Source organism: Hylobates moloch, unplaced genomic scaffold, assembly GCF_009828535.3.
Source record: "Hylobates moloch isolate HMO894 unplaced genomic scaffold, HMol_V3 SCAFFOLD_12, whole genome shotgun sequence".
Lineage (NCBI taxonomy): Eukaryota > Metazoa > Chordata > Mammalia > Primates > Hylobatidae > Hylobates > Hylobates moloch.
In genome coordinates this window covers 104,263,352-104,335,440 of record NW_026652287.1, presented here as the reverse complement: position 1 = coordinate 104,335,440, position 72,089 = coordinate 104,263,352, and the positions used below count along the sequence as shown (strand labels likewise).

General features: G+C 42.4%; 2 protein-coding genes and 1 pseudogene across 4 annotated transcripts; all 3 read right to left on the bottom strand.

Annotated features, from left to right (window-relative positions):
• Positions 1 to 16,692: 16,692 nt before the first annotated feature.
• ZNF543 (zinc finger protein 543) lies at positions 16,693 to 27,220 on the bottom strand. The gene is made up of 4 exons (XM_032171312.2): positions 26,844 to 27,220; positions 23,919 to 24,045; positions 20,987 to 21,082; positions 16,693 to 19,571 (listed from the first exon to the last, which is right to left on the bottom strand). Exons 1-4 carry the CDS (start codon positions 26,859 to 26,861, stop codon positions 18,010 to 18,012), a joined length of 1,803 nt encoding a protein of 600 aa, XP_032027203.1. The 5' UTR covers positions 26,862 to 27,220; the 3' UTR covers positions 16,693 to 18,009.
• Positions 27,221 to 38,489: 11,269 nt separating this feature from the next.
• ZNF460 (zinc finger protein 460) lies at positions 38,490 to 67,398 on the bottom strand. Of its 3 annotated transcripts, none has more exons than XM_032171311.2 (3): positions 67,132 to 67,398; positions 62,594 to 62,720; positions 38,490 to 56,312 (listed from the first exon to the last, which is right to left on the bottom strand). In XM_032171311.2, exons 2-3 carry the CDS (start codon positions 62,625 to 62,627, stop codon positions 54,781 to 54,783), a joined length of 1,566 nt encoding a protein of 521 aa, XP_032027202.1. In that variant the 5' UTR covers positions 62,628 to 62,720; positions 67,132 to 67,398; the 3' UTR covers positions 38,490 to 54,780. The 3 variants fall into 3 exon arrangements, with proteins under 3 accessions (XP_032027202.1, XP_032027201.1, XP_032027199.1); XM_032171310.2 differs by lacking the exon at positions 67,132 to 67,398 and adding an exon at positions 66,959 to 67,025; XM_032171308.2 differs by lacking the exon at positions 67,132 to 67,398 and adding an exon at positions 66,419 to 66,805.
• On the bottom strand, positions 62,032 to 62,252 carry LOC116479831 (U2 spliceosomal RNA; annotated as a pseudogene).
• Positions 67,399 to 72,089: the final 4,691 nt, after the last annotated feature.

Genomic DNA, 72,089 nt, shown 5'->3' with positions numbered 1-72,089 from the left:
GGTAGATCCAATCACAAACTTGATTATGAGAGGGACCTGCCTGAAACTAAGAGACATAAGGTCAGGTCCTGTCCTCATCAAAACGTCACCAGCTGGGCGTGGTGGCTCACGCCTGTAATCCCAGCATTTTGGGAGGCCGAAGCAGGCAGGTCACCTGAGGTTGGGAGTTCGAGACCAGCCTCACCAACATGGAGAAACCCCGTGTCTAGAAATACAAAATTAGCCGGGCGTGGTGGCATATGCCTGTAATCCCAGCTAGTCGGAAGCTGAGGCAGGAGAATTGCTTGGACCCGGGAGGCGGAGGTTGCGGTGAGTGGAGATCGCGGCATTGCACTCCAGCCTGGGCAATAAGAACGAAACTCCATCTCCAAAAACAAAAACAAAACACAAAAAAACCACCATCACCGCCAGGCACAGTGGCTCATGCCTGTAATCCTAGCACTTTGAGAGGCCGAGGTGGGTGGATCACTTGAGGTCAGGAGTTCGAGATCAGCCTGGCCAACATGGTGAAACCCCATCTCGACTAAAAATACAAAAATTAGCAGGGCATGGTGTTGGGTGCCTATAATCCCAGCTACTTGGGAGGCTGAGGCAGGAGAATCGCTTGAACCCAGGTGGAGGTTGCAGTGAGCCGAGATCGTGCCATTGCATTCCAGCCTGGGCGACAAGAGCAAAACTCTGTCTCGAAAGCAAAACAAAAGCAAAAACAAAAACAAAATACCATCACCATCAACCCTCACCTGAACCTGCAGCTCCCATGGGACCGCTAAATTTTGGGAAGGCATGAAAACGGGAACCACTGAGGATGTCTCTAGAATGGTGCACAAATGAAAACACAATTTCACAATCACTTCTGCCCATATTCCATTGTCCACACCTCATTCACATGGCCCCAAATGAAGTGTAAGGAAAGCTGGAACATGCTTTCCCCCCACGTGTTCAGAAACAAACAAACAAACCAAAAATGTGATTAGTTAGCATCTAGCCAGTTCATGGCACAATCCATCTATGTGTTCACCATTTATAGATTTTTTTATTTCTACTATGCATTCTACCCTGTCACTCCTTCATTATTCCAACAACTCAGTATCCTCCAATCACTGAATCCATATCACTGTTACAATCTCTAGGGTGTGTTTTCCTTTGCATCAGATTCAAATTTTGTTTCTGTAGCACAGGAAGACTATAGTCACAATATAAATTGTCTCCACTCACATCCAGTATATAGTGACTCATGGATGTAGTGGAAGGATACAGTGAAGTTACTGAAGAAATAAGCGCAAACCTAGATTTCTATTCACAACAATAGTGTTTTTCAAGAAAGAGTATAAAATAAGACCATATGAGGTAAAAAATGAAAATTTTAGTTAAAAAGGTAACCCAAAAGGTTATATTTAAGGCAAAAGAAAAGTGATTCCAGGTGAAAGATCTGCATGATATGAGGAATGCATCTGCAGATCGATACAATTATTCATTATCTGTATAAAACATGAACACTACCCCCTTGTTGAGTAGAACAATAGAATTACTATGCCTCAATACCACTACATGATAACATGCCTTATATTATCCAAGAGGAGGGTAAAGGTATTAATAACTCTATACCCTGATGTGTTAAATACATGTGTTATAATTTTCAGCTTAAAGACTAACAAAATGAGTGTATACATTCCAAACTAAAAGGAAAATTAAGAATATTAATAATCTATACATGTTTTTAAAAGAAAGCACAAGAAACAAAACTGAAGAAAAGCACAAAATAAGAAGACGCATTTAAGCCCAAATACATTAGCTATCACAAGAAAAGAATATGGAATAAGTTATTGAATAAGTAGGCAGTAATTTTTGATGAGTTAAAAATATCCAGTAATAATTAGTTCATAGCTTACATATCTAAGGTACAATGTCATAGAAATATATTAAATCGAGGTCTAGAAAATACATACCTGTAATTATTAAACACAAACACACACAAAAAATGCACATTTGTATCTGACAAATAGAAATAACGGAGAAAACATCAGCAGGAAAACATACTTTACAATTTTAAACATGAATTCAAATTACATAAAACAATTTTAGGATAATGAGAATAAAGGGTTAAATCTCTAAACAAACCAGTATGCTTTGATATTCGTTTTCTCACTAATAATATCAAAAAGGCAGGCATAACATTGGTACAGTTCTGCTGGATTCACACACCATGATGAACACATTTGGCCTGATAAATCCATATAACATAACAGACACCAATTGCAGCATGTTTTAGCACAAACAGAGTACAAACAAAACCGAGAATAGCTAGGACCATTAAAAATCTCTTTAAACTTGTGTCAAATGAAATAAAATAATTCAACCAGGGTACAGATCAAAAACAGAAGATAACTGGAAATTTTAAAGCTGTGATTGCAAATCAAGTCACAAAACGATAAGTAACCCATGAATAAAGAAAACAAAGATAATCAAAATTTGAGAATATTTTATTTGCAAGATGACATCTCCAATGCCAATTTCATAGGTCTTTTAAAAGCAGTATAATTTACAGTATTCTGACAAGTTAGGAAAAATAGATGGGGTTGGCCTTTATCTTAGAGTATGGGCTTCAGCTAGTCACCTGACTTCTCTGTACCTCAGTATTCTCACCATTATGTTAAAGGAGTCTCTATGGTCCCTTAAAGTGCTCAAGCTCTATTATTAATAGTATAATTTTGTGGTTTTAAATTATCATAGGATATTCAACCTGAAGTTTTGCTTTACAATGTACCAAAACTAATGTCATGTCTACATATTCTCATGAGATTCAATGAATTTTAAAGCAATCCTATTTAATGTACATGTTATCAAGAAAGGATAATTAGAAAGATATGCATTCATTTCAAACATCTTTAAAAATAACAGAAAAATATATCCTGGTAATATGAAAAAACATCTCTACAGCATGATTCCATTAATATAAATTTCAAAATCAGACCATGACATAATAGCTATCGTTATTGACACATATTTAAAGTGTCAAACTATGAAGAAATCTTGATAATAGCATCCTCTGAAGTGTAGGATGGAATTTGCAACCTGGCAGGTTCATGCTGGGCATGCTGAGATTTTTGTTCCATATTTTCATTGGAGGGTGTGGGGATTCACTGTATTAGTTTTAATGTATTACATTTATTCTTTTTTCCCCATTTCTCATACATGTATAAACCTATAGATTAAGTAAACAAATCTTAAATTTATAGCTTGAAGACTACCTACATGTGTTTCCCATGTAATTCTTAGAACTGCAAATGAAGAGAACATTTCCTCCCTCTCAGGCACAAATTTGCCTTCTCTCAGTTAATGCTGAAAAAATGTGAACATTATTCTGTTTTTTTTTTAAATCACCATTTGTGAGGTTTGTCCGGTTAAAAACGTATCGATAAAATTCTACTATATTTGCTACTGTGTGTTTGGCATGTCACTGCCGCTCGAGATTTTCCGAGGTGGAGGAGACTATATTTTTTATCATTAGTAGTTAATCCACTTCCATAACTACCATAAAACCCAGGTTAACAGTAGTGAGTTCTGGAGGTAATTACACCCACTCGAGATTTTCTGATTATAATCACTACCTTTTCTCTTAACCTCAAATGAAAACCCAGACTCATGAGGTCTCCATCCCTGACCTTTCATTCCTGGAAAATACCAAGGCCAACTGTATTACAGAAAGGTTTTTCAAAGGAGAAGACAATTTTGTCTTCTCCAAATCCAAACCCTTCACTTTGCTCTGTGAGGCAGATGGCAACCCCAGACTACAAACAGGTTGGGGCTTCCACAAGCCCCAACTCAAGTACTCCTTCCTGGAAAATTCATTCATCTTGTTGGACAAAAGTAACAGTTTTAATCTGTGTGTTTTCTTCCACTTTATGACTGTTTCACAATTTACTTAAATATCTTACAGATGACTGTCATTTGAATTATTTATAGTTGTTGATTATTGTGAAATTGTTATAAATCTTTGTGTACATGTATTTTGGTGTAAGAAAGCCCTCATTCCTAATGGTTATGTCCCCAGAGTGATTTGTTGGGTTATAAAACACGTTTAACTTAATGTGAAACCCTTACCTCAGATCGTATATAAACGTTAACTCGGCCGGGCTCAGTGGCTCACGCCTGTAATCCCAGCACTTTGGGAGGCTGAGGCGGTGGATCACCTTGAGGTCAGGAGTTGGAGACCAGCCTGACCAATAAGACAAAACCCCATCTCTACTAAAAATACAAAAATTAGCTGGGCATAGTGGCATGTGCCTGTAGTCCCAGCTACTTAGGAGGCTGAGGCACGAGAATCGCTTGAACCTGGGAGGCAGAAGTTGCAGCGAGTCAAGATTGCGTCATTTTGCACTCCAGTCTGTGTAGCAGAGCGAGATTCCATAAAACAAAACAAAACAAACAAAAAAAAGGGGGTCTCAGACCACATAAAAGATCTAAAAATATAAAATGCCTTGAAGAAAACGTAAGTCAAAGCTTTGCAACATTGCAGTAGGCAAAGTCTAATTAGATAGACAGGACACACAAAAAAACATAAAGACAAAATATTTTTATTACATCAGAATTTAAGACATCTACTCTTCCAAAAACACTGCTAAGAAAATTAAAAGGCAAGTCAAAGACTGAAAAAAAACTATTTGCAAAACATATAACTGAGAAATGACTATAATATAGAATATTTAAAAAGGAGAAAATTAAAGCAAAGTTATGCAATTTCGTGTTAAGAAGAAAAAAGCAATTAAAAATTGACAAAAGATTTGGACCAGCTGGGCGTGGTGGCTCATGCCTGTAATCCCAACACTTGGGGAGGCTGAGGCAGGCAGATCACTTGAGGTCAGGAATTCGAGACCAGCCTGGCCAATGTGGCGAAACCCCGTCTCTACTAAAAATACAAAAATTAGCCAGGCGTGGTGGCGCGTGCCTGTAATCCGAGCTACTCAGGAGGCCGAGGCATGAGAATCAGTTGAACTTGGGAGACAGAGGTTTCAATGAGCTAAGATTGCACCATTGCATTCTAGCCTGGGAGACAGAGCAAGATTTTGTCTCGGAAAAAAAAAAAAAAAAAAGATTTTGACAAATAACTAAAGATATACAAATTAACAATGAACACATGAAAAGATATTCAATATCATGAGTCATTTTAGCAATGCAACTTAAAACCCAAATAAGATACTGCAACACACCTGCTGAAATTAGTAAAATGTTTTAAAGTGACAATAAATACCAAGTGATGACAAAGATGCAGCACTGGAACTCTCATACATTTTTTATGAGAATGCAAAATGATAGTCATTTTGGAAAACAACTTGACAGCTTCCTATATAGGTAAATATAAACATACCATATGATATACCAATTCTACTCTTAGTTATTTACAAAAGACAAGTTAACATGTTTCCATCCAAATATCTGTAGCAAATATTCATGAATGTCTTATTCACAATAGCCAAAAACTTGGAAAATTGTTCATGAACAGGTGAATAGATGAACAAATTGTAGCATATCCACAAAATAAACTACTCTATATAAGAAACAATATCGGCCGGGCGCGGTGGCTCACGCTTGTAATCCCAGCACTTTGGGAGGCCGAGGTGGGCGGATCACGAGGTCAGGAGATCGAGACCACGGTGAAACCCCGTCTCTACTAAAAATACAAAAAATTAGCCGGGCGTGGTGGCGGGCGCCTGTAGTCCCGGCTACTCGGAGAGGCTGAGGCAGGAGAATGGCGTGAACCCGGGAGGCGGAGCTTGCAGTGAGCCGAGATCGCGCCACTGCACTCCAGCCTGGGCGACAGAGCGAGACTCCGTCTCAAAAAAAAAAGAAACAATATGAAATAAAATGAATAAATCCCAATATCATATGCCAAGTGAAAATATCTGAAAACCACATATTATATGATTCCATTCACTTCACATTCTAAAACAGGCAAAAAGAGAAAAAACTAACTGAATGGGCCTTAATGCTGGAGTTTGGGAGAGAGTTTGACTGTATCAAGGAACATTTTCTTGTGATGGAAATATTTCACAGCTTAATGGTGGTTTGTCATCACAAAACCATGTATTCATCAAAATTCACCAAAAATATTCTGAACAGGAGATTACTGAATGCAAAGTTTACTTCAATATCTTTTTTAAAAATATTAATAGGGCTGAACATGGTGGCTTTAGGAGGCACCTCCACCTACAACCCAGCACTTAGGAGGGCAGAGGCAGGGGGGATAGAATGAGCTTAGGAGTTCAAGACCTGCCTGGGCAACATAACTAGACCTCATTCTCCACAAAAAGAAAAAAAAGGCAAAAAAATTAATAGAAGAATATTTAAACTTAGAGATAATTCAAGACTACACCTTAGATATTCCCCTAGACCTGTCCAAAAAAAAAAGGAATGATATATAAAGAAAACATGCAAGAAAACAGTGCAAAATTTGAGCTTCCTTTAGAGTAAGTGAAAACATAGGGATGGGGGCATAGATTTAGGAAAGACAAGCATACATCTGGCATATCATTTTATATACTAAAAATATTAATTTTGCAAAGAGAAAGTTGTACAGAGCCATGTGGGGGTTTGCATGGAACTCATGGGGAGACACTGGCTGCCACAATTTAGGAAGACTAACAGAAAACTTCATCTGACATTCCTTTAATTGGTGTGGATAAATGATTTCCCCAAAAAATGGCAATGACAAAGCCAGAAAAATACCGAGCATCTGAGAAACTGGATCCTCCAGAGATTTTAGTTCACTGAGGGATGGGAAGAGGTCTGTGGGGTGGTGGAAATGGGGGTTAAGGTTTTTCCCAGAACTTGCAAACAGCCTGGGTCAGCTCAGAAAATGTTGGACTAATGTTCAATCTAGGTTTAGAGCTTTGCATGGTGAGTCCCACAGAATGGGGCAAAAAGAGGAAGACATTTCAGAAGATGAGTATGAAGTAACAATCTACAGAAGTGAGAGAGGAAAGAATGTGAAAATTGGGTGTTCATTAATAGAAAGAATGTGAAAACAGAACTTCTTACTTTTGATATTCTACGGCAGTAAACTGTGAGATGATTACTGGAGTACAGGGAATTTATCTGAGATATGAACTCAGGATGCACAGGAATGAAAATGAGGCAGTGAGACGGAAGAGGGGGCGCAATAAAACTTTATTAGTGGCCAGGCCGGTGGCTCACACCTGTAATCCCAGCACTTTGGGAGGCTGAAGAGGGTGGATCAATTGAGGCCAAGGGTTCGAGACCAGTCTGGCCAACATGGTGAAATCCTGTCTCTACCAAAAATACAAAAATTAGCCAGGTGTGGTGGTGGACACCTGTAATCTCAGCTACTAAGAAAGCTGAGGCATGAGAATCACTTGAACCCAGGAGGCAAAGGCTGCAGTGAGCCGAGATCACACCACTGCACTCCTACCCTACAGCCTGGGGACAGAGCAAGACTCTGTCTCAAAAAACAAAACAAAACAAAGACTATTAGTGAGCAGGCTGACATCCTCCCAGAGGTCATTTGGTAAGACTTGTAGGAAGATGGGTTGTACAGAACAAGACATCAACAGCGTTAGCTACAGACCCTAATCCATTTGTGTCTACATTGTGATTGGATCTTCAAGGTAATGACCAGCCAGTGTTGGTATATCAAGAAGTCAATACACTCTCTTGTAATGGTTTCAGCAAAGGCTCTGTTGGCAGGGAAGTTAATGCCATATCCAGAAAAAGCAGCAATGCCATTAAATAAGAATCAATGTACTGTCTGGGAGGAAACAGGACTGATGTAAACATGTCACCAGGAGGCAGGCTGTGGTCTTGTAGGGATTACACCATATACTGTCTTAGTGTTGGTCTTCGTAAATAGTAGGTAAGTAAAGGAGCTATTTTAGTTGTGGTCAGCAGGATGCTATGTTGTTGGACTCTTTTAAAACCTCCATTCCTGGCCGGCTGCAGTGGCTCACCCCTGTAATCCCAGCATTTTTGGAGGCTGAGGTGGGTGGATCATGAGGTCAAGAGATCGAGACCATCCTGGCCAACATAGTGAAACCCCATCTCTACTAAAAATACAAAAATTAGCTGGGCGTGGTGGCGGGCGCCTATAATCCCAGCTACTCAGGAGGCTGAGGCAGGAGAATCGCTTGAACTCGGGAGGTGGAGGTTGTAGTGAGCTGAGATCGTGCCACTGCACTCCAGCCTGGTGACAGAGTGAGACTCCGTCTCAAAACAAACAAAAAATAACAAACAAACAAACAAAAACCCTCCATCCCCTAACACCTTGGTGACTACATTTATATCCCTAGAGTGCAAGCACTGGGATGGCTGAGGACTGAGCCTGGTTAACCTTAACTACTAGGTTCCTCTCCCCTCTTCTGCAGTGGGTTTCTTTTTATAGGCACTGACGTGGGACATAAATATCCACTCACTTTGCCCACTCCAGTAATTTCGTGCCCTTGTTCTAGATATACTTCTCACCGATCTGCAGTGTTTCTGAACAATGAGACAAGCCATTTCTCACAAAAGTACACATATATCTTTACTTCAGGGCACTTCTCCCAACACAAAGGTAATGCCCACTTGTACTGGTCCAACTTCAGGCCATGGAGAGGATTTCTCTACATCCCTGGCCACATCACAGCTACTCAAGGCAGGATGTGATGTATCAATCTATTCGTAGCTTACTCCAAACATCAAGATAATCCATCTATAAATAAGGCTGGGTTGTTGTTTTTTTTTCCTATTTTTCAGCCAACCAAAAGTATGAGAGTCTGATTCCATTTTTGTTTTATTAGTTTTGTTTTTTTTTTTTAGACAGAGTCTCAGTCTGTTGCCCCAGCTGGAGTGCAGTGGCACATTCTCGGCTCACTGCAACCTCTGCCTCCAGGGTTCAAGCGATTCTTGTGCCTCAGCCTCCTGAGTAGCTAGGATTACAGGCATGCGCCACCATGACCAGCTAATTTTTTGTATTTTTAGTAGAGACACGGTTTCGCTATGTTGGCCAAGCTTGTCTTGAACTCCTGGCCTGAGGCAATCCTCCCTCCTCGGCCTCTCAAAGTGCTGGGATTACAGGCGTGAGCCACTGTGCCTGGCCTCTGACTCCATTTTTGATATGTGACATTTGACTGTTGCCAGTTTAAAAGCCCCACCTCCCCTTTGGCCCACTTTTAAGCAACCTGATTAAAAAAGCCTACATGCTCCTTCCCTTTGCACAGCAGGAGAGCCAAACTCCCACTCCTAGCCAGTAGCAAGACAGAAGGAGGCAGTCCAAGGCAATGCTAGTTGGCATTATACTTTCACTTCCAGGATAGTGTCATCTCAAGGCAAGTAGTGAGAGTTGTTAGCACTCCACTCCCTGCAGCCCTCTCCAAAGACAGATCAAGGTCACAAACCTTAAAAGAAGAGAGCTTCAGGGACATTTGAAACAGTTAAAATAGAGACCTAACATTTGGAACAATTAAAATAGAGACCTAACATTTGGAACAATTAAAATAAAGTCCTCACTCAGTTTTTCTGAGTTGCAAAAAGGGGGAAGGGAGTGGGAATAAAAATATTTGAAGAAATAAAGGCCAAACATTTCCCAAATTTGGCAGAAGGCATACACCTAAAGACTTGAAAAACTGAACAATCACAAAACAGGATAAACACAAAAAAATTCCACACTTGGACACATCATAATCACATTTCTGAAAACTAAAGACAAACATTTTAAAAGCAGTTAGAGAGAAATGACACATTAGTAAAGAAGAACAACAGTTCAAATGGAAGCAGATTTCTCATGTAAAACCAGAAGCCACAGAGAAGTGCCGCAATGTTTTTTCAAGTTTTCCAAAAGAAAAGACTTGTCAACCATGAACCCTATACCACACAAAAATTTCCTTCAAGAATTGAGAAATAAAGATATGCTCAGATAAAAGAAAACAAAGAATATCTGTCACAGGTAGACTTATTCTAAAAAAAAAATGGCTACAGGAAGTTCTCCACATGCAAAGAAAATGGTAGAAGGAGGCTTCAAGATAGAAGAACAATGGAAAGGGTAAGAAATACAGGCAAAGAGACTATTCTTGTCCTTTCAACAAAGTTTGACATTATGACATACGACTAGAGATTTTAAATATATAGGTGTGACAACAGAAGCAGAAATTATAACATCATTCAATATGGTGCTCAGCACATGGAGAGTACAACGCTCAAGACAATTGTATTAAAAGAATAATGGGGCCGGGCGCAGTGGCTCACGCCTGTAATCCCAGCACTTTGGGAGGTCGAGGCGGGTGGATCACGAAGTCAGGAGGTCAGGCCAACGGGGTGAAACCCCATTTCTACTAAAAATACAAAAATTAGCTAGGCGTGGTGGCAAGCGCCTGTAGTCCCAGTTACTGAAAGGCTGAGGCAGGAGAATCGCTTGAATCTGGGAGGTGGAGGTTGCAGTGAGCCGAGACTGCACCACTGCACTCCAGCCTGGCGACAGAGCCAGACTCCATCTCAAAAAAAAAAAAAAAAAAGAATAATGAGTATAAAGGGACCTAATAAAAGTAACATTTCTACAAATCACTCAAATTGCTATAATGTTGACAACCAGCAGATTGTGATTAAGTTACATAAATACATTTTAATACATAAAGTAACCACTAAAATAATTATACCAAGAAATACACTAAAAAAGCACTATATTAAAGATGAGCTTGCTGTTAAAATAAAATTTTAAAATTTAAAAAACACTACAGACAAATCAAAACTGAATTCTTAAAATTGTACAGGTATCCAAAAAAGGGCAAGAAAATAAAATATGCCAAAAACCAAACCAAAACAGAAACAAAAAAAAAAAAGGAAAAAGAGGCCAGGCATGGCAGCTCACACCTAGAAACCCAGCACTTTGGGAGGCCGAGGTGGGCAGACCACCTGAGGTCAGGAGTTCGAGACCTGCCCGGCCAACATGGCAAAACCCTGTCTACTAAAAAATACAAAAATTAGCCAGGCGTGGTGGCGCATGCCTGTAATCCCAGCTACTCAGGAGGCTGAGGCAGGAGAATTGCTTGAACCCGAGAAGTGGAGGTTGCAGTGAGCTGAGATCATGCCACTGTACTGGAGCCTGGGCAACAGACCAAGACTCTGTCTCAAGGGAAAAAAAAAAAAAAAAGGAAAAACAAACGAAAAAAATGATAGATTTAGTGCAACATATCAATAGCCACTTTAAAGACAAATGGTTTAATATACCAACTAAGAGAGATTTTCAAAGTGAAAAAGAAAAAGAGCAGGACCCAACTATATGTTGCCTACATAAAATTTACTTGAAATATAATGATGTAGGCAGGTTGAAAATAAAAGAAATGGACAAAGATAAGCCATGCAAACATTAACTTTTAAAAATGCAGCGTTTATACCTTGTATTAGTGTAAGAGAAAGTATACTTCAGAGCTCAGAAAATGAACATGGACAAAGAGGAAAGTTTCATAATGATAAGAGGGTCAATACACGATGAAGGTATAATAATCATAAATGCATACACACCAAACAAGAGAACATTCAAATATATGAAGCAAAAAGTGATAGAACTGAAAGAAGAAATAACAAATTCCACAATTACTGTTGGGGACTTTAACATCCTTCTTTTAGCAAAATATTAGACAAAAAGTGAGGAAAATATAGAAAGTCTGAATAACATCAGTCAACAGGATCCGTACACACAGAATATTTTACCAAACAACACCAGAATATACATCCTTTTTACAAGTACCTATGGAATGCTCCACAAGCATGTTGTTTATGAGCTTTTTGTTTATGGCCCCAAAACAAACCAACAAATATAAATGGTTTGAAATTAAACGAGCTTGTGTTCAGGCGAAATGTGAAACTAAAAATAACAAAATGATAACAGGAGTATTTTAAATACTTGGAAACAAAAGAGCACACTTTTCTTTTTCTTTTTTTGAGATGGAGTCTTGCCCTGTCGCCAGGCTGGAGTGCAGTGGTGCGATCTCGGCTCACTGTACCCTCCGCCTCCCGGGTTCAAGCGATTCTTCTGCCTCAGCCTTCTGAGTAGCTGGGATTACAGGAGCCTGCCACCATGCCCAGCTAATTTTTGTATTTTTAGTAGAGATGGGGTTTCGCCATATTGGCAAGGATGGTCTCCATCTCTTGACCTCGTGATCTGCCCGCCTCAGCCTCCCAAAGTGCTGGGGTTACAGGCGTGAGCCACCGTGCTCGGCCAAAAGAGCCCACTTCTAAATAACCCATGTGTCACAGATTTCTTAAATGGAATCGAGAAACAGTTAAGCTGAATGAAAATATAATTACAATATAGGAAAATGTAAGATGGAGCTCAAACAGTGCTGAATTTAGCTTATAAAACTAAATGCTTATGTTAGAATAAAGTCTCTAATGATAATCTAAGCTCCCACCTCAAGAAACTACAAACAGCAATATACAACCAAAACAAGTAGAAAAAGAAAATAATAACGATCAGAATAGAAATCAAAGACAGAACACACAGAAAATCAATGACACAGAAAGCTGGTTCTTTGAAACAGTCAAAATTTACAAACATCTAAGAAGATTAACAAAGATAAAGAAGACACACATAACCACTATTAGGAATAAAACAAAGGATACAACTATAGAACCTTTTGTCATGAAGGGAATAATAAGGGAATACTTCAAATAAATAACTCCACAAATTTAAATTACAAAACTTAGATGAAATGGAACAATTCCTCAAAAAGAATAATCTATCAAAACCCACCCAATATGAAATACTTTGAGTACCTATTAAGTTGAATGACTATGTAATTCAAATCTTCCGCAAGAGAAACCTCCAGACTTAAATGGTTTCACCAAAAAATTCTACCAAATACTTAACTCCAATTCTACAACACATGCAAATAAAAGGGGGGTGGCACTGGAGGAAAACTTCTCAATTGATTTTGGGAGGCCAGTATTAGTCAAACACCAAAATCAGATAAAGTGAAAACAAACAAATAAAACTACTGACCAATATTGCTCATTGTAGTGGTCCCCAACTCCCCTGCTTTCTGTGTCCTGACCTAGAAATGCAAGGTGCCTTGACAGATCTGTGACCCCAGACCAAGTGTATGTCTTCCCCTGCAGGCTTAAATGTAAGCTAGGGATTGGAATGCCCAGGCACTGAAAAAGTTAGGTTGTTGCCCGAAATACTGAGACATCAAACATGTTGCTAAACATGTAGAAACTGGCCCTGGATCTGAGCCAAATTCCTTAAGCCCTCATATACTCTCCATAACCCAAACTTCTCATTGCAGACATACACAAGTAGAGCTTTTTTTTGTTTGCTGTCCTACACAAGGACACACTGCAGCTCCCCCCAACCCCATATGAAAGTTCCTCCAAACAAATGATTTGAACTGATTACTCTGGTGTTTTATGCTCCTTTCTTTGGAATCCCAACAGGTCCTATCTCAGGACTTTTTGAAACAATCCCTTGTGGGAACCCCTCTGACACTTTTGGGGAAATTCCAGCCACATATTTGGCCAGATAATACTCATGATTTCAGATACAAAATTTCTCAATAAAATACTAGCAAATGGAATGTTGTAATTAAGAGAAATCATATTCCAATTAGCCAGGCATGGTGGCACATGACAGTAGTCCAAACTATTCGGGAGGCTGAAGCAGAAGAATCGCTTGAACCTGGGAAGTGGAGGTTGCAGTGAGCCGAGATCGTGCCATTGTACTCCAGCCTGGGTGACAGAGACTTCGTCTCAAAAAAAAAAAAAAAAAAAAAAAAATCATATTCCATGACCTGATGGGGTTTATTCCAGGAGTGCAAGGCTGGCCTACATTCAAAAATCGGCCGGGCATGGTAGCACATGCCTGTAATTCCAGTACTTTGGGAGGCCGAGGTGGGCGGATCCCTTGAGGTTGGGAGTTTGAGACTAGCCTGGCCAACATGGTGAAACCCCATCTCTACTAAAAATACAAAAATTAGCTGGGCATGGTGGTGCACGCCTGTAGTCCCAGCTACTTGGGAGGCTGAGGCAAGAGAATTGCTTGAACCTGGGAGGCGGAGGTTGCAGTGAGCTGAGATTGTACCACTGCTGCACTCCAGCCTTGGCAAAAGAGTGAGACTTGGTCTCAAAAAAACAACAAAACATTCTAAAATCAGTTAAAGCAATCCATCATAACAGGCTAAAGAAGAAAAATTACATGATCATATCAATTGAAGGGGGAAAAGCATTTGGCAAATTAAATACCCATTCACAATAAAAGCCCTCAGCAACTCAGAAGGGAAACTTTCTAAAGAACATGTACATAAAAGTCTACAGGTATCATATTTAACGATCTATACTGAATGCTTTCTCCCAAACATCAAGAAAAAGGCAAGTATGTCCTCTTTCACCATTTCTATTCAACATCACACTGGAAGTTCTAGCTAGTGCAATAAACACAAGAAAAGGAAATAAAAGTAATATAGATTGGGTAGGTGAAATAAGATGTTTGGGCCAGGAGCAGTGGCTCATGCCTATAATTCCAGCACTTTGGGAGGCTGAGGCAGGAGGCTCACTTGAGCTCAGGAGTTTGAGACACGTCTGGCAACATGGTGAAACCTCATCTCTACAAAATACACAAATATTAGCTGGGCATAGCGGAGTGTGCCGGTAATCCTAGCTACTCGAGAGGCTGAGGGTAAAAATTCCTTGAACCCGAGAGGCAGAGGTTGCAGTGAGCCAAGATCGCACCACTGTACTCCAGCTTAGGTGACAGAGCCAGAGTGTCAAAAAAAAGAAAAAAAGTAGAAATAAGATGTTTGATGTTTGCTAATAACATTAATATTTATGAAGAAAATCCTAAGAAAGCTATCAAAAAATGTTGCTAGAACTACTGACTTCAGCAAAGTCACAGAACACATATAAAAATTCTAATTTATGTATTTCTCTATAATTGCAAGTATCAAGTGCAAACTGAAATTTAAAACTCAATACAACATATAATGTCCCTCTAAGAAACTGTCTAGATTTTTAAAATACGTCCATAATCTACAAGCTGAAAATCACAAAACCCTTATGAAATAAATCAACGAGGACCTCAGTAAACAGAGGGATGTACCATATTCATGAACTGCAAGACTCAACGTCAATTCCCACCAAAACGATCTTTAGATTTAAGGTAATTTATATCAAAATCCCAGCAACATATTTCTTGGAGACAAACATGCAATAAAATGTATATGCAAAGCCAAAGGAAAAAATTGATATGAAAGCCAAATCAATTTTTATTTTTTATTTTTATTATTTTTTGAGACAGGGTCTCACTCTGTCACCCAGGCTGGAGTGTAGTGGCACCATCTCAGCTCACTGCAACCTCCACCTCCCGGGTTCAAACAATTCTTCTGCCTCAGCCTCCCGAGTAGCTGGGACTACAGGCGCCTGCCACCTTGCCTGGCTAGGTTTTGTATTTTTTAAATAGAGACGAGTTTTCACCATGTTGGCCAGGCAGGTCTTGAACTCCTGACCTCACGTAATCTGCCCACCTCGGCCTCCGAAAGTGTTGGGATTACAGGCGTGAGCCGCCACGCCCAGCCCCAAATCAATTTTTAATAACAACAAAGAGTGAGGAATTAAATTTACCCTATTTTAAAATTTAGTAGATAGCAATAGTAATCAAAATAGAGTGGTATTGGCATAGGTTTAGGCTCAAAGACCAATGGAATAACATAGAGAACCAAGAAACAGACCAACATGAATATACTTAAATAATTTTTTGCTAAGGTGTAAAAGCAATTCAATAGAGGCAGAATAGTCTTTTCAACAAATGGAGCTTAAAAAAATTCATGGGCAACAACAAAAGAAACTCAACTAAAGTTCATACTGTAATACAAAAATTAACATGAATCAGATTCAATGTAGAAGATAAAATTTGTAGGAAGAAATACAATAGAAAACCTGGTGAGGAGTTCTTAGACATGACATAAAAAGGACAAGGAGGGCCGGGCGCAGTGGCCCACGCCTGTAATCCCAACACTTTGGAAAGTTGAGCCAGGTAGATCAGAAGGTTAAGAGATGGAGACCATCCTGGCCAACATGGTGAAACCCCATCTCTACTAAAAATACAAAAATTAGCTGGGTGTAGTGGCACATACCTGTAGTCCCAGCTACTTGGGAGGCTGAGGCAGGAAAATCACTTGAACCCGGAAGGCGGAGGCGGCTGCAGTGAGCCGAGATCTCACCACTGCACTCCAGCCTGGGAAACAGAGCGAGATTCTATCTCAATTAAAAAAAAAAGGACCAAGAGATGTCTTCAAAATAATGACATGAATTAATGCAATACAAAATGGCTTTGCCTACAACTACAATAGAAAACTATACAAGTATTCACTAAAAGGCTCTGAGGGCTGGGCACAGTGGCTCATGCCTGTAATCCCAGCAGTTTGGGAGGCTGAGGCAGGCAGATTACCTGTCAGGAGTTTGAGATCAGCCTGACCAACATGCAGAAACCCCATCTCTACTAAAAATACAAAATTAGCTGGGCGTGGTGGCGCATGCCTGTAATCCCAGCTACTCGGGAGGCTGAAGCAGAAGAATCGCTTGAACCCAGGAGGCAGAGGTTGCAGTGAGCCAAGATTGTGCCACTGCACTCCAGCCTGAACAACAAGAGCAAAACTCTGTCTCCAAAAAAAAAAAAAAAAAAAAAAAAAAAGGCTCTGAGGAGGGAAGACTCACTCGGACACCCCTCTCTTCTCATAGGAGAGAGCTAGTCTCCTTTCTCTTTCTTTTGCCTATTAAACCTCCGCTCCTAAACCAAGTAAGTAAATAAGTAAATAAATAAATAAGGTTTTGAGGAGTTCAAAGTGAATACATGATTATTTTTACTTCTGTACCATATATTTAATATGAGGTAATACTATCACATGGCTCAAAATCTAGTCTTAAAAATATTATCAAAAAGGAATTCCAAAACGCTGTAAATGTATATCATTTTAATCAAGCCTAAGTCCACGGTCACAACTGTGAAAGTCACACATCCCTACATATATGCATGCCGGCTTGCCTGTTAAAATTTGTTAAAGTGGATTTTCACACACTCTTTAAAAAAATTAAAAATGACACTCTTTCTATGTGTTTGTTCTTCTGAGTTTATCATGATCTTTCAAAGGAATTCAGCTACATGCTGTATTTTTGGGGGGGCCTTAATTTGACCTTTAGAAAACTGAGGTGGACCTCTCTCAAAGAAGAGGTAAAGAAGTTGAGAAACCACAATCATAGGAAAAAACTAAGATTCCCAGGATTACTCTGTGCATGAACAATTACACTATCATCCCTAACCCAGGAAAACTAAAAAAAAAAAAAAAAAAAGTAAATCCACATCAAGAAAAAGTATGTGTATTGGGTAAAGACACACGGTGAAACAGTTTTTTTAAACATGCATCTGAAGTGGACAATGTGTCCAAACATATGTACATCCTTATCTCCTTATAAAAGTGTTTCGTAACTCAAGCCTCCATATTTTTTATAAAGATGTATGCTCCTGCACCTCAAGAGTGGAGAATGTTGCAGGACTAAGCAAGCTTTCACATGTTTTCAAGCCCTCGTTTGTCTAACTGTTCTGACACTGGGCAGCAGCGAATGTATACACGGGAAAAATAAAGGGGATGAGATCTTTTGTTTCTGAAACATTTCCCTCTCCCAAATAAAATAACAAAAGGATGACAAATTGCCATAGGCTTGTCAGACAAGTCTAAAAGAAGCTGTGTTTTCTTTCTCTTCCCTATATCTCCTCTTCCTTTGTTTAAATATCCCTGAGATAATATTTCACTGTAAACTAAGAAGAAAGATGTGACTGAAGGTTTTCCTAAGTGCATAGCAACCACTGGGTCTCTCTCATGGGTGAATTCTCAGATAGAGAATAAGACTCCAGGCTGGTTCAATTTCTAACATGATTGTTTAGATGACAAATGATAATCTATTACAGGTTTTCTCAAACAGAGGATGCTTATGAAGTTTCTCTTCAGTGTGAATGGCCAGATGGTAAGATGTTCCCTTTCACCACAGGTTTTCTTCAGTGGTGATATTCAAAAACTCTTTCCCTAATAAAAGTTCGTGGATGTTGACTGAAGTCTGTGCAGTCATAAAAGGTCTTCCCACATTTGTTACAATGGTAGGGTTTCTCCCAGTATGAATCCTTTGATGATGTGTGAGGGATGAGCCACGATTAAAAGCCTTTCCACACTCACTGCATTCATACGGCTTCTCTCCAGTGTGAATGATGGAGTGTCGAATAAGGTTTGCGCTCCGGCAAAAGGCTTTCCCACACTGGATGCATTCATAGGGTTTCTCTCCAGTGTGAATCTGTTGGTGCCTCGTAAGGTGTGAGCTGCGGTTGAAGGCCTTTCCACACTCCACGCACTCATAGGGTTTCTCTCCAGTGTGGATGCTGAAGTGTCGAATGAGGTCTGCCCTATCACTAAAGGCTTTTCCACATTCTTTGCATTCATAGGGTTTTTCTCCAGTGTGGGTCCTTTTATGCAAGACAAAAGTGGAGTAGTGGGTAAAGGCCTTTTCACATTCACTGCATTCATAAGGCTTCTCCCCAGTATGAATCCGTTGATGCTGCTTGAGGTGTGACCTACGGTTGAAGGCCTTCCCACACTCCATGCACTTATAGGGCTTCTCCCCAGTGTGGATAATGTAGTGTTGAATGAGGTCTGCACTCTCGCAAAAAGCTTTTCCACACTCATTGCATTCAAAGGGTTTCACTCCAGTGTGAATCTGTTGGTGCCACGTGAGGTATGACCGGCGGTTGAAGGCCTTCCCACACTCAATGCACTCATAGGGCTTCTCTCCCGTGTGGATGATGTAGTGTCGAATGAAACCTGGCCTATCTCGAAAGGCTTTGCCACATTCTTTGCACACAAATGGTTTTTCTCCAGTGTGGCTCCTGTTATGCAAGACAAAAGTGGAGCGGTGGGTGAAGGCCTTTCCACATTCACTGCACTTATAAGGTTTCTCTCCGGTGTGAATCCGCTGGTGCCGTGTGAGGTGTGACCTGCGGTTAAAAGCCTTTCCACACTCCATGCACTTATAGGGCTTCTCCCCAGTGTGGATGATGTGGTGCTGAAGAAGATGAGTACTCTTGCTAAAGGTTTTCCCACACTCTGTGCATTCATAGGGCTTCACTTGAGTGTGAATCCGTTCATGCTGAACAAGGAGGGAATTCTTTTTAAACACCTTCCCACATTCCTCACATTTATAGGAATTTTTCTCTTCGTGAATCAAGGAATCTGTAACTGGGCCATGTGAATCACATTCATAGAGATCATCTTCTGTTGAAACTTGTTTTTGTGTAATCCTTGTACATATACCATCATCTGACCCCCAACCATCATATTCAGAACTCATTTTCTCCAGGAGTTTCCCCCTCTGGGGGCCTATCCCTATTTTCAAGTGGACTTCCTGCATTTCAGATGGCCCATCCTGATCCTTGGATTGCCCTAATTGGGAGTCCTTTGAGGCTCCTTGTGTCAGTCGTTCCTGGAGTAAGACTTCCTCAGGCAAGGCCAGGTGAGAAAAGGTAGGCTCTGTGGTCTTGGGTTTTGTGTTGTCACCTGGAAGGAATACAATACACAAAAAGGCTTATTAGAGATGGCATTATAGAAGAAACAAAGGCCAGGGACAGTGGTTCATACCTGTAATCCCAGCACTTTGGGAGGCCAAGGCAGGCAGATCACCTGAGGTCAGGAGTTTGAGACCAGCCTGGCCAACATGGTGAAACCCCATCTGTGCTAAAAAAACAAAAATTAGCTGGGCATGGTGGCACACGCCTGTAATCCCAGGTACTCAGGAGGCTAAGGCAGGAGAACCACTTGAACCCAGAAGGCGGAGGTTGCAGTGAGCCAAGATTGTGCCACTGCACTTCAACTTGGGCAACAGAGCAAGACTCCATCTCAAAAAAAAAAAAAAAGAAGAAGGAACAAGATCAGCATTTCAGTGAGAACAAGAAGATGAAATAGTACACTCAGCCTCCCAAAGTGCTAGGATTACAGGCATGAGTCACCATGCCCAGCCTAGAGTAGATCTTGAAAGAGAAAATTATGCTGGGCACGGTGGCTCATGACTGTAATCCCAGCACTTTGGGAGGCTGAGGCGGGTGGGTCACCTAAGGTCAGGAGTTTGAGACCAGCCTGACCAAAATGGAGAAACCCCGTCTCTACTAAAAACACAAAATTAGCCAGGTGTGGTGGCGTATGCCTGTAATCCCAGCTACTCAGGAGGCTGAGGCAGGAGAATCATTTGAACCCAGGAGACGGAGGTTGTAGTGAGCCAAGATTGTGCCATCGCACTCCTGCCAGGGCAACAGTGGGAGACTCCATCTCGGAAACAAAAAAAACAAAACAAAAAAAGGGCCAAAAATAGAGTCTGCCTTATAGGACTATAGTGAAGATGAAGTGAAACACTACATATACTATGGTTGGCAGAGAGCAAGGCACTGAGTAAGAAATAAATACATGTTAGCCATAATTTTTTATTATGGGTTTGTGAAATATATACATCTGGGACCTAACTTGGAAGTACTTAAATTTAAGATGTAAGAGGCCAGACTTGGTGGCTCAGCATTTTCGAAGGCTGAGGCAGGAGGAGAGCTTGAGCCCAGGAGTTTGAGATCAGCCTCAGCAACATAACAAGACCATCTCTATAAAAAATTTTAAAAACTCAGCCAGGCATGGTGCACATGCCTGTAGTCTCAGCTACCTGGGAGGCTGAGGTGGGAGAATCCCTTGAGCCCAGGAGGTTGAGGCTGCAGTGAGCTATGATCATACCACTGTACTCCAGCCTGAGTGACAGAGTCAGACCCTGTCTGAGGGGGGGAAAAAAAAAAAAAAAAAAAAAAAAAGAGGCTCCATGGATCCCAAGCACCCAGACAGACTACAATATGAAGATAGCCCACAAAATTCAGAGGCAGTGTTCACTTTTCCATGTGCAAGCTGCCATGACCCCCACCTTCCCAGCTGTTGGTTCCCACCTGGATAGGAGCTTTGGGAGAGGTCTTTTGTAACCATCCATAGCTCCTGTCTGTGATCCAACTGGTAGATCAGCTCTGGTTTGAACAAAGGACAGCCTGTGCATGGAGAACAAAAGAGGACACAGGGAGTTAGGTTAGAAGAAAGAAACCTGTCAATCTGATCTGGGACTTCAGGATGGGGAAGACCATGAAGTGAAGCTATTCTCAGCCAAGCAAAGAAAATGTTAAACCGTGACCATAAAACAACTACAAAAACACCATCTGGCTGGGCACAGCGGGTCATGCCTGTAATCCCAGCACTTTGGGAGGCCAAGGGGGTGGATCTCCTGAGGTCAGGAGTTCGAGACCAGCCTGCCCAACATGGTGAAACCCCATCTCTACTAAAAATACAAAAAGTTAGCCAGGTGTGGTGGCGGGCACCTGTAGTCCCAGCTACTCGGGAGGCTGAACCCGGGAGGCGGAGGTTGTAGTGAACCAAGATCACGCCACTGCACTCCAGCTTGGGCGACAAGAGCGAAACTCCGTCTCAAAAAACAAAAAAAACAAAAAAAACAAAAAAACCATCCTCATTGGGCCCCAAAGACTGTAAGCAGTAGTGCTGGCTGTGTGATAGTACCAATTACTTTTAATCTCCATCCTACAAAAATCTCAACCCTGTTAAGACAAATTTTCTGAAGGGATTTTATAATCAGTCCCCATGGCAGGTAGAAAAGCCCTGGTCTCCATCATCTTGCAAATGGCAACCCTGATCATCTGTACTCTGAGGTAGGCAGGTGACCTATACCAGCCACTCCAAAGAGAGAAAAAGCCTTCTCTTTCAGGAAGGGCTAAATGAGGGAGGCTGCCACTCCTGCTGCCATGCAGCGTCCTGGGAATTCTGTGAGGGAACCTGCCTAAAAGCCTTACCAAGAAGAGGGAGCAAAGAGGCTGGGCACAGTCGCTCACACTTGTAATCCCAACGCTTTGGAAGTTTGAGACCAGCCTGGGCAACATGGTGAAACCCCATCTCTACTAAAAATACAAAAAGTAGCTGGGTGTGGTGTCATGCACCTGTGGTCCCAGCTACTTAGGAGACTGAGGTGGGAGGATCACTTGAGCCCGGAAGGTGAGGCTTCAGTGAGCTGAGATCGTACCACTGCACTCCAGTGTGGGTTACAGAGTGAGACCCTGTCTCCAAAAAAGAAAAAAGAAAGTGGGAGCAAAGAAAGACAATTGGCTTGACACCCACCAACCCAGGAGCCAGCCTTACCACTAAGCTTATTAGGTGAGATAATATATTTCCTTCAGGGTTAAGACTGTATGAGCTGATCTGCACATAAGCCCCAAACTTTTCAAAATATAAGGGGGTAAAAGACATAAGTACTCTATGGAGAAGTTAATGGCACAGGCAGTAAGACCCACAAAAACACAGAGTGGGATTCATCAGTCATCTCTAAGCAAATGTTCACTCATTTTTGCTATGTGCTTGGCACTGGGTTCAATGATAGTGCAGTGAAAAAGGGGAATCAGACCTTCCTTCAGCTTTGTCAGGATCATGCTCCCCACCACCTCAGGGCCTTTGCACATGCCGGCCTGCCTACTTGGAATACTACTTGCTCCTCTATCTTGTTCCTTCTAATTAACTCACTCTTTGGGTCTCAGCTCAAATGTCACTTCTTGGAGAGACTTTCCTGCTGTGGCTCTTGAATCCAAGTCCTTAATCAATATGCCACCCGGCCATAGAACTTTACTCCTAATAGTATGTCAATAACTGATATTTATACAATGTAACTATAACCTAGGGAATATGCCAAGCAATTGAAATGCATTGTATTTTATAAACACTGAATTAAATTTAGGCATTAGTTTAGAAAAGAAATAACATATTTGAGATACTGAGTCTTCATTCAGGAGAAAGGTAAGTTTCTTCACTGACCTAAGGCTTTTTTTTACATTCTAAGCAAAGCATTACATTGCTACTCCTATGGTCCCTGCATGAAAAATTCTATTTTAGGATTTCTTCACAGGATGCACATTAAGAATGTACTGCAATCAGGACCACATTATAGATGAAGAAATCGAGGCTTAGGCAGATAAAGTGACTTGCCAAAATCTGGGAAATGGCGAATGGCCAAGCTAAAATGGACACCTGAGTCTAGTCATCAAAAGCATCTGGCCAATTTAACCACAAAACTATACAAAGTTGTTCCAAAAAATGCTGAGTCCAAGTGTGATACTGCTGATTATGAGGACAATGATTTAGACAGCAGTAACAATAGTGACAGCAACAGGGGTCACAATTGCTAACCTGCACCCAACCACCTATCACAACACACTGTACTGAACCATTTGCCCTCACACTAGCCCTGTGAAATAAATACTATATTGGCCTTTTTTTTTTTTTTTCAGACGGAGTCTCTCTCACACTGTCGCCTGGGATGGAGTGCAGTGATGCGATCTTGGCTCACTGCAACCTCCGCCTCCTGGGTTCAAGTTGATTTTCCTGCCTCAGCCTCCCGAGTAGCTGGGATTACAGGCACCTGCCACCACACCTGGCTAATTTTTTGTATTTTTAGTAGAGATGGGGTTTCACCATGTTGCCCAGGCTTGTCTCAAACTCCTGACCTCCTGATTTGTCCGCCTTGGCCTCCCAAATTGCTGGGATTACAGGCATGAGCCACCGTGCCTGGCCTGGCCCTTTTTATTCATGAGAAAAACTGAGGCACAGAGGGATTCCTTAACTTGCCCAGGAACACAGGAATCATAAGCAGTGGAGATGGGAGTGGACTCCTGGACACCAGATCCTGGTCTCCCAAGTGCTACACTTAGAGCAAATGGTGAACACCCCTGTGTGGTGCCAGGAGCCTCAGCACAAGCAGGCTGTGGAGGAGAGAGGGGAACATGAGAAGGAGAACGCAATCCTGAGGGAGCACAGGGCCAGAAGGGGCCTCACCCAGAGACACGAGAAGTCCGCAGGTCTCCAGCATCACCTCCTGATACAAGGTTCTCTGGGCTGCGTCCAACTGTCCCCACTCCTCCTGGGTGAATGTCACAGCCACATCCTCAAAGGTCACAGACACCTGGAAAATCAAACAGAGATAGTAGTGTTTCCCTTGGAACTGTGGAATACAATGAGAACTTGTCACTCCAGCACTGCAAAAGATGCACAGTGACCCAAGAATCAAATCACCAACCATCTCTAGAGGGCCATGATCTATGCCAGGCATGAGGGGAACGTGGACTTTGCCTTGGATAAATTACAGCAGTGTCGGTCAGGCGGGGTGGCTCACGCCTGTAATCCCAGCACTTTGGGAGGCCGAGACGGGCAGATCACGAGGTCAGGAGATTGAGACCATCCTGGCTAACATGGTGAAACCCCGTCTCTACTAAAAATACAAAAAAATTAGCTGGGCGTAGTGGCAGGTGCCTGTAGTGCCAGCTACTCGGGAGGCTGAGGCAGGAGAATGGCGTGAACCCGGGAGGCGGAGCTTGCAGCGAGCCGAGATCGCGCCACTGCACTCCAGCCTGGGCGACTGAGCGAGACTCGTCTTAAAAAAAAAAAAAAAAATTACAGCAGTGAAGAGAGAGAAGCCTCCTATGCAGGAAGCCAGTTGACACAGAAATAAGGCTAGGACAATCCTAAGTGGACTGAGAGGCACAGACAGTAAGTCCTCTGAGACATCAGAGGAATGGGAAAGAATAATAACAAAAACAACACCAGCAACAATAACAAGAACAGCACCTGAGTCTTACCCATCCTCCCTGTGAGCCTGCCTCATGCTAATGGCTTTACATGCCATGGGAAAGTGACTAAAAGTACCCAGCTCAGGAGTCAGACTCAGGTTTAAAACCAAATTCCTGAAATCAACACAAGCCTGCTATGTGACCTTGGAAATCTAATTTCATTTATCTGAGGCCTGATGTCCAGGTCAACACAACAGGGTTTTCTACTTCACCAAGAATAGTCAAAAGATCTGAAGAAAAGCTGTAAAGGAAACACTGGGGCAAAGGGCCACAGCTCCTGAGTTCACCATCATCATCTCCATGTCACACTCAGAGACTTGAGGTCCAGGACCTCCACTAGTCTACCCAAAGTCACATATCTTATCAGAAGAGACAGAATTTGAACCCAGGGCCCTATGGTCTATGTTCTAATCATGCAACCTGACACTCCTTCATTAGCAAAGTTAATGCGCAGTTATTGAGGATGGGAAACATTGAAATACATCCATTTGAGCTACCCTGAAAATATTTTCAGGATCTTTTTTTTTTTGAGAGAAGGTCTCAATATTTTGCCCAGGTTGGGCTTGAACTCATGATCCTCCTGCCTTAGCCTCCCAAGCTGGAACTACAGACACATGCCACTGTGCTGGGGTTAGCCACTTGAAAATATTTTCATGGACATGGGCAGAGCAGCATAATCACCTACCTCACAGAAGAGTCACCTGAGGTGGTGGCACCTGCCTCAAAAGTGGCAGGGCCTGGACCTGCATCTGCTGCCTTGGACACTTCTGGGCCTCACAGATGCCCATTCTCATAGGAAGGATCCACAACGAGCTATCACTACCTTTTCCTGTTTGGGTCCTACCAGCAAGCATCCCTGAGGTCAGGATACTTCAGGAGCAAGGAACAAGAGTCAGAGGACACAGCAGGTTGTAGCCATGAGAACATGGGCCCCTGACTGGCTATGATGTCTGTCCTGGCTAAGGAGGAAGGCACATCTAGCAAAAGACCACAAAATCTTGTGTCCCAAGACATGTGTCAGCTGGTATAGGAGAAAACCACTCAGGAAACCACTGTGGAAGCCACACGGGTCCCCTGCAGACTCCTTAAACAACCAATAAACCATTTTTTTTTTAGTCCACACAGTTCTGCCAGCATGAAATGCCATGACTCCTCATGTCCAAGACCACCTGCTAGAAGGAAGCCTGCTCAACTTGCAAAGTTTACTTTAGGTGTCACCCCCAGGCCTCCCTAACCATTGCGGGTAAAGAAGAGGGTAAAAACACAGGCTGTGATGGTAGACATACCAGTTGTTAGTTTCTGATACTTAAGAGCTACAGTGATATAAGGCAGGTAATTGAACCTATGTGAGCCTCAAGCTGCTCTTGTGTAAAACAGTGATGACAAGAGAACCTAATAAGGAGTTCAGGATTAAAGGAACTGAGGGTTAAATAATGCCTGCCAATCAGCCCACAGCAAGGACTCTTGATGATCAGCTGTCACTCTTTGCAATTATTTCTTTTCTCTTTGTTCACATAACATCCTAGACCAACTCAAACGGCAAGCTTCTTTAATATCGTCAGATTCTCTATACAAAAATGCCACACATTGCCAAAAATGGGCACGTGTGTAAGGCGCCACTGTAGCCGGAATTGCCAAGAAAGCCACCTCCAAATAGGTGACATCTGGACAGAGGACAGAAAGATGTGAGAGGGAGGCCCTGCGAAGTTATAGGGGCAGTGTTCAAGGCAAAGGGAAGTGCAAAGAGAAAGGCTGGAAAAAGCAAGAGGACTGCACGGTCAGGTTGGTGGCTGTGAAGAGCAAAGGACAAGGGAAAAATGGAGAGACAAGGTCAGGGGTGGTTGGCCAGGTGGATGGGGTCGGGGCTGGCAGGCAACAGAGGAGGTTGGATTTAGGGGAAGTGTGATGAGATCCATGAAGGAAGCATCATTCATCCTTCTACCAAGGACTGAGCACCTGTCGGAGGCCAACACTGTTGCAGGACTGCGGATAAAGGAAATGACAAGCTACGGCCACTTCTCTTAAATAAACGACGGCCACAAAGAAAAATCCTGTGGCTGTCTTGGCTTCTGCCTGCCCACAAGACCTCCAGAAATGGCAGAGCAGCAGCAAGGCCAAAACCTCGTCCACTCACCTGCGCCGAGTCTGCCATCCTGGGACCCTGCAGCCCTAGCGGGGCCCGGGAATGCCGCGACTCAGCCGACCCCCCAGCCCTTCTCTGTCCTGGGCGGGGCGACCTCGGCTGACTTTCGCATTCAGGGCCTCAGTTTCCCCAGAGAAAAATGCGCACACAGCGGGCGCAGCGTCGGGGCTGAGGAGACGGAGGGCGGCTGCGGAGGCCTAGGCCTAGGCCCCGGCGGGCGCCGGTGGAACACCCCGTTAGGGAAGAAGCGGGGCGTCAGGCTCCCGCCAAGATGCGGAGAAGGGGCGTAACTGCCTCATTACCCTCCCCTGCTCAGGCCGCTGGACGCGCCTACCCAGCGGTCCAGGCCCCACACTGTTTCAGGGCCAATCCTGTTCACGGAGATGACGTCACGTGACGAAGCGGAAGTCCCACCTCCGCCGCCCTGGCCCGCAGAAAACGCCCGTGTCCTGGGCCGTCATTGGCCTAGAGTCCGCGGCCGACGTAAGGGGTGGTACCTTCTGAGTAAGGCAGTTTTTTCCTCACATCTACCGGGTGTGGGAACTCACCAAGCGCAGCCTACTCCATGTAAGTGCGCACAAGGACCCCCGCGTCGTCTTAGGGCCGCCGCTTTACTATGGGCACAAGTCGGAGGGTCGAAAGGTCCTTTCTAGCTTAGGGAAATTGAGGTCAGGAAGCGGGGATATTCACCCCGATTCAGATCATGGGCTGGGCCCAGAGCTTCTGGCTCACTTTCCTTTTAGGGAGGTAGCTCATACATGAAATCTCAGTGCTTTGGGATGCCAACACAAAATAATTGCTTGAGGTCAGGAGTTTGAGACCACCCTGGGCAACACAGTAAGATGTTATATCTACCAAAAGAAAAAAAAAAAGAGCAAGGCATGATGGTGTACGCCTGTAGTCCTAGACACTGGGAGGCTGAAGCAAGAGAATTGCTTGAGCCCAGGAGTTTGAGGTTAAAATGAGATATGATGAGAGAAAACACACACACATAAACACACTGAGATGCCATCTTATACTGGTCAGAGTGGCTATCATTAAAAAGTAAAAAACCAACAGATGTTGGTGTGGATGCAAGGAAAAGGGAACGCTTATACACTATTGGTGGGAATGTAAATTAGTACAACTTCCATGGAAAACAGTATGGAGATTTATCAAAGAACTAAAAATAGAACTGCCATTTCATCTGGCAATTCCACTATTGGGTATTTACTTAAAGGAAAATAAACCACTATATCAAAAAGATGCCTGTACTTACATGCTTACTGTAGCACTATTCACAGTAGCGAAGTCATAGAATCAACCCAAGTGTCCATCGACAGATGATTGGATAAAGAAAATATTATATATACTCTATGTAATACTACTCAGTCATTTAAAAAAAAATCATGGCTTTTGCAGCAATATGGCTGGAACTGGGGGGCCATTCTCTTAAGTGAAATAATTCAGAAACAAAGTCAAATACTGCATGTTATCGCTTATAAGTGGTAGCTAAATGATGTATACATATGGAAATAGTGGAATAATAGACACTGGAGCTTCAAAAAGATGGGAGGCATTGCCGGGGACCCCTCACACCATGGTGCCTCACTCACCCACACCACGGACATCCCACCCCATTGGCACACACTTGCAGGTAGCCCCCCTGTACTGCCCAGGTGGTGCACACTTGCCTGTGGCCTCCCCATCCCCCCACCACAGTGCACTCTCTGCAGTCCCCACAATGCTCTGCTGGAGCACTTTGCCAGCAGACTGAGAACACCTCAGCCCCTCTAGCACAGCAGGTGCTTCACCCCAAGCAGCCAGAGAACAAAGCCAAGGGCTTAGTCCCCTCTACCCAGGTTTACAGCATGCAGCTCAGGAGTGCTCAGCTGAGCCTTGGCCTGTGAAAGCACCCATAATTGAAACCATTAAACTAAACCCAACTTATACCACAGTAAAACTCCCAAGGGCATCAAATAATATAAAAGCAGAAAGCCCCATCCAAAGGAGAGCAACTTCAAAGATTCAAGGAACATCAGCCCACACATATGAGAAAGAACCAGTGCAAGATTTCTGGCAACTCTAAAAATCTCCAAACAACTGCACTAGCTCCCTAGTGATGGTTTGTAACCATGCTTAAATGGCTGAAATGACTTAGAATTCAGAGTCTGGATGGCAAGGAAGGAAAAATCCAAGGAAACCAATAATGCAATCCGAGAGTTTAAATATAATATTGCCATATTAAGAAAGAACCAAAATGGGCTGGGCACAGTGGCTCACGTCTGTAATCCCAGCACTTTGGGAGGCTGATGCGGGTGGATCACTTGAGGTCAGGAATTCGAAACCAGCCTGACCAACATGGTGAAACCCTACCTCTACTATAAATACAGAAATTAGCTGGGTTTGGTGGCAGGCACCTGTAATCCCAGCTACTCGGGAGGCTGAGGCACAAGAGTCCCTTGGATCCAGGAGATGGAGGTTGCAGTGAGCCAAGATCATGCCACTGCACTCCAGCCTGTGCAACAGAGCAAGACTCCGTCTCAAAAAAAAAAGAAAAAAAGAAAAAGAAAGAAAAGATAGAGTCATCAAACCGAACTTCTGGAAATAAGAAATTAACTACAGCAATTGCAATTTCATAATGTAATTGGAAGCACTAATAACAGAATAGACCAAGCTTAGAAAATAGTCTCAGAGCTCAGCTTTTCCCCACGTGTCTGCCTTCTAGGGGAGGTGCCTCATCCGGAGCGGGCTGCCAGCTGTCCGGCCCTGTCCTTACAGAGGCTCCTGTCGTTGGGGCCCGGCAGTGGCTTGGCTGCCCCGGCCGCCGCGGGCAGGGCTGTACGCTTAGTGCCCAGCTCAGGCCCCTTGAAGCGCCCGCGGGGGTGAGAGCTCCGGCCCCGTGGAGACAGAGCGGCTTGAGGACTAGGCGGCGGCTGCGGCGAGGAGGATGGGGGCTAACCAGTTAGTGGTGCTCCACGTGTACGACATGTATTGGACGAACGAATATACCTCATCCATTGGAACTGGAGTTTTTTCATTCAGGAATTGAAGTCTATGGCAGAGAATTTGCTTATGGTGGCCATCCTTAATATTTGAAATTTCCCCAGGAAATGCTTTTAAACTAGGAGAAACATTTAAATTTAAAGAAGCTGTTGTTTTAGGGAGCACAGACTTCCTAGAAGATGATATAGAAAAAATTGTAGAAGAACTGGGAAAAGAATACAGAGGCAATGCTTATCATTTAATGCATAAAAACTGCAATCATTTTTCTTCAGCTTTATCAGAGGTAAACTAAGTTTTATCCTAAAAGTTCTTCAAACAAATATTTGCTATCCCACAAAAAAAGAAAGTAATCTCAGAGCTCAAACACTACTCCTTTGAACCAATGCAGCAGAAAAAAATAAAGAAAAAAGAATTTTAAAAAATGAATAAAACCTACAAGAAATACGGGATATGTAAAAAGACCAAACCTATAACACATTGGCATTCCAGAAAGAGATGGAGAGACAACAAGGAACTTGGAAAACATATTTGATGATACTGTCCATGAACATTTCCCCAACCACACTAGAGAAGTTGACATGCAAATTCAGGACATTCAGAGAACCCCTGTGAGATGATATTATACAAGATGACCATCCCTAAGATACATAGTCATCAGATTCTCCGAGGGCAATACAAAAGAAAAACATTAAAGGCAGCTAGAGAGAAGTGGCAGGTTACCTACAAAAGGAACCCAATCAGGCTAACAGTGGACCTTTCAGAAATTTTACAAGCTGGAAGAGACTGGGGGCCTATATTCAGCATTTTTAAAAGAAAGAAATTTGAACCAAGAATTTAATATCCAGCCAAACTAAACTTCATAAGTGAAGGATAAATAAAATCTTTTTCAGACAAACAAATATTAAGGGAATTCATTACTACTAGACCTGCCTTACAAGAAGTCCTTAAAACAGAGCTAAACCTAGAAGCAAAAGATGAGTATCTGCCACCACAGAAACAACTGAAGCACATATCCTGTTGATACTACAAACCAGCTATACAGTAAAGTCCACATAACAACCAGCTAACAACATAATGACAGGATCAAATCCTCACTTATCAATATTGACCTTGAATGTAAATAGGCTAAATGCCCCACTTAGAAGGCACAAGGTGGCAAGTTGGAAAAAGAAATGAGACCCAACTGTGTATTCTCTTCATTAGACACATCTCACATGCAATGACACCCATAGGCACAAAGTAAAAGGATGGAGAAAGATCAAACAAACAGGAAAAAAAGAGCAGGGATTGCTATTTCACACAAAACAGACTTTAAACCAACAATGATCAAAAAAGGCAAAGAAGGGCATCACATAATGATAAAGGATTCAATTCAATAAGACTTAACTATCCCAAATATATATGCACCAAACACTGGAGCACCCATATTCATGAAACAAGTTCTTAGAGACAGACAACAAGACTTAGACAACCAGACAATAATAGCAGGAGACTTCAACATCCCACCGACAGTGTTAGATGCATCATCAAGGCAGAAGGCTAACAAAGATATTTGGAAGCTAAACTGGACATTTGACCAAATAGACCTTACAGAAATCTACAGAATACTCTACCCAACAACCACATAACATACATTCTTTTCATCTGCACATGTCACAGATTCTAAGATCAATCACATACTTGGCCATAAAGCAATACTCAACAATTAAAAAAAAGAAAGTCATACCAACCACACTCTCAGACCATAGCACAGTAAAAACAGAAATCAACACCTAGAAGAACTCTCAAAACCATACAATTACATGGAAATTAAACAGTCTTCTCCTGAATGTGTTTTAGGTAAAGAATGAAATCAAGACAAATCAAAAAATTCCTTGAAACTAATTAAAACAGAGATACAACATACCAGAATCTTTGGGACACAGCTAAAGCAGTGTTGAAAGTTTATAGTGCAAAATGCCTACACCAAGAAGTTAGATAAATCTCAAGTTAACAAAATAACAGCACACCTAGAGGAATTAAAAGAAAAAAAAAAAAAAACCAACCCCAAACGAAAGGAAAGCAGCAGAAAAAAATAACCAATATCAGAGTTGAACTGAATAAAACTGAGATGTGAAAATCTATACAAAGATCATAAAACCGTAAGTTGGTTTTTCAAAAGAATGAACAACACTGGTAGCCCACTAGCTAGATTAATAAAGGAAAAAAGAAGATGCAAATAAACACAATCAGAAATGTTAAAGGTGACATTACCACCTACCCCGCAGAAGTACAAAATTCTCTCAGAGACTATTAAGAACTAAAAACTTAGCACACAAACTAAAAAACCTAGAAGAAATGGATACATTCCTTGAAACATACAACCTCCTAAGATTGAACCAGGAAGAAATTGAAATCCTGAACAGACCAGTAATGAGTTCTGAAATTGAATCAGTAATTAAAAAGCTACCAACCAGAAAAAGCCCTGGACCAGGTGGATTCACAGTTGTATTCTACCAGATGTAAAAAGACCTGGTACTAATCCTACTGAAATTATTCCCAAAAAATCAAGGAGGAGGGACTACTCCCTAACTTATTCTGTGAGGCCAGCATCATCCTGATACCAAAACCTGGCAGAGGCAAAATGAAAAAAGAAAATGTTAGGCCAATATCCCTGATAAACATAAATGCAAAATTCTCAACAAAATACTAGTTAATTGAATCCAACAGCATATCAGAAAGCTAATCCACCACGATCACCACACTCAAGCAGGCTTTATATCTGGCATGCAAAGTTGGCTCAACATATGCAAATTAAGAAATGTGATTCATCACATAAACAGAACAAAAAAACAGAAACCACATGGTTATCTCAACAGATGCACAGAAGGCTTTCAATAAAATTTAACAACCCTTCCAACCCTCAACAAACTAGGCATTGAAGAAACAGACCTCAAAATAATAAGAGACATCTATGGGCCAGGTGCAGTGTCTCACACCTATAATCCCAGCACTTTGGGAGGCGGAGACAAGCCTGGGCAACATAGCAAAACCCCGTTCCTACAAAATACACAAAAATTAGCCAGATGTGATGGCATACACCTGTAGTCTCAGCTGCTCGAGAGGCTGAGGTGGGAGGTGCTTGAGCTCAGGAGGGCAGAGCTTGCAATGAGCTGTGATTGCATCACTGCACTCCAGCCTGGGTGACAGAGCAAGACCCTGTCTCAAAACAATAACAAAAGCCATCTATAACAAACTCACAGCTAAAATCATACCAGACAGGCAAAAGCCGGAAGCATTTTCCTTGGGAACCAGAACAAGACAATGATACTCACTTTTACCACTCCTATTCAAGATAGTACTGGAAGTCCTAGCCAGAGTAATCAGGCAAGAGAATGAAATAAAAGGCATCCAAATAGGAAGAGAGGAAGTCAAACTATCTCTCTTTGCAGAGGATATGATTCTATACTTAGAAAACCCCATAGTCTCTGCACAAAACCTCCTAGAACTGATAACTTCAGTAAAGCTTTAGTATATAAAATCAATGTATAAAAATCAGCATTTCTATGCACCAATAATGTACAGTGAATGTCCAGTCTGAGAGCCAAATCAAGAATGCAATCTCCTACACAACAGTCAAGAAAAAGAATAAAATACCTAGTAATAAAGCTAGCCAGGGAGTGGAAAGATCTCTACAACAAGAATTACAAAACACTGCTGAAAGAAATCAGAGATGACCAAAACAAATGCTCATGGATAAAAAGAATCAATATTGTTAAAATAGCCATACTGCCCAAAGCAATTTACAGATTCAGTGCTATTTCATCAATCTACCAATGTCATTTTTCACAGAATCAGAAAAAATATTCTAAAAATCACATGGAACCAAAAAACAGTCCAAACAGCCAAAGCAATCCTAAGCAAAAAGAACAAAGCTGGAGGCATCACAGTACCCAACTTCAAACTATACTTAAAGGCTACAGTCACCAAAACAGCATGATATTGATACAAAAACAGACACATAGACAACTAGAACAGAATAAAGAACCCAGAAATAAAGCCACATATCTCCAAACATCTGATCTTTGACAAAGTAAGCAATAACAAGCAATGGGGAAAGCACTCTTATTCAATAAATGATGCTGGGATAACTGGTTAGCCACATGCAGAAGACTGAAACTGGACCCCTTCCTTTCATCATATACAAAAATCAGTTCAAAATGGATTAAAGACTTAAATGTATGACCTAAATCTATAAAAAACCTTAGAAGAAACCTACAAAATATCATTCTGGACATAGGCCTTGGCAAAGATTTCATGACAAAGTCTCTAAACGCAATTGAAACAAAGGAAAAATAGACAGATGGGACCTAATTAAACTGAAGTGTACAGAGAAAGAAACCACCAACAGAGTAAATAGACAGCATACAGAACAGGAGAAAATATTCACAACCTGTGCATGTGACAAGGTCTAATATCCAGAATCTATAAGGAACTTAAGCAAAGTAACAAACAAAACAACCAATCTCATTTAAAAAATTGAGCCAAGGACATAAACAGACATTTCTCAAAGGAAGACATACATGTGGCCAACAAGCATATGAAAAAAGCTTCAACATCACTAATGATTAGAGAAATGTAAATCAAACCACAATGAGATGCCATCTCACATCAGTCAGAATGTTTGTTTTAAAGTCAAAAAGTGACAGATATTGGCAAGGTTGTGGAGAGAGGGGAATGCTTATACACTGCTGCTGGGAAAGTAAATTAATGCAGCTATTGAGGAAGGCAGTTTGGATGTTTTTCAAAGAACTTAAAACAGACCTTCCATTTGACCCAGCAATCCCATTACTGGTTATGTACCCAAAGGAATAGAAATCGTTCTACCAAAAAGACACATGTACCTGTATGTACATTGCAGCACTATTCACAATAGCAAAGACATGAATCAACCTAGATGCCCATCAACAGTGAAATGAATAAAGAAAGTGGTATGTATACACCACGGATTACAATGCAACCATAAAAAACATCATGTCCTTTGCAGCAACATGGATGGAGCTGGAGGCTATTATCAGAAATGAATTAATGCAGGAACAGAAAACCAAATGCTGCATCTTCTCACTTATAAGTGGGAGGTAAACAATGAGAACACATAAACACAAAGATGGGAAAAATAGCTACCAGGGCCTACTTGAGCAGGGAGTGTGGGAGAAGGGTAAGGGAAAAACAAAAAACAAAAACACTTCCTGTTGGGTACTATGCTCACTACCTGGGTGACAAAATCATGTGTACATCAAACCCCAGTGGCATGCAATTTACCCGTGTAACAAGTCTGCACATGAACCCCCTGAGCTTAAAATAAAAGTTGAAAATAAACCCACAAAACAAGGGGAAAAAAGGTGAAAAATGAGAAATTGTCTGTTGGGTACAATGTGAACTATTTGGGTGACGGTCACACTAAAAGCCCAGACTTCACCAATACATAATATATCCCTATAACAAAACTGCACTTGTACCCCCCAAATCTGAAAAGAAACAGTTTGCTGAAAGACAGATAAAAAATAAACACATACCATATGATTACATTTATATAAAATTTCAGAAAATGCTAACTAATGTATAGTGTCGTTAAACAAATCAATGGTCATATGGGGATAAAGGATTGGAGAATAAAAGATTAGTAAGGGGCATGAGGAAACTTTTGACATGTGTATACATGTCAACAGCCCAAGGAAGTATAGGAATTCACAAACTTTCAGATTGTTTGCTCTCACAGTGGCCTCAGCCATAGGAGAAAAGGAGCTCAGCAGGTCCTGAGAATTTCTGTACCCCCTCATCACAGTCATAGTTATATTAAATTTGTGTATCCCCCTTTAGAGTACACACATCACTTCTAGTTTCCCAGTCTCCACCACTCCCTGCTATCCAATGTTTCTGCATGTAGTGTTTCTGCATCTGTTTCCTACTTAGCCCCTGTAGGTCTTACATGCCTACCAGATTTGAGACTTCAGGGGCAATGTCCTCTGCATAGAGGTCCTAGGAGACAGCCACCCCTCAACAGAATTGATGGAAGATGACACATCCTCTGGGAAAAAGGGACTCAACTCATGCTGTTTCTAGAAGCATTGGAGGTTGTCACACCAACTACTCCCTCATCAGGGTGAGCCTTTAGGGCTCACAGAGATCCTGACATCCAGGTCACAAGATCAGTCTCACAATGCCCTACAGTTTTCCCTAAGAGACGTTGGGTAGCATTGTAAAACAGGCCAAACCAGACTTAGAGCTACTCTCTACCATCCTGCTGTCCACTCTGAGGCACATAAAGTTGGTGGTCCCTGCTAGCAAAGCCCTTCTTTTCTCAATCAGTCCCACACAATGAACAGAACAGATTGAAGGGTTAAACACTGTGGCATTTATCTCTGCACAAATGAGAACATCATGAGGTGGGCATATCTAAGGTTGGTGGATTGGGAAGCTGGTTGGAGAAATCCATCTCAGCTACTATGTGGGGTCAACACTGTTTATTAAGGATGGGGACCTCTGGAAATCCACAGCAGGCCCCAGCTCAGATCTTTTAGGCAGCAGCTGGATAATATCCACGCTGAAACCACTAAGGGGAAAGAGATGAGGACCCCATTTGTTTCTGATCACTCATGCAGTTGTAGGTAATCTCTACAGTGTGAATGCACATATGTCTGAGGTTCAAATCCTGGGTTAGAGCTCCCTCTCAAAGGTTACTCTCAGAGATTTTCTGTTAGGATCATGCCGTGTTAAACAATGAGCACATTCCGTGAACTCTTAAGGCCTCTCTCCAGTGTAAATTTTCTGATGCCTAATGAGGTTAGGCCTTCACTGTATGCTTTCTTATATCTGCTACAAAAGGCCTTTCTCTGGTTGACTTTCATTTGCCAAGCAAGGTAGGATCTTCTGCTTTCCCACATTTCCTGAACACACAAGATCTTGTTCCATTGTGAATTCTCTGATATGTTACAAGATAGTCCATTACTCCATTCTCACACTGCTATAAAGACATACCTGAGTCTGGGTAATTTATAAAGAAAAGAGGTTTAATTGACTTACAGTTCTGCATAGCTCAGGAGGCCTCAGGAAACTTAAAATCATGGCAGAAGGCCAGAGAGAAGCAAAGACACATCTTACATGGAGGCAGGTGAGACAGAGCAAACGAGCGAACAGTAAAGAGCCCATTATAAAACCATCAGATTGATGGCTGGGCGTGGTGGCTCATGCCTGCAATGCTAGCACTTTGGGAGGCCAAGATGGGCGGATCACCTGAGGTCAGGAGTTCGAGACCAGCCTGGCCAACATGGCAAAACCCCGTCTCTACTAAAAATTCAAAAATTAGCTGAGCGTGGTGGCGAACACCTGTAGTCCCAGCTACTTGGGAGGCTGAGGCAGGAGAATCACTTGAACCCAGGAGTCGGAGGTTTGCAGTGAGCCAAGATCATGTCACTGCACTCCAGCCTGGCCAACAGAGCAAGACTCCGTCTCAAAAAACAAAAACAAAGACAAAAAAAAAACCCATTCTATCTTGTGAGAACTCACTATAGGAGAATGGCATGGGGGAAACTGCCCCCATGATCTAATCACCACTCACCAGGTCCTGCCCTGGTTACTGGGGATTATGGGGATTACAATTCAAGATGAGATTTGGGTGGGGACACAAAGCCTAACCATGGTAGGAATTGTGGCTTTAGAATTCCTCACATTTACCACACTGAGAAGACGTTTTTCCAGTGTGGACTTTCTGGTACTCAACAAAAGTGTCTTTATAAAGAATTTGCCACATGATCTGTACTCATAAGGTCTTCTCCACTATGAATTCTCTGGTGCTAAACAAGATGAGGTCTAGTGATAGAGGCTTTCTCACATTCAGCACTTTTTTTTTTTTTTTTTTTTTTTTTGAGATAGAGTCTCGCTCTGTTGCCCAGGCTGGAGAGCAGTGGCGTGATCTCGTCTCACTGCAACCTCTGCCTCCCGGGTTCAAGCAATTCTCCTGCTTCAGCCTCCTGAGCAGCTGGGACTACAGGTGCTCGCCACCACGCCTAGCTAATTTTTTGTATTTTTTTAGTAGAGACGGGGTTTCACTATGTTGGCCAGGCTGGTCTCGAACTCCTGACTTTGTGGTCCTCCTGACTTTGTGGTCCGCCTGCCTCAGCCTCCCAAAGTGCTGGGATTACAGGCGTGAACCACCATACCTGGCCAACACACTCTTAAAGCCTTGATCCTGTGTGAACTCTTTAGTGTATATGGAGGTTAGAGCTGGAGCCAAATAATTTCCCATAATCACTGCACTCATAAGGCACAGCTTTGCTGTGAATTCTCTTAACTACAGAATGGTAGCTGTTATTAACGGTATGCCAGCACTGACTGCACTCATAAGGGTTTACTCCAGCATGGATTTTCTGATACTGATAAAGTATGTATTTGCAGCAAAAGGCTTTCCCACAATTGCTGTACTTGGAATCCCTTTGTCCAGTGTGAAAAGCCTCCCCACTCTCATTGCTCCTGTGTGGCTCTTACTCATTGAAAGGGGCCTGATGCTGCACAAGTTGAGAGCTGACCAAGAGGTATTTCCCATCCTCCTTGCAAGTGAAGACCTTCTGTGACATGTGGGTAAGCATCTAACCAGTTCATGGCACAATCCATCCATTTGTTCACCAGATATATAATTTATTATGTCGCTTATGCATTGTATACTGTAACTCCATTATTCCAGCAACTCAAAACCCCATCCAATCACTGGGTTCATCTCACTGTTACAATCTCTAGGGTGTGTTGTCCTTTACATCAGATTTAAATACTGTTCCTATAGCACAGGAAAACTATAAACACAATATATAATTGTATCCATTCACATCCAGTATACAGGAGGCCAGGGACACAGTGGAATGACATGGTCAAATTGCTGAAGAAATAACTACCAACCCAGATTTCTATCCACAACAATAGTATTTTTCAGGAACAGCACAAAATAAGATTATATCTGGTCAAAAACTGGAAATTTAGTAGAAAAGTAACCCTAAAAGTTATCCTTAAGGCCAAAGGAAAGTGATTACAGGTGAAAGGTCTGCAGCGGTAGAAGGAATGAGCATCCAAGAGATGGATGCATCTGCAGATCAATACAATTACTTATTATCTCTATACAACATGAACAATATCTTCTAATTGAGCAGAATAATAGATATGCTATACTCCAATACCAACACTCAATGACATCCTTTGATGTGTTCAAGAGAAGGGTAAAGGTATTAACAATTCTATAATAGGTTAGAGACGTGTTACAATTCTTATCTTAGACTAATGAATAAAATGAGTATATACATTTCAAACTAAAAGAAAATTAAGAATATTAAAATCTATATATTTTTAAAAGAAAGCACAAAAAACAGCCTAGAAGAAAACCACAAAATAAGATGCATTTAAAACCAAATATATTAGTTATCGCATGAATTGAATACAGAATGCATGAATAGTAATTTTTAATGGATTAAAATAATCCAGTAATAGTTCATAAATTACACATCTAAGATATAATGTCATAGAAATATATGAAATAGAAGATGAAAAATGTATACTTATAATTACTAAACACAAACACACAAAAATGTGTATTTGCATCTGACAAGTAGGAATAAGGAAGAAAACACCAGCAAAATAACTTTACAGTTTATACACTTTTAAAAATTTTAATATTACTTTTTATAAAGATAAGAGTTTCACTGTGTTGCCCAGGCTGATCTCAAATTCCTGGCCTCTGGCAATCCTCCTGCATAGGACTTCCAAAATGCTGGGATTATAGGAATGAGCCACTGCGCCCGGCCTGTATACAATTTTTACCATCAATTCAAATTACATTAAAAAAAATTTAGTATAACGAGAATAAAGAATTAAATATACAGGCAAACCAGGATATTTTAGTATTAGCTATCTCACTAATGATTTCAAGAAGGTATAACATTGGTGAGGTTCTATTAGACTCATACACCACAATGGACAAATCTGGACTGATACATACATACAGAACAGCAGATAGCAGTTGCTCAATGTTTTCTTTTAGCATGAACCGAGTATTTAAAAAACTGACAATATGTAGTATCAGAAAAAATATTTAACTTTCATAGAATAAAAGAGAGAATACAATCAGTGTAGAGATCGACAAAAGATACCTCAAACTCCTGGCCTCAAGTGATCCTCTTGCCTCAGCCTTCCAAAATGTTGAGATTATAGGCTTGAGCCACCATGCCCAGCCTAGATACCTGATTTTTTAAAAAAATATGCTTGAAATTCAAATTACAAAACACTAAGTAACCCATGCATAGAGGAAACGAAAATTGAAGAATATCTTATTTGTAAAATAATGACAATACCAATTTCATAGGACTTTCTATAAGTAGTATAATAGGCAGTCTTCTGACAAATTAGGAAAAGTAGATAGGGTCTGCCCTTAGAGTAGGGGCTTGGGCTAATTACCTGACTTCTCTGCACCTCAGCATTTCATCATTACATTGAAGGGGTCCCTATGGTGCCTTAAAGCGCTCAAGCTCTATTATTCACCACACAATTTTGTTGTTTTTAAATTATCATAGGATGTTCAACCTGAAGTTTTACTTTACGTGCCCACAATGTCATCTCTACATATTCTCATGAGATGCAGTTCAAGAATTCTAAAGCAGTATCATTTAATGGATTACTTTAAAAAGATAATTAGAAAGGTATATTCATTTCAAACATCTTTAAGAATAACAGTATATCCAATTAATACAAAAAAGCATCTCTACAGCATGGTTTCATTTATATCAATTTTTAAATCAGCCAAAAATGTAAAGCTACTATTAGTAATATACATGTAAGGTGTCGAACTATGAAGAAAGTAAAATGAGTAAGGCAAAATTCTGGATGGCGGCATCCTCTGAAGTGGAGGATGCAATCGGCAATCTGGCAGGCTCGTGCCGGGCATGCTGATTTTGTTCTATTATATAATCAAGGGGCAGGGTTGAGTGTATTAGTTTATTACATTTATCATGTTTCCCATTTTTTATCCATGTATAAGTAAAGATTAAGTGGACAAATCTTAATAGCCTGAAGACTGTCTACATGTGTTTCCCATGTAATTCCTAGTAATGCAAAGAGAGAGAACATTCCCAATAGCTTCTCAGGCACAAATTTGCCCTCAGTTAATACTGCATAAATGTGACCATTATTTTGTCTTTTATCATCATGTATGATGTTTGGTTATGAACAAAACAACATAATTCTACAGTATTTCCTACTGTGTATCTGGTATGTCACTGCCACTCAAGGTTTCTTTGAGAGGGAGACTATATATTTGTTATTATTATTAATGAATCTATTTCCATGACTGCTGTGAAAAACCCAGGCTAACAGTGATGAGCTCTGGCCAGGCACAGTGGCTCACGCCTGTAATCCAACACTTTGGAAGGCTGAGGCAGGAGGATCACTTGAGCCCAGGAGTTCAAGACTAGGCTGGGGAACATAGGGAGACCTGGTCTCTACAAAAAATGTAAAAATTAGCCAACCACGGTGGCATGTGCCTGTGGTCTCAGCTACCAGGGAGGTTGAGGCAGGAGGATTGCTTAGGCCAAGAGCACAAGGCTACAGTGAGCTATGATTGCACCACTGCACTCTAGCCTGGGGGATAGAGCAAGACCTCAAAAAAAAAAAAAAAAAAAAAAAAAAAGCCTCAAGCATGTCAGTTCAAAAAAAATTTTTTTTAAGTGACGAGTTCTGGAGGTAACTAACTACACCCACTCTGGATTTTCTGGTTACAATCACTACCTTTTCTCTCAACCTCAGCTAGAAATCCAGACTCATGAGGCCTCAATCCCTGACCTTTCATTCCTCGCAAATGCCAAAGCCAACTATGTAGGAAACTTTTTCAGAGAAGAAGAAAACTTTGTCTTCCCAGAAGATAAACTCTCCACTTTGCTCTATGAGGCAGAGAGCAACCTCAAACCACAAACAGGTTGGGACTGGAACAGGCCTGAACTCAAGTATTCTTTCCTGGGAAATTCATCCATCTGGTTGGATAAATGCAGCAGTTGTAATCAGTGTGTTTTCTTCCATTTACTTACTGTTTCACAATTTACTTAAACATCTTACAAATGACTGTCAATTGAACTATTTACAGTTGTTATTATAAAAGTTTTTTTTTTTTTCTTGAGACGTAGTCTTCGCTCTGTCGCTCAGGCTGAATTGCAGTGGCGTGATCTCGGCTCACTGCAAACTCTGTCTCCCAGGTTCACGCCATTCTCCTGCCTCAGCCTCCCGAGTAGCTGGGACTACAGGCGCCTGCCACCACGCCTGGCTAATTTTTTGTATTTTTTAGTAGCGACGGGGTTTCACCGTGTTAGCCAGGATGGTCTTGATCTCCTGATCTCGTGATCCGCCCGCCTTGGCCTCCCAAAGTGCTGGGATTACCGCGCCCGGCCAAAAGTGTTTTAAATCTTTGTATACATGTATTTTGCTGTAAGAAAGCACTCAATCCTAATGAGTATGCCCCAACACGACTTGTTTGGTTATAAAATATAAGTATGCTTAAATTTAATGTGAAACCTTTAAGTAACAACATATATAAACATTAACTCAAACAGATGGCAAAGCTTTGCAACACTGTTAGACAAAGCCTAATTAGGTAGACAAGGATGGGAGGCCGAGGTGGGAGGATCACTTGAGTTCAGGAGATCAAAACCAGCCTGGGCAACATAGTGAGACCCCCATTATCTATAAAACAACAACAGCAAAAATAGGATAACAAAGAACACAAACAACTGAAATATTTTGGATTACATCAAAATTTAAAACTACTCTTCAGGATACACTGCTAAGATAACAAAAAGAAACCAAATACAGATAAATGGTTTGCAAAACATATATCTGACAAATAACTAGCATTCAGAATATTAAAAGATACAATGAATTCTTAAAATTCAATGTTAAGATGAAATAACAATTTAAAATGGGACAAAAGATTTGGACAGATAGGGTCTGGTGCAGTGGCTCACGCCTGTAATCCCAGCACTTTGGGAGGCTGAGGTGGGCGGATCACCTGAGGTCAGGAGTTCAAGACCAGCCTGGCCAACATGTTGAAACCCCATCTCTACAAAAAATACAAAAAATTAGCTGGGCGTGGTGGTGGGGGCCTGTAATCCCAGCTACTTGGGAGGCTGAGGCAGGAGAATTGCTTGAACCTGGGAGATGGAGGTTGTGGTGAGCTGAGATCTCGCCATTGCACTCCAGCCTGGGCAACAAGAACGAAACTCCTTCTCAAGGAAAAAAAAAATTTGGACAGATAACTAAAGATATATGAACTATGAACATATGAAAAAATGCTCAATATCAGTAGTCATTTCAGCAGTGAAATTTAAATCCACAATGAGACACCTCTACACAGCTGTTAAATTGAAAAACTTAAAGTGTAACAAAACCAAGTGCTCAAAAAGATGCAGGACTGGAGCTCCCACAAAATACTGGTGAGAAATCAAAATGGTATAGCCATTTTGGAAAACAACTTGGCAGTTTCCTATACAGGTAAATATACACATATCATATGACACAGCAATTCTACTCCTAGTTATTTATAGAATACAAATGAAAATGTTTCTAACCAAGTATCTGTAGCAAGAGAGTGACTTCAGCAAGAAGGCAGATTAGCAGTCCGTAAATGCTGTTCTCCTCCCCACCCCCCCAGAGCCAAAATAAATAAGCAACTACATTTTAAATGCAAATAACTAAAGGAAAGCACCAGAATATGTCAAAGTAATAACAAAAACTCTGGTGAGCATAGAAACTCAGGATAGCCAAGTACAGAATGGAACACCTGGCCTCCACAACCCCATCCCCCAGCCAAGATCAGCTGAAAACCAGAAGGAATTTCTCCGTATGTGGAAAAAGTGAGCAACAGCATACTAGCAGCGTCCATCACCACCTTGGACACCTACAGTCCTCACCACTGGGGTCCCCTATAGCCCTCACAGGCACTAAGCTTAGCTGAGGGACCTGCCTGGAGTCCACACAGCTGTGCTTCTGAGGAAGGAGCTGACACTGTCCTGCCCACTGTGGCCCATACAGCTACTGTGCTGTTATCTTGGAACTGCTGGAGGTCTGTCTGGTTCCATGGCACCCCTTCATCCCTGAGGATAAGCCATCACCAACCACCCCCCACCTGGTGGCCCAACATCTACAAGCAGCTTTTCCACTTTCCCATGTAGGGCCATGCAGTGGGAGAGCTGCACCACCTACCCCTCAAGTCCCTATGCTAGGCTGTGTCCTGTCACCTTAGCCTAGAGCTGAAGCTGTGCACTCCCTCCTGGGAAAACAATGCTTTGGCAGATCTGCAACATCCACCTCTCACCATCTACCTCTCTCAGTCTACTTCTCCCAAAACTGCCCTGCTTCCAGGGACCTGAGCTGAAGCTGCACACTGCCTCCTGAGGAAAGGATGCCTTGGCGAAGCTCCTCCCCCTACCCCTCCCAGTTGCTGCTGCATCCTGCCCCTCTAGGCCAGAGCTGAAGCAATGCCAGGCATCCTGGGAAAACAGTGCATTAACCATCCAGAGCAGTCACACCCCTCTGTACCTGAGCTGAAGCAGTACCTTTTCTCCTGGGAAAACAGTACTTTGGCCATCGAGAGCAGTCATGCCTCCCCAGTGCCTAAGTTTAAGCAGCACCCTGGCCTACCAGGTAACAGTGTCTTGGCCATCCCAAGCAGACACACAGTCCAGTACCTCATCTGAAGCAGCTTCCTGCATCCCAGGAAAATGGTGCCTGGGCCAACCTAAGGTCACACACCCCAGACCTGAGCTGACGAGGCACATTACCCCCTGGGGATGCAGTGCCTTGCCTGAACTGAGTAGCTACGCAATACTGGGCTGAGCTGGCATGGGACTTCACATTCCAGGGAAACAAAGCAGGGCATGAGATGAGACACCCCACACTACAGGCCAAACAACTCTAGTACTCACTTTAGGGAGCTAGCTGGATAACCAGCTGCCAGGGGGCTGGACTAACACCCTGAAGTATGAGCTGCTGAGACAGCTCTCTCCCTGGGGAGCTGAGTCATCACTGGGCTGCTCCCTATTGCCCAAGGCCCAAGCAAAAACTGTGCTATGCCAGAAACCCGAGTTGCCAAGGAGCCTGAATGGTTCAGGTTACCAAACTGCAGCTGTATTCTGTTTCCTTGGCCCAATACTCCAAAGCACCACTTCTTCCCTAGAGTTGGGGCCTGTGCTGTGCCCGGCCGCCCAGAAACAAAATTAAAGCTACAACCTGGCCCTTTGGGCCCAAGCTGCTAGAGGGTACATCAGTCACAGATCTTGGCTCTGTGGTAAACCTACCTCCAATTCTACCACATGGAGCAAATCTATAGCTCAAAACCCAGGTGCCACAATAGGTTCATCAGATGCTGAGCCTAGAACCCCAGACCCACAGCTGCCCTGAGCACCTGCACCTGGAACCCAGAGCCACTGTACCTGCCTATAGGCCATATCATACTTGACAGCAAGAAGTATCTTCATGGCTAAGTAACTTCATTGTGGGGCAAATGAAAATAGGAGGACTCCAAAAAAGCCCTTGCCATTAACAACCTATGCCACCACTGCTACAAACTTTTACAACCTAGGCCACTGAGGAAAACAAAGTTACTGCCAACATTAAATACTGTTGATAAAGCTGAACAAAGACTATACCATTTCACTTATCTGGAAACAGAGTTACTACACCCTTCTCAACTAGCACACTAAGGACCAAGTGCAGGTGAAAGCCTCTACGAAAGTGACTGTAGAAAAATGGGAAGACGCCATTGTTCCACCAGATGCACAGACATCAATGCAGGGACAAAAGAAACATGAAAAAGCAAGGAAATGTGTCACCACGAAAGGAACACAATAACTCTCCAGTAACAAACTAGAAGGAAATCTGCCAATTACTAAAAAAGTAATTCAAAATAATGATCTTTTAAAAACTCAGTAAGGCCGGGTGCAGTGGCTCACACTTGTAATCCCAGCACTTTAGGAGACCAAGGTGGGCGAGTCACTTGAGGTCAGGAGTTCAAGACCGGCCTGGCCAACATGGTGAAACCCTGTCTCTACTAAAAATACAAAAATTAACTGGGTGTGGTGGTGCACACCTGTAGTCCCAGCTACTTGGGAGGCTGAAGCAGGAGAATCACTTGAACCTGGAAGGCAAAGATTGTTGTGAGCCAAGATCACGCCACTGCACTCCAGCCTAGGTGACAGAGTGACACTCTGTCTCAAAAACAAACAAAAAACCCTCAATAGGATACAAGATAATACAGAAAGATAATTCAATAAAATCAGAAAAACAATTCATAACATGAATGAGAAATTTAAGAAGTATTTTAAAATCACCAAACAGGAATCCTGCAGCTGAAGAATTTAATGTATAAAATATAAGGTACAATAGAGAGCATCAATAGCAGACTTACTCAAGCAAAAGAAGAGAGTTTGTTTGGAATTACCCAGTCAGAGAAGAATAAATAAGAATGACAAGGAGTGAAGAAAGCCTACAAGACTTATTAGGTAACATCAAGGGAAAAAAATTTCATATTATCAGAGTTCCAGAAGGCAAAGAAATGACAAAAGGCATAGAAAATATATTTAATAGGCCGGGTGCGGTGGCTCACACCTGTAATCCTAGCACTTTGGGAGGCTGGGGCAGGTGGATCACCTGAGGTCAGGAATTTGAGACCAGCCTGGACAACATGGCGAAACCCCGTCTCTACCAAAAATACAAAAAATTAGCCGGGCATGGTGGTGGGTGCCTGTAATCCCAGCCACTCGGGAGGCTGAGGCAGGAGAATCACCTGAACCCGAGAGGCAGAAGTTGCAGTGAGCCAAGATCGCACCGTTGCACTCCATCCAGGGCAAGTAGAGTGAAAATTCCGTCTCAAAGAAAAAAGAAAAATATATATATTTAATAAAATTTTTTAATAAAACAGGCCAGGCGTGGTGGCTCGCGCCTGTAATCCCAGCACTTTGGGAGGCCAAGGCGGGTGGATCATGAGGTGAGGAGTTCAAAACCAGTCTGGCCAACATGGCAAAACCCCTCTCTACTAAAAATACAAAAAATTAGCTGGGTATGGTGGTGTGCACCTGTAATCCCAGCTATTTGGGAGGCTGAGGCAGGAGAATCGCATGAACCCAGGAGGTGGAGGGTGCAGTAAGCCAAGATTGCGTCATTGCACTCCAGCCCGGGCAACAGTGCGAGACTCTGTCTCAAAAAAAATAAAAATAAAAATAAAAAACATATTTAATGAAATTATAGCTGCTAAGGAGATCATAGCAAGATTAAAAATAAAACATAAAAAAAATGAAAAAGACAATGAAATAATAGCTAAAAACCTCCCAAGTCTTGGGAGAGCTATGGACATTCAGATCCAGGAAGCTCAAAGATCCCCAAAAAGGTCACCTCCAAGGCACATTATATTTGAACCGACAAAAGTCAAAGACAAAGAGAAAAATCTAAAAGTACCACTAGAAAAGCATCAAGTCATATATAAGGGAATCTTCATTAGACTAACAGCAGAAACCTCACAGGCCAGGAAAAAATGGGATGATATATCCAAAATTCTGAAAGAAAAGAAAAAAATATCAGTCAAAAATACTACACACAGCAAACCAATCCATCAGAAATTAGGTAGAAATAGCCAGGCGGAGTGGCTCATGCCTATAATCCCAGTATTTTAGGATGCTGAGGCAGGTGAATTACTTGAGATCAGGAGTTCAAGACCAGCCTGGCCAACATGGTGAAACCCTATCTCTACAAAAATACAAAAATTAACCAGGCATGGTGGCATGTGCCTGTAATCCCAGCTGCTCCAGAGGCTGAGACAGCAGAATCACTTGAACCTGGGAGGTGGAGGCTGCAGTGAGTCAAGATCATGCCATTACATTCCAGCATGGGCAATAGAGCAAGACTCCATTTAAAAAAAAAAAAAAGAAAGAAAGAGAGAAGTTAGGTAGAAATAAAGTGTGTCTCAGGCAAGCAAAAATTAAGGGAATTTATCACCACTACACCAGCCTTTCAAGAAATGATCAAGGGAATGCTGTATCTGGAAATAAGAAGACAATAATCACCATTATATAACCACATAAAAGTATAAGACTCACTGGTAGAGCAGATAGGCAAAGAAAACAGAGAAAAAAAATCAAATCTTATCACTACAGAAAACCACCAAAATACAATGATAAAAAATAAGAGATGAAGAACAAAGGATATACAAAACATTCTGAAAACCACAAAATGAAAGGAGTCTTCACTTAAAAATAATAACCTTGAGGTAAACAGATTAAATTCCTACCTTAAAAGATATATACTAAATGGGTTTTTAAAATGACCCAACTATATGCTACTACAAGAAACTCACTTGACCTCTAAAGACACAAATATGGCCAGGCGCAGTGGCTCACACCTGTAATCCCAGCACTTTGGGAGGCTGAGGCGGGTGGATCACCTGAGGTCAGTTCGAGACCAGCCTGGCCAACATAGTGAAACCCCATCTCTACTAAAAATACAAAAATTAGCCGGGTGTGGTGGCGCACACCTGTAGTCCCAGCTACTCGGGAGGCTGAGGCAGGAGAAATGCTTAAAACCCAGCAGGCAGAGGTTGCAGTGAACCAAGATAGCACCACTGCACTCCAGCTTGGGTGACAGAGCGAGACTATGTCTGAAAAAAAAAAAAAAAAAAAGACAGACTGAAAGCGAGGGAATAGAATATATTCCATGCAAATGGAAACCAAAAGCAAGCAGGAGTAGCTATACATTTTTTTCTTTTTTTTCTTTTTTTCTTTTTTTTTTTTTTTTTACCACAATCATGACTATATAAGGAGTAGCTATACTTACGATAAGAGACTTTGTATCAAACACAGTAGGGATGAAATCAGGAAGAGGATACAAAAATTGTAAATATATATGCACCCAATATCAGAGCACCTAGATATGTAAGGCAAATATTATTAGATCTAAAGGGGAAGACAATACAATAATACAATAATACTTGTGGACTTCAACACCCTACTTTCAGCAATGGACAGATCATATACATAGAAAATCAACAAAGAAACACCAAGTTTAAACTGACTTTAGTCCAAATGGACTTAAAAGACACTGACAGATCTTTTCATCCAACAGCTACAGAATACATATTTTTTTTCATAAGCACATGCAATATTTTCAAGGAGAGGCCACATGTTAAACCACAAAACAAATCACAAAAATTAAAAGAATTAAAATCACATCAAGTACCTTTCTGACCACAATGAAATAAACCTAGAAATCAATAACAAGAGGAACTTTTAAAACAGCACAAATAAATGGAAATTAAATAACAGGATTCTGAATGAACAATGGGTAATGAAGAAAATAAGAAAAAAATTTTAAATGTCTTAAAATGAGTGAAAACAGAAACACAACATATAAAAATGTATGGGATGTAGCAAGAGCAGTTTTAAGAGGAAAGTATTTAGCAATAAACACCTACATCAAAAACAAGAAAGATCTGGCTGGGCATGGTGGCTCACACCTGTAATCTCGGCGCTTTGGGAAGCCAAGGCAGGAGGATGACTTGATGCTGGGTCAAGACCAGCCTGGGTCATATAGCAAGACCCTATCTCTAAAAAAAAAAAAAAAAAAGATTAGCTGGTCATGATACTGCATACCAGTAGTCCTAGCTATTCTGGAGGCAGAGGTGGGAGAACTGCTTGAGCCCAAGAATTCAAAACTGAGGTGTGAGGATCACTTGAGCCCAGGAGTTGATTGTACCATTACATTCCAGCCTAGATAACACAGTAAGACTCTCTCTTAAAAAAAAAAAAAAAAAAAAAGAAAGAAAAATAAAAATCTAACAATGCTTCTCAAGGAACTAGAAAAGAACAAATCAGACCCAAAATTACAAGGAAAGAATTAACAAAGATCAGAACAGTACTAAATAAAACTGAGACTTAAAAAAAAATTCAAAGGATCAACAAAATGAAAAGTTCATTTTTTGAAAAGAAACCATTAGACTAACCAAGAGAAAAGACTCAAATAAAATCAAACACATACAAAAATGACACTGCAACTGATACCACAAAAATACAGAGTCATCAGAGACTATTATGAACAACTACAAACCAAAGAGTTGGAAAACATACAGAAAATAAATTCCTAGACACATACAACCCATCAGGATTGAACCTAGAAGAAACAGAAAACTTCAACTGACCAATTCTGAGTAACAAAATTTAATCAGTAATAAAAAGTCACCCATCAAAGGAAAGTCCATGATCTCATGGCTTCACTGCTGAATTCTACCAAACATTTTAGGAGAATTAAATATGAATTCTTCTCAAACTTTCCCAGAATAATGAAGAGGAGGGAATTATTCTAAACTCATTCCACAAGCCAGCATTACCATGACACAAGCACCAGACAAGGACACATACATGCAAAAGTAAACTACGGGCCAATATTCCTGATGAACATAAATGCAAAACTCCTCAACAAAATACTAGCCAGCCAAATCCAAAAGTACATCAAAAAGATTGTTTACCATGACCAAGCGGCATTCATTCCAGGGATGCAAGAACGGTTCAATATACACAAAACAATAAACATGATAAATCAACAGAATGAAGAACAAAAAATGTGATCATCTTCATAGGTGGAGAAAAAGCCTCTGGTAACATTCAATATCCCTTCATGATGAAAACTCTTAACAAATTACACATAATAATAGAAAGAATGGGCCGGCCGTGGTGACTCACACCTGTAATCCCAGCACTTTGAGAGGCCAAGGCGGGCGGATCACAAGGTCAGGAGATCAAGACCGTCCTGGCTAACATGGTGAAAACCCATCTCTACTAAAAATACAAAAAATTAGCCAGGCGTGGTGGTGGGCACCTGTAGTCCCAGCTACTCTGGAGGCTGAGGCAGGAGAATGGCGTGAACCCAAAAGGTGGAGCTTGCAGTGAGCTGAGATCACGCCACTGCACTCCACCTGGGCGACAGAGTGAGACTCCATCTCAAAAAAAAGTTAAAAAAAAATTATAATAATAATAGAAAGAACATACCTCAACATAATAAAGGTAATAAATAACATACCCACAGCTAACATCATGCATGATGGCAAAGTGCTGAAAGCTTTCTCTCTATAATCTGAAACAAAACAAGTATGCCCACTTTCACACCTTTTATTTAACAAAGTACAAAAAGTCTGAGACAGAGTAATCAGGCAAGACAAAGAAATAAAGGGCATGCAAATCAGAAAGGATGAAGTCAAATTATCCCTGTATGCACACGACAGGATCAAATATATAGAAAACCCTAAACTCCAAAAGTGGCACCAAAAAACTCTTAGGACTGATAAATTCACTGAAGTTGCAGGATATAAAATCAACATGCAAAAATCAGCAGCATTTCTATACACCAACAATGAATTAGCTGAAAAAGAAATCAAGAAAGCCATCCCATTTACAATACTTCAACAAAAATAAAATAAGAATACATGGAAAACTATATAACACTGATGAAGTAAATCAAAGAGGACACACATAAAAATGGAAAAACATCCCATGGTCATGGATTAGAATGGTTAATATAAAAATGAACATACTTTCCTGTAAGAGATAGCTTATGAAAAAAATGAACATACTACCTCAAGTGATCTACAGATTCAATGCACTCTAACAAAATACCAATGACATTTTTCACAGAAATAGAAATAGTAATCCTAAAATTCATGATATCACAAAAGATACTGAATATCCAAAGCAATCCTAAGCAAAAAGAACAAAATGGGAGTTATCATACTACCTGACCTTGAAATATACTACAAAGTGATTGATGGTAACCAAAACTGCATGGTACAGGTATTTTTTAAAAACCACACAAACCAATGGAACAAAACAGAGAGCCCAGGAATAAATCCCATTTACAGCCAACTGATTTCTAACAAAGGCACAAAGAACATTCACTGGGAAAAGGATAGTCTCTTCAATAAATGGTGCCGGGACACTGGATATTCATATGCAGAAGAATGAAAGTAGACTCATCTCTCACCATACACAAAAATAAACTCAAAACATCAAGTATGCTGGCTCATACCTGTAATCTTAGCTACTCAGAAGGCCAAGTTGTGGCTCACTTGAGTCCAGGAGTTCAGGACCAAGCTGGGCAATGTGGTGAGACTATGACTAAAAAATAATTAAAAAGCAAAAACAAAAATTGGGAATGTATTTTTAGGGCAATTTGAATCTATGCTCTCAGGATAATCAACTCAAAATGGTTTAAAAGCTTAAATGTAAGAGCAAAAACTATGAAACTACAGAAGAAAACATAGGGGAAATGCTTCAGGATATTGGTCTGGGCAAGGATTTTATGAATACCTAAAAATCAAGATAACAAAAGCACAAATCAACAAAGGGATTATATTAAACTAAAAAACTTCTGCACAGCAAAAGAAACAACAGAATGAAGAGACAACTAGTAGAGTAGGATAAAATATTTGCAAACTATTCATCTGAAAGGGATTAATATCCAGAATTCAAAAGGAACTCAATAGCAAAAAAATAAAAATAAAAAATCTGATTTTAAAATGGGTAAATAAGGTGAATACACATCCCTCAAAAGGAGACATACAAATGGCCCAAGTATATGAAAAAATGCTCAACATCTCTAATCAGGGAAATGCAAATTAAAACCACAATGAGATATAATTTTACCTCATTGGTAAAGATGGCTATTACCAAAGATAAAAAATAAAAAATGCTGCTGAGAACATGGAAAAGGGGGAACTCTTATATATGGCTGGCAGGAATGCTAATTAGTATAGCCATATGGAAAACAGTATGGATGTTCCTCAAAAATCTAAAACTATAGCCAGGCACGGTGGTGTGTGCCTGTAGTCCCAGCTACTCAGAAGGCTGAGGTGCAGGACTGCTTGAGCCCAGGAGTCTGAGACCAGCCTAAATAACACAGCAAGACCCCATTTTAAAAAATGAAAAATAAACAAAAGTTAAAAATACAACTACCATATGATCACTGGTAATGATCTATACCACTACTGGTCATATATCCAAAAACAAATATATCTATATGTCAAAGAGAGATCTACACTCCTATGTTTATTAAAGCACTATTCATAATAGCTAAGAAATCAATCTAAGTGTCCATTATCAGATGAATGAAGAAAGAAAGCATGGCATATATACACAATGGAATACTACTTAGCCATGAAAAATAAACCTGTCATTCACAGCAACATGAATGAGCTTGAAAGACATTAAGTAAGCTAGGCACAGAAAGAGAAATACTCCATGTTTCTACTCATATGCAAGCATAAAAGGTTGAGTAGAATGGTGGTAAACAGAGGCTGGGAAGGACAGCAGAGAGGCAGATAGAGATTGGTTAACAAATACAAAATTACAGCACGTAAGATTCCATTTGAATAACTTGTAGTGTTCTGTGGCACTGTAGAATGAGTACAATTGGCAACAATATATTTTATATTTTCAAATAGCTAGAAAAGCAGACTGTGAATGTTTCTAAACATAAAAAAATGATAAATGATTGAGATGGATATGCTAATTACCCAGATTTGATCATTACTCTTAGCACACATGTATTGAAATATCACACCAAACCCCATAAACATTATGTGTCAATTAAAAACAATAAAAGAAACAAAAAGAATACCAAAAATTCCAAAATATTCTGATTAAACATATTATTATGACTAGACTCAATCCATGGTGACAACTACCTGCATATACATATGCAGGTTCACCTGTTAAAATTCCAGTCACTTTATAGTCAGCCTTCACACAATATTCTGTAAGACTGAAAAATGAGATTCCTTCTCTGTGTTTATTTTCTGAGTTTATCATAATCTTTTAACTTACTTTAGCTACATGTCTTATTTCATTTTTGGTTCCAAATTGACCTCTAGAAAATTGTTGAGGTGAATTTTGAACTATTTACTCTCTCTAAAGAGGAGTAGAAGAAGCTGAGAAACCACAATCAGAGGGAAGAATTAGGACTCCCTGGATTACACTATGTACAAACAGCTACAATATCATCTCCATCCCACAGAAAAATAAAGAAGAAGAAATTAACAAGTAGATCCAGATCAAGAAAAAAGTATGGTACTGGGTGGTTAAAGACACATGGAGAAACAATTTTTTAAAAAAATCAAAGCGTCTGAAGTGTGCAGTAAAATGTGCCCATTCATATGTACATCCTTTATCTCCTTAAATGTAAAAGTATTTCATAACTCAAGCCTCCATCTTTCTCATAAAGATATATGCTTCTGCTCCTCAAGAGTGGAGACAATGCTGTGGAACAAAGCAGGCTTTCACAAAATGTTTTCAAACAAACCGTTTGTCTACAGCACTGGACAGCAGTGAATGTATACACAGGGAAAATAAAGGGGATGAGGCCCTTTTGTTTCTGAAACATTTCCCTCTCCCAAATAAAATAAGGAGGGGATGACAAATTGCCATGGGCTTGCCAGGGAAGTCTGAAAGAAGCTGTGCTTCCATTTCTTTCTCTTCCCTATGACTCCTCCTCCTTTGTTTGAATGTCCCTGAGATAACATTTCACTGTAAACTAACAAGAAAGATGTGGCTGAAGGTTTTCCTAAATGCACAGTAACTGGGTCTCTCTCAGGGGTGAATTATCAGATGCAGAATAAGACTCTTGGCTGTGTCAATTTCTAACATAATTGTTTAGATGACAAATGATGATCTAAAACAGGTTTTCCCACAGAGATGATGCTTATGGAGTTTCTCTTCAGTATGAATGACCAGATGGTAAGATGTTTCCTCTCACCACAGATTTTCTTCAGTGGTTATATTAAAAAACTATTTCCCTAATAGGAATTCTTGGATGTTGACTGAAGCGTATGTAAAAAGTCTTCCCACATCTGTTACAATGGTAGGGTTTCTCCCACTATGAATCCGTTGATGTCGAGTGAGGAGGAATGAGCGGCTGTTGAAGGTGTTTCCATATTCACTGCACTCACTGGGCTACTCTCAGTGTGGATGACGGAGTGTTGAATGAGATCTGTGCTCTCGCAAGAAACGTTCCCACTCTGGATGGGTTCGCGGGACTTCTCTGCAGTGTGAATCCGCTGGTGCCTTGTGAGGGGTGACCTGCGGTTGAAGGCCTTCCCGCACTCCACGCATTCATAGGGCTTCTCTCCAGTGTGGATGCTAAAGTGTCGAATGAGGTTTGTGGTCCGACAAAAGGCTTTCCCACATTGGATGCATACATAGGGCTTCTCTCCAGTATGAATCCACTGGTGCCTTGTGAGCCCTGACATGCGGGTAAAAGCCTTTCCACACTGTAAACACTCATAGGGCTTCTCTCCAGTGTGGATGTTGAAGTGTCGAATGAGGTCTTTTCGAATGCTAAAGGCTTTCCCACATTCTTTGCACTCAAAAGGCTTTTCTCCAGTGTGGGCTCTTTCATGCAGGACATAGGTGGAATAGTGAGTGAAGGCCTTTCCACACTGACTGCACACAAAGGGCTTCTCACCAGTGTGAATCCGCTCATGCTGCTTGAGGTGTGACCTGCAGTTGAAGGCCTTCCCACACTCAAGGCACTTAAAGGGCCTCTCCCCAGTATGGATAATGAAGTGTTGAATGAGGGCTGTACTCTCATAAAAGCCTTTTCCACATTCGCTGCATGCGAAGGGTTTTTTCTCATTGTGGCTCTTGTTATGCAAGACAAAATTGGAGCGGTAGGTAAAGGCCTTTCCACATTCATTGCACACAAAAGGCTTCTCTCCACTGTGAACCCGCTGGTGCCGTGTAAGGTGCGACCCACGATTGAAGGTCCTTCCACATTCACTGCACACAAAGGGCTTATCTCCATTATGAGTCCGCTGGTGCCGTGTGAGGTGCGACCTGCGGTTGAAGTCTTTCCCACACTCCAGGCATTTATAGGGCTTCTCCCCAGTATGGATGATGTGATGCTGAAGGAGGTGTTTGCTCTTGCCGAAGGCTTTCCCACATTCTGGGCAATCATAGGGCTTCACACGAGGGTGAATCTGCTCATGCTGAACAAGGAAGCAATTCTCATTAAACATTTCCTCGAATTTATAGGAATTTTCCCCTTCATGAATCAAGGAATCTGTAACTGGTCCATATGAGTCAAATGCATAGAGAGCATCTTCTGGTGAGACTTGGTTCTGTATCATCATTGAACATATACCATCAGCTGTTGCCAAACCTTCATGGTCAAGGCTCATTTCCCCATGGAGTTTCTCACTCTGTGGGTCTGCGCCTGGTCTCAAAAAGTATTCCTGCATTTCAGATGGCCCATCTTGATCCATGGCCTGCCCCCAATAGGAGTATCCTGGGACTCCCTGTGCCAGCTGTTCCTGGAGTGAGACTTCCTCAGGCAAGGCCAGGTGAGAAGGGATAGGCTCTACGGTCTCAGGTTTTGTGCTGTCACCTGAAGGAAACACAATACACAAAAGAACTTATTAAGATAGTATAGAAGAAATGAAATCACTTTTTTGGTGAGAACAGTAAGATGAAAATAGTGATGATTTGGAAATAGCTATGATTTGATGGGCTGGGTACAGTGGCTCATGCCTGTAATCCCAGCACTTTGGGAGGCCGAGGCAGGCGGATCACTTGAGGTCAGGAGTTCAAGACCAGCCTGGCCAACATGGTGAAACCCCGTATCTACTAAAAATACAAAAATTAGCCAGGCATGATGGCAGGCGGCTATAATCCCAGCTACTCGGAAGGCTGAGACAGGAGAATCGCTTGAACCTGGGAGGTGGAGGCTGCAGTGAGCCGAGACTGAGCCACCGCACTCCAGCCTAGGTGACAGAGGGAAACCCATCTCAAAAAAAGGCCAGGTGCGGTGGCTCACGCCTGTAATCCCAGCACTTTGGTTTGGGAGGCTGAGGCGGATCACCCGGGATCCGCCCACCTCAGCTTCCAAGGTAGCTGGACTACAGGCATATGCTACCACACCTGGCTTTTTAAAATTTTTTTTTTAGATGGAATTTCACTCTGTTGCCTAGGCTGGAGTGCAGTGGCATGATCTCAGCTCACTGCAACTTCTGCCTCCTGGGTTCAAGCAATTCTCCTGAATCAGCCTCCCAAGTGGCTGGGATTACAGTTGTGCGCCACCATGCTGGGCTAATTTTTTTGTATTTTTAGGGATGAGGTCTCACCATGTTGGCCAGACTGGTCTAGAACCCCTGACCTCAGGTGATCTGCCTGCCTCGGCCTTCCAAAATGCTAGAATTACAGGTGTGAGCCACCCTGCCTGGCTAAATTTTTTGTATTTTTTTAAGAGATGGGGTTTCACCATGTTGCCCAAGCTGGTCTCAAACTCCTGGGCTCATGTAATCTGCCCACCTTTGCCTCCAAAGTACTGGGATTAAAGGCGTGACCCACCGTGCCTGGCCAACTCTTGAAATTTTTAAAGACAAACCCAGAGGGAGAAGCTCAAGCAGAGTACAGACGGTCTGGAATAGAGATCCCCACTCACAGTCAAGATGAGACTAGGTGGACATCATAATGATGACACTCTGGTAAGCTTGCTCAAGAACAGGTCAAGGAGCTACAAGAGGTGAGGGAAGGGGCACTTAATGTAGCCTAGATGGGGCAGGGACAGGAAGAGGTCAAGGAGGCTTCCCAGAGAGGATGCTTCATGAGCTTAAACTGAGAAGGACATATAGACTTAGGACACAGAATATACAAAGACACAGAGTCTTCAGCGAATCCAGAGGACTGTAGTGAGAGGAGGCAGCCCCATGAGAAGTTAAGGTTGGTCAGGATTCAGAGGCAGGAAGGGGCAGAGATGAAGCTGATATTCAAGATTCTGCCTGAGGGACAGCTAGTGATGGCCACAGCTACTCTTAGGACAGAGCTCCTAGGACAGAGGGTGAACAGAATCCTGGTAGACATAGAATCCACTGCATCAGGGTGAAAGATAGGCGAAAAGGCTAACAAACAACTGGATCTTGAAAAAGAAAATAATAAAACTTTATTTCAAGACAATAAAGATCTACCTGAATGAAGAAATTGATAATATAAAATTATCAATTCTCTCAAAACTGATCCAGAAATTCAACACAACCCTGAGAAACAATAACCTGAAAACACTAGAAAAAGACACAATCTGAAAGGTACTGCCTGTAATCCTGGCTACTCGGGAAGCTGAGCCCAGGAGTTCGAGACCAGCCTGGGCAACACAGCCAGACCTATCTCTTAAAAAAAAAAAAAAAAAAAAAAAGTAATAATAATAAATAAAAAGAATGTGTGGATTAGCCTTGGAGAGTATTTAAGAGTAAGAAGGATGGGCTATGAGATAACTGATGAAGCCAACATAAAAGTGAAGATCAGAGTAAGAAGAGAGCCAAAGTCCAGTGAGAATAGAGAAAGAGAATCTAAGAGGGCCCAATGCTCAAGCACAAAATATGAAAACTCTGTGCTGAATCGTGAGTTTATATTAAAGGGAGGTTAAGAGTGTAGCTCTGGAGTCAGAACATCTCAGTTCAAATCTTGCCTGTACCAAATCAGCTGATGCCAGAGAAATGATTTAGCTGATCCTAGTCTCCACTTCCTCATCTGAAAAACAGAAACTCTCAGATTCTGTCTCATAGGCTGTGATGAGGGTTAAATAGGAAAATTCTTGGCTGGGCACGGTGGCTCATGCCTGTAATCCTGTTACATTTGGGAGACTAAGGCAGAAGAATTGCTTGAGGCCCAGAGTTCAAGAGTAGCCTGGGCAATATAGCAATATCCCGTCTCTACAAAAAAATTAATAAATTAGCCGGACATTGTAGCGTGAGCCTGTAGTTCCAGCTACTCTGTAGGAGAAATGCTTGAGCCCAGGAGTTTGAGGCTACAGTGAGCTATGATGGTGCCACTGCGCTCCAGCCCGGGCAACAGAGCAAGACCCTGTCTCTTAAAAAAGGGGAAAATTTCTATAAAGCACTTGGCACAGTGCTAGACACTACATAAGAGATTGGTAAATTGTGGGCCATCATCAGTTATCACTACGGTCACTGCTGTATTTGAAAATTAGGAATGAAAGGAGTGACCTTACAATGGTTTCTGTGCTGTGATATAGAGAAACCTACCACAGGGACTACGAAATGATGTTTTTTTGTTTGTTTTTTTGAGATGGGGTCTCGCTCTGTTGTCCAGTCTGGAGTACAGTGGTGTGATCTTGGCTCACCGCAACCTCCACCTCCCAGGTTCAAGCAATTCTCCTACCTCAGCCTCCTGAGTAGCTCGGATGATAGGCACCTGCCATCACACTTAGTTAATTTTTAAATTTTTAGTAGAAATGGGGTTTCACTATGATGGCCAGGCTGGTAACTCCTGACCTCAAGTGATCCGCCCGCCTAGCCCTCCCAAAGGGGAATGAGGTTATCAAGTGATGATGAAGATGTGGAGCAATGGAAGCTTTCACATGTCCATGGTCAGAAAGTGAAATGGTACATTCTGCAGAACTGCTGGGCAGTTTCTTTTAAAGCTGAACACAGCTACATAGTGTGGCTCATGCCTATAATCCCAGCACTTTAAGAGGCCAAGGAGGGAAGATCAGTGCGGGCCAGGAGTTCAAGATGAGCCTGGGCAACATATTGAGACCCCATCTCTACAAAAAATAATAAAGAAAAGAAAGCTGAATATACAACCTACTCCATGACCTGATGTGTACACACGAGTATATTCTAACAGAATTTACTGTTAACAGAAAATTCAGAAATCAGTATTTACATCCACCAGAAAATATGAACAATAATACTCTCAGCAACATATCCAAAACCTGAAAACAACAGGAACATCCATCAGCAGGGTAATGGACAAATGAATGGCAGTTTCACATACAATGAGAAACTACAACATACTGAGAATGAACCAACTCCAACTGTATATAAACACCTGAAAAGAATAACACAGACATGATGATCAAAAGAAGACAGATATGTCAGGGAGCACACTGTGCAGTTCAACAACAGCCAACCAGTCTGTGCTGATGAAGCCTAAACATGAGCTAATAGAATCAAAGAGGCTATCGAGGGCATAAAACCCTGAGGAGGAGCTGGAGATGGCCTATGTATTGATGTAGGTCGTAGTTACTTGGGTTTATACATAAGCAAAAATTCAGTGAGTGGACTTTTTTTTTTTTTTTTGAGACAGAGTCTCCTTCTTTGCCCAGACTGGAGTGCAGTGGCACGATCTCGGCTCACTGCAACCTCTGCCTCCTGAGTTCAAGCGATTCGCCTGCCTCAGCCTCCCCAGTAGCTGGGACTACAGGTGTGTACCACCATGCCTGGCTAATTGTTTTGTATTTTTAGTAGAGACGGGGTTTCGCCATGTTGGCCAGGCTGGTCTCGAACTCCTGACCCTCAGGAGATCCGCCCGCCTCAGCCTCCCAAAGTGCTGGGATTAGAGGCGTGAGCCACCACGCCTGGCCTCAGTGAGTGGACTTCTTAAGATTTTTGCACAACACAGCATATGAGTTAGAGCTTATTCAAAAAGTAAAAAAAGATGGAGTCTTATTATGATGCCCAGCCCGGTCTCGAACTCCTGGCCTGAAGCAATCCTCCCATCTCAGCCTCCGGAATAGCTGGGATTAGAGGCATCTGGCTTCCATTTTAGGGTTATTAATTGACTTGACTGCATTATTGTTGTATCTTAGAGAATATGGAAGCCCAAGGAGAGAGACAGAGAGGGAGCAGTCAGAAAACACGTAACATTTATCGATAAAGCTGTCTTACATGGTGCAGTTCATGGTGCCCCATAGCAATTACAATAGTAACATCAAAGACCACTGATCACAGACCACCACAATAGATATAATATTAATAAAAACATTTGAAATACTGCAAGAATTAACCAAAACGTGACACAGACAAAAAGTGAGCACATGCTGTTGGAAAAATGGTGCGGGACAGACTTGCTCAATTCAGGGTTGCCACAAACATTCAACTTCTAAAAATACAGTAACTGCAAGGTGCAATAAAGCAAAGTACAATGAAACAAAGGTATGTCTTTTTTGGCACATATTGTCCCATTTTACCCATGAGAAAATTGAGGCACTTTTCTGCACTGGCATGGGTATAAAGAAATAAAAATTTCTAAAAAGAAAATTAAGGCACAAAGGAGTTCAGTATTTTGCCCAGGAACACACAGCTGACAAGGAGTAGAGCTAGAATTGGACTCTGAGGCATCAGACCTTGGTCTCCCAAGTGCTGTGCTCAGAGGAAATGAAGAACACCCCCGTGTGGTGCCAGGAGTCTCAAAACAAGGAGGCCATAAAGAAAAATGGGAGACATGAGTGGAAGAACTCAATCCTAAGGGAACAGGGCAGCAGAGTGAGGGGTAGACGTGGTGACTCCACACTTCGACATTTCATGAACCACTGAAAAATAAAAAGCTGGGAGGGAACTCCAGACAGCGATTTGGCCACATACAGACATTTGCACAAACATCAAAATCAACACATCACAAAAGAAAGAACTTTTACCAAGAAAAAAAATGCAACGAACAGCATCTCACAATGAAGGTATATCTCTTAAACTGAATTAATTAAGTTTCTGAGGTGTTCACTGCAATGGCCCTATTATCCTTACTCACTGACGAGGGGAATGCTGGGAGAATTAAGTGAGAAGAGTACCAACAGAGAAACAACAAAAATATGCAGGAAGTAGTAGTGCCAAAGAATGTGTGAGCCTCAGGGAACAAGAATTAGATGGTCACCTCGTTCCACACAATAGCTGAGCCAGAAAAAGCCATTATGAAAAGACAGTGACAGGAGCAGACTCATAAAGGGAAGCCAGCACCAGACAACCAGTATTAGTCCCACAGGGGGCCTGGCTGCAAATCCTGCCTTTGGGTTCTACAAAACATCCCAGCACTTTGGGAGGCCGAGGCGGGCGGATCACGAGGTCAGGAGATCGAGACCACGGTGAAACCCCGTCTCTACTAAAAATACAAAAAATTAGCCGGGCGCGGTGGCGGGCGCCTGTAGTCCCAGCTACTTGGAGAGGCTGAGGCAGGAGAATGGCGTGAACCCAGGAGGCGGAGCTTGCAGTGAGCCGAGGTTGCGCCACTGCACTCCAGCCTGGGCGACAGAGCGAGACTCCGTCTCAAAAAAAAAAAAAAAACAAACATCCCATTTCCTGGTTACGCATCCCTCTCCTTTGGCTGTGAGCAAAAGCAAACTATATTTCTTAGCCAACCCTTTCTAAGTAAGACACAAAGAGATCAGGAAGAATAAGGTGAGTCAAAAAAATGAGGCCAGGCATGGTAGCTCATGCCTGTAATCCCAGCACTTTGAGAGGCTGAGGTGGGTGGATTACTTGAGGTCGGGAGTTTGATACTACACTTGATCTTAGCCAAAAGGCCGAGAAGCGATGAGGTCAGGAGTTTGAGAACAGCCTGACCAACATGGAGAAACCCCTTCTCTACTAAAAATACAAAATTAGCTGGGCGTGGGGGCACATGCCTGTAATCCCAGCTACTCTGGAGGCTGAGGCAGGAGAATCACTTGAATCCGGGAGGCGGAGGTTGTGGTGAGCCAAGGTCGCGCCATTGCACTCCAGCCTGGGTAAAAGAGTAAAGCTTTGGGAAACAGGAGGACTGGCTCCAAAGACCTATTCCACTAGCCAGGCCTGGAGCCAGGATGAAGGTGAATTAGGCTAGAATGAAGCTGCTTTCAGGTGCCCCTGATGTTGGAGAGGAGAGGACAGGCCTTACCCAGTGCGACCAGAAGCCCACAGGTCTCCAGCATCACCTCCACGTACAAGGCTCTCTGGGTCACGTCCAACTGCCCCCACTCCTCCTGGGTAAATGTCACAGCCACATCCTCGAAGGTCACAGACTCCTGAAAAGTCAAACAGAACCAGTAATGTTTCCTTTGCAACCGTGGAATAGGATTAGAACCTGTCACTCCAGCACTGCAAAAGATGCACAGAGAATCAAAGGCCAAATCACCAAGCACCTCCAAAGGGCCAAGATCTGTGCTAGGATCAAGGGGAATGTGGACACTGCCTTGCATGGATTACAGCAGTGAAGAGACAGAAGCGGCTGAGGCAGGAGAACTGCTTGAACCTGGGAGGCGGAGATTGCAGTGAGCTGAGATCGTGCCACTACACTCCAGCCTGGCAACAGAGCAAGACTCTGTCTCAAAAAAAAATAAAAAATAAAAAAATAAATGAATAAAGCCTCCTAGGCAGGAAGCCACTTGAACTTGACACAGAAATAAGGTTAGGACAATCCCAAGTGGACTGAGAGGCACAGACAGTAAATGCTCTGACATATTAGAGGAATGGGAAAGAATAATAATAAAAACATCACCACCAGCAACAATAACAGGAACAGCACCTGAGTCTTACCCATCCTCCCTGTGTGCCTGCCTCATGCTGACAGGTTTACATGCCATGGGAAAGTGACTGAAACTCCCCAGCTCAGGAGCCAGACTCCTGAGGTTTAAAACTAAATTCCTGAAATCAACGTGTACCTGCTATGTGACCTTGGGGACCTCATTTCATTTCACTGAGCCTCAATTTCCAGGTCAACATAACCGTGTTTCCCACTTCATCAAGAATAGTCAAGGCTGGGCACGGTGGCTCATGCCTGTAATCCCAGCACTTTGGGAGGCTGAGGCACGTGAATTACCTGAGGTCAGGAATTCGAGACAAGCCTGGCCAACATGGTGAGACCCCATCTCTACTAAAAATACAAAAATTAGCCAGGTGTGGTGGCACAAACCTGCAATCCCAGCTACTAGAGGGCTGAGGCAGGAGAATCGCTTGAACCTGGGAGGCAGAGGTTGCAGTAAGCCAAGACTGTGCCACTGCACCCCAAAACAGAGTGAGACTCTGCCTCAAAAAAAAAAAAAAAAAATAGTCAAAAGAACTAAAGAAAAACTGTTTGTAGGCTGGGCGCGGTGATTCACGCCTGTAATCCCCGCAGTTTGGGAGGCTGAGGTGGGCAGATCATGAGGTCAGGAAATTGAGACCATCCTGGCCAGCAAGGTGAAACCCCATCTCTACTAAAAATACAAAAATTAGCTGGGTGTGGTAGTGTGTGCCTGTAGTCCCAGCTACTCGGGAGGCTGAAGCAGGAGAATCACCTGAACGTCAGACGCAGAGGTTACAGTGAGCTGAGATCGCACCACTGAACTCCGGCCTGGCAACAGAGCTAGACTCCATCAAAAAAAAAAAAAAAAGAAAGAAAGAAAGAAAGAAAAACTGTTTGTAAAAAAAAAAAAAAAAACCACTGAGGCAAAGGCCACAGCATCTGAATTTACCATCATCATCTCTATGTCACACTCAGGGACCTGAGACCTGGGCCTCAGCCCTACCCTCAGCTCTACCAGTCTACCCAAAGTCTCATGTCTTCATGTCTTTTTTTTTTTTTTTTTTTAAGATGGTCTCACTCTGTCAACCAGGCTGGAATGCAGTGGCACAATGTCGGCTCACTGCAGCCCTGACCTCCTGTGGTCTAGTGATCCTCCCACCTCAGCCTCCTGCATAGCTGGGACTACAGGCACATGATGCCACGCCGGTCTAATTTTTTGTATTTTTTGTACAGATAGGGTTTTCCCATGTTGCCCAGGCTGGTCTTGAATTCCTGGGCTCAGGCAGTCCACCTACCTCGGCCTCCCAAAGTGCAGAGATTACAGGTGTGAGCCACCATGCCCAGCCCAAAGTCACAGGTCTTATCAACAGAGGCAGGATTTAAGCCCAGGGCCCTCTGGTCTGATTATGTAACCTGACATTTCTCTATTAGCAAAGTTAATGCAGTTAATGAGAAAGAAGCATTTTAAATCCATATATACATTTCAGCCACTCCCATGGACAAGGGCAGGGAAGTGTAGTCATCATCATCCACCTCACCGAAGAATCATCTGAGGTGGTGGCACCTGATCAGGTGTTAGGGCCTGGACCTGCTTCCAGGGAGAATTCACAATGAGCCATCGCTTCCTTTTCTACCTGAGTCCTACTAGCAGGTATCCCCGGGGCCAGAATATTCCATGAGCAAGCAACAAGAGTCACAGAGGGAACAGCAGGTTGTAGCCATGAGAATATGGGCCCATCTGGAGATTACATCTATCCTGGCTGAGTAGGAGAGTACATTCAGCAACATAACCATACAAACGTGCCCTCTCAGAATATGTCAGCAGGTAAGGGAGTAAGGGGAACCACACATAAAACCACCGTGGAAGCTACACAGGTCCCCTGAGAACTCCTTCAACAGCCAATATACCATTTTTTAAGTCTACACAGTTCCACCAGTAGGAAAGGCCATGACTCCTCATGCCCAAGACCACTGGCTAGAAGGAGGCCTCATCTTGCAAAGGTTACTTTAGGTCTCACCCCCAGGCCTCCCTAACCACTTTGGGTAAAGAAGAGGATAAAAACAGGCTATGATGGTAGGCATACCAGTTGTTAGTTTCTGACTTAAGAAACTTAAGAGCTACAGTAATGTAAGGCAGGTAATAGAAGGTATGTGACCCTCAAATTGCTCTTGTGTAAAACAATGATGACAATAGAACCTAATTCTAAAGAGTTCAGGATTAAGCCGGGCGCAGCGGCTCACACCTGTAATCCCAGCACTTTGGGAGACCCAGGCAGGTGGATCACCTGAGGTCAGGAGTTCAAGACCAGCGTGGCCAACACAGTAAAACCCCGTCTCTACTAAAAATACAAAAATTAGCCAGGCGTGGTGGCGCGCACCTGTAGTTCCAGCTACTCAGGAGGCTGAGGCAGGAGAATCGCTTGAACCCAGAAGGCGGAGGTTGCAGTGAGCCGAGGTCATGCTACTGCACTCCAGCCTGGGTGACAGAACAAGACTCCGTCTCGAAAAAAAAAAAAAAAAATTCAGGATTAAACGAGCTGAGGGTTAAATAATACCCACCGATCAGCCCACAGCAAAGACTCAATGACAGTCAGTTAATATCATTCTTTGCAATTATTTTTCTTTGTTCCCATTACGTCCTTGACAAACTCAAATCCGCAAGCTTCTTTAATACCATCAGATTCTCTACACAAAAATACCAGACTCTGGACAAAGGTGTAAGTTGCGACTTTAGCCGGAATTGCCAAAAAAGGCACCTCCAAATAGGTGACATCTGGACAGAGGCCAGAAGGATGTGAGACGGAGGCCCTGCAAAGTTACAGGGGCACTGTTCGAAGTAAAAGAAGTGCAAGGAGAAAGCCTGGAAAATGGAAGAGGACTCTGCACGGTCAGGTTGGTGGCTCTGAAGAGCAAAGGACCAGGGAAAACCGCAAAGAGACAAGGTGGGGGTGGTTGGCCAGGTGGATGGGGTAGGGGCTGGCAGGCAACAGAGAAGGTTGGATTTAGGGGAAGTGTGATCCCTAGAAGGAAGCATCACTCCTTCAACCACGGAGGCCAACACTGTTGCAGGACTGCGGATAAAGGAAATGACAAGCCACGGCCATTTCTCTTAAACGATGGCGACAAAGAAAAATCCTGTGGCTGTCTTGGCTTCCAGCCTGCCCACGAGGCCTCCAGAAATAGCACAGCAGCAGCAAGGCCGCAACCTCGTCCACTCACCTGCGCCGGAGCCATCCACGCCGCCGCCATCCCGGGAATGCCGCGGATCAGCCGACCACAGCCCTTCTCTGTCCTGGGCGGGGCGACCTCGGCTGACTTTCGCACTCCGAGCCTCAGTTTTCCCCCGAAAAAAAATGCGCACAAGGCCCAAGGCGCAGCGTCGGGGCTGAGGAGACGGAGGGCGGCTGCGGAGGCCTAGGCCTCGGCGGGCGCCGGTGGGACACCTCGTTAGGGGAGAAGCGGGGCGTCAGGCTCCCGCCAAGACGCGGAGAAGGGGCGTAACCGCTTCACTACCCGTCCCTGCTCAGGCCGCAGAACGCGCCCACCCAGCGCTCTAGGCCCCACACTGTTTCAGGGCCAAACCGGCCCACGGAGATGACGTCACATGAAGGAGCGGAAGTCCCGCCTCCGCCGCCCTGGCCCGCAGAAAACGCTCCTGTCCTGGGCCGTCAATGGCCCAGAGTCCGCGGCCGACGCAAGGGGTAGCGCCTTCTGGGTAGTGCAGTTTTTCCCTTACATCTACCGGGTGTGGGAACTCACCCAGCGCATCCAACTGCACGTAAGTGCGCACCAGAACCCCCGCGTCGTCTTAGGGCCGCCGCTTCAGTACAGGCACAAGTCGGAGGGTCGAAAGGTCCCTTCTAGCTCAGGAAAATCGAGGTCAGGAGGCGGGGATATTCGCCCCGATTCAGACCCCGAACAAAGGTGCTTACCCTGCTGTGGGCTGGGCCCGCGACTTCTCGCTTGCTTTGCCTCTTTTCTGGATCTTTTCATAGAAGAAAAGGATAAATGAGCAGTTAAAATTGCCACCCAAAGGAGGACGCCTGACAGTGTGCCCAGCCTGCTGGGAAAGGACAGACCGCCCTCTATTGGGCCTCCTTTGGCCGGGCCCAGCCTTCGTAGGATGCAGGGACTTCCGGGTGATGTAATAGGCTTCGCGTTCGCCACGTGTGGACTTCCCGTACCCTGAGGTGGGGAGGCTGCTAGTGGAGCAGGCTTGCAGGGAAGTCCAGTACTCCCATTTCAAGCATGATCAGTTTGAAACGTCAGTAAGACCACAAAGCATAGTGCCATATACTCAACCTATGATTCAACATTGGCAGAGGGTTTGAGCGTGGATATATAAATTTGAGAGTTGTTACCGTAAACTGATACTTCAAGTCATGATATTGGGTGAGGCTGTGAAAAGAAGGAGCGTAGGTGGATAAGTGACGGGAAAGTGGGGAACCCTGGCCCAACCCAGCATTAACTGGTTGCAGACAGGAGAGTTTATAAAGTCTTGTTAGGAATTTTAACAATCCTAGACTATGCAAAGATTATCTATATTATGCGAAGTCTTAGGAGTCCCCATCAGTAACTTTTTTTTTCTTTTCATGACTATGAAAGTGAGAGAATAAAGTCCAGCTTTCAATGGTTTGACGATATATATGGTTAAGAAAATAGAAACAAGGTGTGCAGAAAGTACTCTCCAAGATATTTAATTTTGAGATTGAAAATAGTCAAGGAATGGAGATGGGGTCAATTTCCTATACGATGCTGTACTTTTGGAGATATATTTTTGGCTAAATTAGTGTGCAAGGAACACTGTTATTCATCATTGGCAATAGTAATTTTTGAAAATTGATAAAGACATCATTCTCTTTTTAACATATTTGTGACTCTTAAATATATATATATATATATATATATATATATATTTTTTTTTTTTTTTTTTTTTTTTTGTTTTATTTACCAGTGGCACGTCTCACTCACTGCAACCGCCTCCGGTTCAATGGTTCTCCCTTAACCTCCATACTGGATTACAGGTGTGCCACCATTAGTAGAGACAGGGTTTTTCCATGTTGTTCAGGCTGGTCTCAAACTCCCGACCTCAGGTGATCCACCCGCCTCGGCCTCCCAAAGTGCTGGGATTACAGATGTGCGCCACCCCCTCTGGCCAGACTCTTATAATCAAATTTAAATTTTTTTTCAGAGGCATATGAACCAGAGCAACTCTATCTTAAATAGGAGCTGGGTAAAATGAAGCTAAAACCTACTAGGCTGCATTTCCAGACAGTTAAGGCATTCTGAGTTACAGGATGAGATAGGAGGTCAGCACAAAATACAGATCATAAAGACCTTGCTGATAAAACAGATTGCAGTAAAGGAACTGGCCAAAACCACCAAAACCAAAATGGTGACAAGAGTGACCTCTGGTCGTCCTCACTGCTACACTCCCACCAGTGCCATGACAGTTTACAAATGCCATGGCAATGTCAGGGAGTTACCCTATGTGGTCTGAAAAGGGGAGGCATGAATAATCCACCCCTTGTTTAGCATGTCACCAAGAAATAACCATAAACATGGGCACCCAGCAGCCCTCAGGGCTGCTGTGTCTATGGAGTAGCCATTCTTTATTCCTTTACTTTCTTAATAAACTTGCTTTCACTTTGCACTGTGGACTCCCCCTGAATTATTTCTTGTGCGAGATCCAAGAACCCTCTCTTGGGGTATGGATTGGGACCCCTTTCCTGTAACATATTCCTGGCCACCACAGAAGAGACTATACTGCAGAAACCCCTGACCCAAAGGCTAACTTTGGGTAAGTGGTGGGGTCCGGTAACACCTTTCTTGCAAACCACAAAAGGGATGATGCTGAGGAGACCCCCCTGACCCAAAGGAAATAGACTGCAGTACTGATTGGACGACTTTGGGTAAGTGGTGGGGTACCCAGGTAAAGAATGGGATTGGGATAGACGCTCAAGTTAGGGGAGTTAGAGTCTCTCCTAAGACAGAGTGGGTTAGAGGCCCCTCTTAATAAAAGGCAAGGATGCTTGACAGACCTTGGGTTAGAGGCCCAACTTAGGAGGATTAGAGTCCTTTCTAAGATTTAGGGGGTTAGAGACCCCTCTAAGTAAAGTCCCTCTTGGCTAAGAACAGGTTTGGCACCATGGGATGTTAACTCCTATTGTCTTTGGATTGATCTGCCTTGCACTCTTTGCTGATGGCTGTGGGCGACAGGGTTAGGCATGTACAGGATCATGGGACACGGGGAGCTTTTTCCTCCCCGAAAGGGGAAACTTGAGAGCTAACAGGACTGCTGAAAAAAAAATCCCTTCACGACAGCAGCCGTAGCTGCCTGAACTTTTCAGTGTCACTGCAATGGGTGGGTCTTTCTCTGGCCTCCCTGATCATTTCGCCTTCCCTGGGAAAGTATTGCCTGTGGAAAATATTTCCTGGGAAAGTATTGCTTGCTAAAGCATTTCCCTTTCATATATATATATTATATTATTATAATATATGTTATATTATATTATTATAATATATATTATATTATATTATTATAATATATATTATATTATATTATATTATATTATATTATATTATACTTTATCCTGTCTTTAACCTTTGGTAAAGTTCAGAAGTTAGAAAAGTATAATATATATTATTATATATATATATATATATTTTTTGAGACGGAGTCTCGCTCTGTCGCCCAGGCTGGAGTGCAGTGGCGCGATCTCTGCTCACTGCAAGCTCTGCCTCCAGGGTTCAGGCCATTTTCCTGCCTCAGCCTCCCGAGTAGCTGGGACTACAGGCGCCCGCCACCACACCCGGCTAATTTTTTTGTATTTTTTTAGTAGAGACGGATTTCACCGTGTTAGCCAGGATGGTCTCGATCTCCTGACCTCGTGATCTGCCTGCCTCGGCCTCCCGAAGTGCTGGGATTACAGGCGTGAGCCACCGCGCCCGGCTCCTTTCTTATCTTTTCGATTACTCTATTACCCCGGGCGACCATCTTGCCCAGAGACCACATGTTGAAACTCCAAGTCAGAGGTTGGATTAAAGATGGCAGGGCCTATCTGGGGGCAAATTTAAGCCTTGCCAGTTTAATATTGGGTGCTAAGCAGAGTGGGTAATGTGTGTGTTTTATCACATGTATTTTGCTCTGGTCAGAATGAAAAAAAGTAATTTTCCTTTATAATGCGGCTTGGCTCCCAGGGCGATGGTGCCACAAGCCAGATCACTGGGACCACTCAGAGAAGGGGAACACAGAAGCCTGGTGTGCCATCAAAAGGGTAAGAATTTGTTCCCAGTCAGATTTCTGACTTCTCTCTCTCTGTGCAAACGGTTGAATGAATGGTAAAAATAATAATAATAGTAAAAATAATAAATCAATAAATCAGTGTTTATCTCCTCTGTAAAGTTTTGATTAATGTGAAAAAGAATTCTAAGCTAGTCTTAAACTGGTGTATTTTGTGCTTTGAATTTGTTTTTCTGTAGGATAAAACATGGGCTTAGAACACCTGTAAGCCCACTTTTCAAGACAACCCAGCAAGCTGGTCAGTAACAAACAGCTGCAGGTCCCTGAAACAAACAGACAGGATAAAGTATCCCCCTTGTTTTATGTCCTTGGGAGCTTGACCTTTTAACCATGTGGCAGTACCTTCTCTTGGTCTCCACCTACTAGGGAACAAGAATTTTAGGGGTCATGTCATAGTCAGCTCTAAAAATCATATGAAATAGTTAAAAGCCTTTGCAAGCTCAAAATTAACTACTCTAGGCTTCTGTGAAAGGAAGAAGGCACCGTCCCGTGCTGTAGCTCAGTAACTAAGGTTTTTGCACTTTCACAGTGGCAGTCTGGGTTTGATACCCCACCTAGGAAGTAAGTCATTTCTGGTTTAATATCTGCGTGACCTCATGTTTTCTCTTCTCCTCCACAGATTGTCTTAGATTTTCCTTTCTCTATGCACGTAGGAGATAACCTTTGGTAAAGTTCAGAAGTTAGAAATATTGGCTTCTTGGCATGGCTAAAGTTGGGTAATAAGAGATTTGAAAGGATTTCTTTTTTAAAGAGCACTATGGTTAAAAATTAGCTTAATTAAAAGTGGATAGGCCAGGTGTGGTGGCTCACACCTGTAATCCCAACACTCTGGGAGGCCGAGGCGGGCGGATCACCAGAGGTCAGGAATTCGAGACCAGCCTGGCCAACATGGTGAAGCCCCGTCTCTACTAAAAATACAAAAAAAATTAGCCAGGCGTGGTGGTGGGTGCCTGTAGTCCCAGCTACTCAGGAGGCTGAGGCAGGAGAATGGCATGAACCTGGGAGGCAGAGCTTGCAGTGAGCAGAGATCGCGCCACTGCACTCCAGCCTGGGCGACAGAGCAAGACTCCGTCTCAAAAAAAAAAAAAAGAATATATTGTAGTACCATTATTTGAAAAAATATTACATTTTTAACTGTCTTTACTTTTGTGATGCATGAGTTATTAAATATTGCTTGAACCAGGGAGGCAGAGGTTGCAGTGAGCCGAGATCGCGCCACTACACCCCAGCCTGGGAGACACAGTGAGACTCCATCTCAAAAAAAAAAAAAAAAAAAAAAAAGTGGTGGATAAACAAGCTATAGATATATTTAAAAGGCCTTTATGTCTTTCCCTTCTTGGAACCTGTTTTTCTGGAAAAAGCGTTTTTTGTTTTTTCCTCAGTAGACTGAATTATTTTTCTCCATTTTTTATGTCTTGCCACTGTTAATGCACACATGAAAGGCCCTAAGATAACTTCTGGTAGCCTGGGACTCCTCGGGAAAAACAGAGAAGGCACCATAGACCCCATTTTAGGAAAAAAAAAAAAAAAAGAAAAAAAAACCAACTTCTGTTTTCCTCATGAAACCCCAGAATTAAAAGCAAATAG

Excerpts from the sequence above, each read along its gene's own strand:
- ZNF543 (XM_032171312.2), bottom strand. Across the intron at positions 21,083-23,918 it reads CGGACTTCTCGTGTCTCTGG|GCTGTCCTTTGTTCAAACCA; the intron begins GTGAGGCCCCTT and ends CTCCATGCACAG. Across the intron at positions 19,572-20,986 it reads CTCCCAAAGCTCCTATCCAG|GTGACAACACAAAACCCAAG; the intron begins GTGGGAACCAAC and ends TATTCCTTCCAG.
- ZNF460 (XM_032171308.2), bottom strand. The coding sequence starts at position 66,448 with ATGGCGGCGGCGTGGATGGCTCCGGCGCAG. Across the intron at positions 62,721-66,418 it reads CGTGGATGGCTCCGGCGCAG|GAGTCTGTGACCTTCGAGGA; the intron begins GTGAGTGGACGA and ends TTGACTTTTCAG. Across the intron at positions 56,313-62,593 it reads TGGGCTTCTGGTCGCACTGG|GTGACAGCACAAAACCTGAG; the intron begins GTAAGGCCTGTC and ends TGTTTCCTTCAG.